Genomic DNA, 72089 nt, shown 5'->3' with positions numbered 1-72089 from the left:
TCAACATGTTCCAATGGTGGACAACCATAAGATACTATTTTGGTTTCCACAGTTGACACGCTAATGCTAGACTGGTTGGCAAGGCCCTATATACAAAGGTAAAATAAAAACCTGGGGCTTCTACATGAATCAAAAAATTTAAAAGGTGACTCATTACCTATGTACGTAGTTGTGCTGAATAAAAAGAAACTGACCAGCAAATCTTTCTGATGTCCATTTTCCCTGATGGTAATTTTGCATGCATCTTTTTACCTACTATTTTGGTTTCCACAGTTGACACGCTAATGCTAGAATGGTTGGCAAGGCCCTATTTACAAAGGTAAAATAAAAACCTGGGGCTTCTACATGAATCAAAAAATTTAAAAGGTGACTCATTACCTATGTACGTAGTTTTGCTGAATAAAAAGAAACTGACCAGCAAATCTTTCTGATGTCCATTTTCCCTGATGGTAATTTTGCATGCATCTTTTTACCTGAGGTTATACAATCCTTGTGAGCAAAAACTTAGACCCATCAAGAGGGATCAACGAGTTGCCATTGTGTTTTTGCGGAACCCACTGAATACTATTCTTGGACATCAACATCTGAAAGCCACTAAAAAATGGGATACCTCAAGAAGATCTTAGTGATTAACAACTGAAAGACTGCAGATTTCTTGCAGCTGAATAGTGCTTAGTAAGAACTTAGCAATGGTGATTGTTTCAAAACCATGTAATGTGTTTGATGAATGGTTTAATTTTGAAGGTGTGCATTAGTTACACTAGTCAACAACTGAAGATAATGGAGAATGAGGGCGTCGATCCCCCTACCTCTCACATGCTAAGCAAGCGCTCTACCATTTGAGCTAATTCCCCATTCCGTTAGATGTTTTTACTGTGCCAAGCTTTAATTTCACTTTGTGTAATGAATTGACAAATCTTCCTAACGTGGTTGCATATCCAAACACTGTCTTTATAGTTTTTCTCTGCAAAATCTCAACATGTTCCAATGGTGGACAACCATAAGATACTATTTTGGTTTCCACAGTTGACACGCTAATGCTAGAATGGTTGGCAAGGCCCTATATACAAAGGTAAAATAAAAACCTGGGGCTTCTACATGAATCAAAAAATCTAAAAGGTGACTCATTACCTATGTCCGTAGTTGTGCTGAGTAAAAAGAGACTGACCAGCAAATCTTTCTGATGTCCATTTTCCCTGATGGTAATTTTGCATGCATCTTTTTACATGAAGTTATACACTCCTTATGAGCAAAAACTTAGACCCATCAAGAGGGATTAACGAGTTGCCATTGTGTTGTTGCGGAACCCACTGAATACTATTTTTGGACATCAACATCTGAAAGCCACTAAAAAATGGGATACCTCAAGAAGATCTTAGTGATTAACAACTGAAAGACTGCAGATTTCTTGCAGCTGAATAGTGCTTAGTAAGCACTTAGCAATGGTGATTGTTTAAAAACCATGCAATGTGTTCGATGAATGGTTTAATTTTAAGGTGTACATTAGTTACACTAGTCAACAACTGAAGATAATGGAGAATGAGGGCATCGATCCCTCTACCTCTCACATGCTAAGCGAGCGCTCTACCATTTGAGCTAATTCCCCTTCCGTTAGATGTTTTTACTGTGCCAAGCTTTAATTTCACTTTGTGAAATGAATTGACAAATCTTCCTAACGTGGTTGCATATCCAAACACTGTCTTTATAGTTTTTCTCTGCAAAATCTCAACATGTTCCAATGGTGGACAATCATAGGATACTATTTTGATTTCCACAGTTTACAAGCTAATGCTAGAATGGTTGGCAAGGCCCTATTTTCAAAGGTAAAATAAAAACCTGGGGCTTCTACATGAATCAAAAAATTTAAAAGGTGACTCATTACCTATGTACGTAGTTGTGCTGAATGAAAAGAGACTGACCAGCAAATCTTTCTGATGTCCATTTTCCCTGATGGTAATTTTGCATGCATCTTTTTACCTGAGGTTATACACTCCTTGTGAGCAAAAACTTAGACTCATCAAGAGGGATCAACGAGTTGCCATTGTGTTTTTGCGGAACCCACTGAATACTATTCTTGGACATCAACATCTGAAAGCCACTAAAAAATGGGATACCTCAAGAAGATTTTAGTGATTAACAAGTAAAAGACTGCAGATTTCTTGCAGCTGTATAGTCCTTAGTAAGCAGTTAGCAATGGTGATTGTTTAAAATCCACGTAATGTGTTTCATGAATGGTTTAATTTTAAGGTGTGCATTAGTTACACTTGTCAACAACTGAAGATAATGGAGAATGAGGGCATCGATCCACCTACCTCTCACATGCTAAGCGAGCTCTCTACCATTTGAGCTAATTCCCCTTCCGTTAGATGTTTTTACTGTGCCAAGCTTTAATTTCAAGAGGGATCAACAGGTTGCCATTGTGTTTTTGCGGAACCCACTGAATACTATTTTTGGACATCAACATCTGAAAGCCACTTAAAAATGGGATACCTCAAGAAGATCTTAGTGATAAACAAGTAAAAGACTGCAGATTTCTTGTAGCTGAATAGTGCTTAGTAAGCACTTAGCAATGGTGATTGTTTAAAAACCATGTAATGTGTTTTATGAATGGTTTAATTTTAAGGTGTACATTAGTAACACTAGTCAACAACTGAAGATAATGGAGAATGAGGGCGTCGATCCCCCTACCTCTCACATGCTAAGCAAGCGCTCTACCATTTGAGCTAATTCCCCTTCCGTTAGATGTTTTCACTGTGCCAAGCTTTAATTTCACTTTGTGTAATGAATTGACAAATCTTCCTAACATGGTTGCATATCCAAACACTGTCTTTATAGTTTTTCTCTGCAAAATCTCAACATGTTCCAATGGTGGACAACCATAAGATACTATTTTGGTTTCCACAGTTGACAAGCTAATGCTAGAATGGTTGGCAAGGCCCTATTTACAAAGGTAAAATAAAAACCTGGGGCTTCTACATGAATCAAAAAATTTAAAAGGTGACTCATTACCTATGTACGTAGTTGTGCTGAATAAAAAGAAACTGACCAGCAAATCTTTCTGATGTCCATTTTCCCTGATGGTAATTTTGCATGCATCTTTTTACCTGAGGTTATACACTCTGTGAGCACAAACCTAGACTCATCAAGAGGGATCAACGAGTTGCCATTGTGTTGTTGCGGAACCCACTGAATACTATTTTTGGACATCAACATCTGAAAGCCACTAAAAAATGGGATACCTCAAGAAGATTTTAGTGATTAACAAGTAAAAGACTGCAGATTTCTTGCAGCTGTATAGTCCTTAGTAAGCACTTAGCAATGGTGATTGTTTAAAAACCAAGTAATGTGTTTGGTGAAAGGTTTAATTTTAAGGTGTACATTAGTAACACTAGTCAACAACTGAAGTTATTTGGAGAACGAGGGCATCGATCCCCCTACCTCTCACATGCGAAGCGCGCGCTCTACCATTTGAGCTAATTCCCCTTCCGTTAGATGTTTTTACTGTGCCAAGCTTTAATTTCACTTTGTGTAATGAATTGACAAATCTTCCTAACGTGGTTGCATATCCAAACACTGTCTTTATAGTTTTTCTCTGCAGAATCTCAACATGTTCCAATGGTGGACAACCATAAGATACTATTTTGGTTTCCACATTTGACACGCTAATGCTAGAATGGTTGGCAAGGCCCTATATACAAAGGTAAAATAAAAACCTGGGGCTTCTACATGAATCAAAAAATTTAAAAGGTGACTCATTACCTATGTACGTAGTTGTGCTGAATGAAAAGAGACTGACCAGCAAATCTTTCTGATGTCTATTTTCCCTGATGGTAATTTTGCATGCATCTTTTTACCTGAGGTTATACACTCCTTGTGAGCAAAAACTTAGACTCATAAAGAGGGATCAACGAGTTGCCATTGTGTTTTTGCGGAACCCACTGAATACTTTTTTTGGACATCAACATCTGAAAGCCACTAAAAAATGGGATACGTCAAGAAGATTTTAGTGATAAACAAGTAAAAGACTGCAGATTTCTTGCAGCTGTATAGTCCTTAGTAAGCAGATAGCAATGGTGATTGTTTAAAAACCACGTAATGTGTTTGATGAATGGTTTAATTTTAAGGTGTGCATTAGTTACACTAGTCAACAACTGAAGATAATGGAGAATGAGGGCGTCGATCCCCCTACCTCTCACATGCTAAGCGAGCGCTCTACCATTTGAGCTAATTCCCCTTCCGTTAGATGTTTTTACTGTGCCAAGCTTTAATTTCACTTTGTAAAATGAATTGACAAATCTTCCTAACGTGGTTGCATATCCAAACACTGTCTTTATAGTTTTTCTCTGCAAAATCTCAACATGTTCCAATGGTGGACAACCATAACATACTATTTTGGTTTCCACAGTTGACACGCTAATGCTAGAATGGTTGGCAAGGCCCTATATACAAAGGTAAAATAAAAACCTGGGGCTTCTACATGAATCAAAAAATCTAAAAAGTGACTCATTACCTATGTCCGTAGTTGTGCTGAGTAAAAAGAGACTGACCAGCAAATCTTTCTGATGTCCATTTTCCCTGATGGTAATTTTGCATGCATCTTTTTACCTGAGATTATACACTCCTTGTCAGCAAAAACTTAGACCCATCAAGAGGGATCAACGAGTTGCCATTGTGTTTTTGCGGAACCCACTGAATACTATTCTTGGACATCAACATCTGAAAGCCACTAAAAAATGGGATACCTCAAGAAGATTTTAGTGATTAACAAGTAAAAGACTGCTGATTCCTTGCAGCTGTATAGTCCTTAGTAAGCAGATAGCAATGGTGATTGTTTAAAAACCATGTAATGTGTTTCATGAATGGTTTAATTTTAAGGTGTGCATTAGTTACACTAGTCAACAACTGAAGATAATGGAGAATTAGGGCATCGATCCCCCTACCTCTCACATGCTAAGCGAGCTCTCTACCATTTGAGCTAATTCCCCTTCCGTTAGATGTTTTTACTGTGCCAAGCTTTAATTTCACTTTGTAAAATGAATTGACAAATCTTCCTAACGTGGTTGCATATCCAAACACTGTCTTTATAGTTTTTCTCTGCAAAATCTCAACATGTTCCAATGGTGGACAACTATAAGATACTATTTTGGTTTCCGCAGTTGACACGCTAATGCTAGAATGGTTGGCAAGGCCCTATTTACAAAGGTAAAATAAAAACCTGGGGCTTCTACATTAATCAAAAAATTTAAAAGGTGACTCATTACCTATGTACGTAGTTGTGCTGAATAAAAAGAAACTGACCAGCAAATCTTTCTGATGTCCATTTTCCCTGATGGTAATTTTGCATGCATCTTTTTACCTGAGGTTATACACTCTGTGAGCACAAACCTAGACTCATCAAGAGGGATCAACGAGTTGCCATTGTGTTGTTGCGGAACCCACTGAATATTATTCTTGGACATCAGAATCTGAAAGCCACTAAAAAATGGGATACCTCAAGAAGATCTTAGTGATTCACAAATGAAAGACTGCAGAGCACTTGCAGCTGTATAGTCCTAAGTAAGCATTAAGCAATGGTGATTGTTTAAAAACCATGTAATGTATTTCATTAAAGGTTTAATCTTTAGGTGTGCATTAGTTACACTAGTCAACAACTGAAGTTATTTGGAGAATGAGGGTGTCGATCCCCCTACCTCTCACATGCAAAGCGAGCGCTCTACCATTTGAGCTAATTCCCCTTCCGTTAGATGTTTTTACTGTGCCAAGCTTTAATTTCACTTTGTGTAATGAATTGACAAATCTTCCTAACGTGGTTGCATATCCAAACACTGTCTTTATAGTTTTTCTCTGCAAAATCTCAACATGTTCCAATGGTGGACAACCATAAGATACTATTTTGGTTTCCACAGTTGACACGCTAATGCTAGACTGGTTGGCAAGGCCCTATATACAAAGGTAAAATAAAAACCTGGGGCTTCTACATGAATCAAAAAATCTAAATGGTGACTCATTACCTATGTCCGTAGTTGTGCTGAGTAAAAAGAGACTGACCAGCAAATCTTTCTGATGTCCATTTTCCCTGATGGTAATTTTGCATGCATCTTTTTACATGAGGTTATACACTCCTTATGAGCAAAAACTTAGACCCATCAAGAGGGATCAACGAGTTGCCATTGTGTTGTTGCAGAACCCACTGAATACTATTTTTGGACATCAACATCTGAAAGCCACTAAAAAATGGGATACCTCAAGAAGATCTTAGTGATTAACAACTGAAAGACTGCAGATTTCTTGCAGCTGAATAGTGCTTAGTAAGCACTTAGCAATGGTGATTGTTTAAAAACCACGTAATGTGTTTGATGAATGGTTTAATTTTAAGGTGTGCATTAGTTACACTAGTCAACAACTAAAGATAATGGAGAATGAGGGCATCGATCCCCCTACCTCTCACATGCTAAGCGAGCGCTCTACCATTTGAGCTAATTCCCCTTCCGTTAGATGTTTTTACTGTGCCAAGCTTTAATATCACTTTGTGAAATGAATTGACAAATCTTCCTAACGTGGTTGCATATCCAAACACTGTCTTTATAGTTTTTCTCTGCAAAATCTCAACATGTTCCAATGGTGGACAATCATAGGATACTATTTTGGTTTCCACAGTTGACAAGCTAATGCTAGAATGGTTGGCAAGGCCCTATTTTCAAAGGTAAAATAAAAACCTGGGGCTTCTACATGAATCAAAAAATTTAAAAGGTGACTCATTACCTATGTACGTAGTTGTGCTGAATGAAAAGAGACTGACCAGCAAATCTTTCTGATGTCCATTTTCCCTGATGGTAATTTTGCATGCATCTTTTTACCTGAGGTTATACACTCCTTGTGAGCAAAAACTTAGACTCATCAAGAGGGATCAACGAGTTGCCATTGTGTTTTTGCGGAACCCACTGAATACTATTCTTGGACATCAACACCTGAAAGCCACTAAAAAATGGGATACCTCAAGAAGATTTTAGTGATTAACAAGTAAAAGACTGCAGATTTCTTGCAGCTGTATAGTCCTTAGTAAGCAGATAGCAATGGTGATTGTTTAAAATCCACGTAATGTGTTTCATGAATGGTTTAATTTTAAGGTGTGCATTAGTTACACTAGTCAACAACTGAAGATAATGGAGAATGAGGGCATCGATCCACCTACCTCTCACATGCTAAGCGAGCTCTCTACCATTTGAGCTAATTCCCCTTCCGTTAGATGTTTTTACTGTGCCAAGCTTTAATTTCACTTTGTAAAATGAATTGACAAATCTTCCTAACGTGGTTGCATATCCAAACACTATCTTTATAGTTTTTCTCTGCAAAATCTCAACATGTTCCAATGGTGGACAACTATAAGATACTATTTTGGTTTCCACAGTTGACACGCTAATGCTAGAATGGTTGGCAAGGCCCTATTTACAAAGGTAAAATAAAAACCTGGGGCTTCTACATGAATCAAAAAATTTAAAAGGTGACTCATTACCTATGTACGTAGTTGTGCTGAATAAAAAGAATCTGACCAGCAAATCTTTCTGATGTCCATTTTCCCTGATGGTAATTTTGCATGCATCTTTTTACATGAGGTTATACACTCTGTGAGCACAAACCTAGACTCATCAAGAGGGATCAACGAGTTGCCATTGTGTTGTTGTGGAACCCACTGAATACTATTTTTGGACATCAACATCTGAAAAACACTAAAAAATGGGATACCTCAAGAAGATCTTACTGATTAACAAATGAAAGACTGCAGATTTCTTGCAGCTGTATAGTCTTTAGTAAGCACTTAGCAATGGTGATTGTTTAAAAACCAAGTAATGTGTTTGGTGAAAGGTTTAATTTTAAGGTGTACATTAGTAACACTAGTCAACAACTGAAGTTATTTGGAGAATGAGGGCGTCGATCCCCCTACCTCTCACTTGCGCCTGCTGGAGCGCAGATTTTGAGCCAAAGTTGATCTAAGTTAGTTCAAAGTTAGTACATCCCTGCCTCACTACAGCCAATCACGTAAGGTAAATCCAAAGTAAGTTCACACTACAGCCAATGACGTTCCTCTCTAGCTCATACTTGACCAATCATCCGTGCGCGTTAGCTTGCTGTGAGCGGCTGTGAGCGGATGTTTAAATAGCCGTGCTCCAAGTAGTGATTCGTCACTTTTACTGTTCCCTCCTGTGGGTTGTTCGTTTATAGCTGGCATTTTTCTTGGATTTAATCTGCGACCTTTTGTTCGACCACGTTTTTGTGCTCTTGTTCATGCTTGATCGCTCATCGACCGCTCAGACAGATCAACCGCCATTTTCACGTCTTCGAGTTCGTAACAACACAGGTAAACTGGTTTCATTCTTTATTTATTTATTGATTGTCCACCTTCGGTATGATTATGATAGTCTGTAGTTTTTTTATTTAATCCGCGACCTTTTGTTCCATCCCGTTTCTGTGCTTGTGTTTACGTTTGATCGGCCAGCGGCCGCCATCTTTTCACGTCTTCGTAATAACAGGTAAAGCGGTTTGCTAGCGATCAGACATTGATTGTTCACCTTCGATACGTATTTGTTAGAAAAGGGGAAATATCGATAGTCGGCAGTCCCTTTTTCCCCCCATTACGTTAAACTTTTAATTGTGATCGATGCTGCACAAACAAATCAAATGATGCTACAGATCTGATCAGATACGTTAAACATCGCCATAATCATTTATATTGCTTTGAAAGTGTAAATCCTCCAATATGGTTTAAGGGGGATGTTTTTCTAACAACAACAGTTATAACAACGCTCATAATAAAGTACTAAAATGTGTGGAGATGTCAGTTAACTCTGGATGAATGAGTTGTAAATATTCGGTGAAACTGTAGTTTCAAAAGTACAGTGAGCAGCCATCAAGAGTTTTAGCCCTTACTGTAGGAGAACTGGACTGAAGGACCCCCCCCCCCCTCGCTGGCTCCAAGAAGCCAAAATACCATATGGAGAAAAAACCTGTTACTCAGTCATTCTATTGGTCAGATAACAATTCTGTCTCTGATACCTCTTTATTGGCATCTCCTTATTATTCTAATTTGTTCATGTTTTTTATGGACTGACAGTGTCTGGCTCTTTCTCTCCAACATAGCGGCGTTCATCTCACCCAGAAAATGGGGACTGTATTAACGTTGTTTGGTTGGTTTTCTATTGAGGGTGGGGTCGAGGTTTCTCCTGGGGAAGGGGGTCCCCCACACACACTCACTCACTCACTCACTCACTCACTCACTCACTCACTCACTCACTCACTCACTCACTGTCTGTCTGTCTGTCTGTCTGCCATGGGTTATGGCAGTGTTTATTACCCCATGATTATTGTTTACATATAGCTTGTTAAATTATTGTCACACCCTTAAAATGCAAATTGTTAATGGCTATATTTTCATTGCAGAAAATGTATGCTTATCCTGTTTTCCGTCGCCAATCTGCAACATCAACCCGTCTCCTTCTGGCACCTTCAGCCGAGGCAAAGCGCCTTGAAAATGTGGAGACTGGACGTGCGAAACCAAAGGCGGAGGTGCTTAAAGAGGCCCGGACGTTTGTCAGCACAAACGGAGGTGACCCCAGTGACCAGTTTTTGGTATTGGCTCACTGCAGACTACAGTTTGGTAAATACCAAGGCCAACGATTTAGATGGCTCCTGGAAAACTCTCTGGGCTATGCTGTGTATTTAATGCTTAGCATCTCTGACGAGGCAGCACATACATCACCGTTGTCAGAAAACAAGCAACTCTTCCTTCAGTACACTTCTCAAATTAGAGAGATGGGAGAAGAAGGTGAAAAGTACAAGAGAAAGCAGGAAATGCAAGCAGAAGCCCGAGCAACTGGAGACCAGGGCTACTTGATGGTTGAGTTTGGCGACTTCCAGGGCCGGTCCATGAAGGAGGTTTATGAGGACGGGAGCAAGGAGGCCCAAGCCCTTATCAAGTATCTGGTGACAGCACATGCCAGGCCCAACACCAACATGGCAATTTTCAAGGCATACGTCATAAAAAGACGGGCATCATCTCGTGCTACTGCCCCTCCTGCTGCACCTTCGCTTGCCACTGCAACTCCATCCTTCAGTGCAACTACACCCACCCGTGCCACTACCCCTTCTGCCACCCAGATCCGAACCGGCATCCAGCAGACTGCTGCTGTGAAGGCACTCTTAGGACTTGGCAAAAATATCCCTACTTCCCAGCTCGTCAAAAAACTCACATCACCAGCTAAGCACCGTGAGTATACATGCATATTTATTTGTTCTCAGAGCAATTCCACATGCATTTAACAATATGGTAAAAGTGTCCAATTGCTCTTTTTTAAGATCCTGTACTGCCTCCTCCAAGAGGAGGAGGAGAACCTCCAGCCAAAAATTTGGCCCAAAGGCAGCTTTTTACTGCTGGTAATTAAGCTCTATTTTACATAAGTTTGTCTTTATGTGTTTCTTAGAGTAATATGTTTATACTTTCTTCTAGACACTTCCATTCCTCCTGCTAAGGAGGCTGATGACGAGGAGCTGCTTCTTGCTGCAGCACAATGTGAAGCACAGCTAAGTGCAGGTGTGTTATATTAACCAGACAGTAACCTTAGGAGACAGTTTTTTTTAATCAAAGACACTTTTAGAAGCATTATAAAAAAGCATTTTTTTGCTTGCAAAAAAGCCTAATTTTGAGCCTCATTTCTTTAATCTTTACCATTTGATCCTCTTTCTGTTCTCCACTGTCATTTGTATCATTTATGCTATAGCAGCTGGAAGAGTCATTCTTCTGTTTGTTCCTGTTCCCTCAGAGGCCTGTCCTGGTCCCTCTCCATCTGTGGCAGCAGCAAAGTCAGCGCTGGAGCTTCCAGTCCACTGGAAAGAACAACTGCCACGCTTCCAGCACGAGTGGATTGCAAAGACGCTTTTCAAAGCCAACCCACGAACCGGCAAGGCAGAACTTGTGTCGCAGCTAAAGCTTTGGTGGCATCCTCCCCAGCCCGCTCTGGTTCACACTCAGCCTCCCGCCTCACCAGACCTCTTCTTCTGCCGGCCCCTGTTCCTGTGGATGCCACAAAAAATGTGGTCATTTCTTTTTGTCTGCGGTCGTCCACAATGTGGTCAGCACAGACTTACGGCGGCTGGAATTTACAGGACTGTTCGTAAAGTCCTGGACATTGATGGGTGGTATGACCTCGCCACGGAGTATCTGGAATGTAAACGCTGCAAGAGAAAATACCCATCCTGGTCAGAGGACATTTTGGGGCAGATGGACATGGGTCATCGCAGCCATTTCCCAGCTCTGCTGACATACAGGTGGGACATATTGACGCATGTTCATAATGAGCTGACTTTGTGTTTTCATTTTTGCCTAACCTAAGGTTTGCATGCCTATCCTATGCTGTTGTTTCCTTAGGTACTCATGTGACAAGCGGGTGCTGAGAATGATGAGGGAGAGGACACTGGGCAACAGCGTGACACAACTTTATAAAAAGTTACTGGAACAGCACAGTGAGGCATGGACACAGCGCGTCCTACAGTACCTCACAGCGTGTGAACCGTTCACAAGGGCCTCTCTTCAGCGACCAGTGTTTGCTGAGCCCCCCCCCATGCCGGCCTTGCCTAAGCCTAAGTGGCTGTTAGCTGTTTATGCAAGGGATGTTCTGGGGCGGATCAACGAAGTGAAGGCCAAAATCACATCTGTGTTTGGATGTGTTTTGAAGATGGACTCCACAAAAAAGGTACTTTTTCAAAACTTTTTTAAACAGATATTAATATGCTTACATAAATAATAAACAGTTTTTACTTTTTTGTCAATAGGTCACAAAGAAGCTTGCGGGGGCTGCTTCAGGAACAGCTGCCTGGTGCACAAATGTCGGCAATGAACATGGCCAGGTTCTGGTCTCTGTTCTGACAGCCGCTGAAGGACATGGACTGGACGCCATGGCGGCTGGCCTGATGAGGCGCTACAGGGAGGCAGGAGAGGCACCCCCAAAAGTGATGTACGTGGACAGAGACTGCTGCAGCAGACACGGCCGGTCTCTGGTGAAGACCCTGTTTTCAGAGTGGGATGAGCTTGAGGTGCGCCTGGACATCTGGCATTTCATGCGGCGATTCGCTGCAGGTGTCACGACAGAGGCTCATCCGCTCTACGGGATCTTCATGGCACGTCTGTCTGCGTGCATTTTTGAGTGGGATCCAGAAGATGTGGCTGCTCTTCGCTGCGCCAAGGAGGCTGAGCTGGCAGCAAAGAAAAGTGGCCATGTTTCCAGAAGGACGGTCAGTGCTCAGATTAGTCGCAGGGAGTTGGCACTCCACTGTCGGAGGAGGACCAGGGGAGTGGAGGAGACTGCAGCATTATTAGGAGCACTCATCCATCAGTTCGACAGTGCAGATGGGAAGGACACCCTTGGAGTTCCACTGTTGGACCACGAACGCATCCAACAGATTTGGAAGGAACAGCAAAACCACCTGCTGTGCATCCAAGACCCCGAGAACTTCCCACTCTACATGAAGACGGGCACACTAAAGAAAGGCGGCGTGGAGCTGTCTTGCTACAGGTGTGCCCGTGGGTCGACCTCCTTGGAGTCCTTCCACCTCCACCTGAACCGTTTTATACCAGGTAATGTGCACTGAACATCTGGGTTCCTAACCTTTCTGTAAACATTTCTAACATTTGCTTTCATGTGGTTCACATCTTGTAAACAGAGACTTATCAAACCCTGTTTGTTTCACTCAGGAACCAGTGCCAGTGACGCGCATTTCCAGGCATATCTCCTTGAGGGCTTGATGCGCTGGAATGATGACCGGATGGAGGATGCTGTCAAAGGAAATTCCTCCTTCCGGTTATTCGAAACTTCAATGAGAGAGGCTGTGGACCAACTCAGCCAAGCAGTGCTAGGGAAGCCCTGGGATGAGCGTTATCGCCCTCCTGGAGCATATACGGGTAAGAAATATATACATTTGTTATTTTGCGATTTATCTATTTATCCTAATGTCACGACAGCGTTTATAGCTTTTCTTTTTATTGTTGTAGGTGAATTGCTGGGAATAGAATACCTGTACAGCCAGACTGGCAAAACATTTACTGCCATGCTTCAGACCCCTGAAGAGGAGGACAGGCTGCTGGAGGGAATCGATGACCAGGACTTCCAAGACGAGGGGTTTGGGGAAGACAACATGGAGGACATCACTGTTCCAGTGTTGGATGACCCCCCTCTTGATGTCGTTGCCAGCCCCTTATCTTCACCTCAGCCTCAACTCTCAGTATCACCAGGTGGACCTGAATCTTCTGCTCATCGTCTTTCCTCTGTGGTGGTGTCACAGCCAACTGAGAGTGAAAGCAGCCCTTCAGACGAGGCAGAGGTGAGACGTTTTAAAGGACCATCCTTTCATTTTAGTCTCATCTGGTTCAGCATTTCTAACATTCATTTGCATTTATTAGTCTGCTGTTGTAGGACCCGACGGCATAGCTGGGTGGGACAAAGTCCAGGATCTGGCCTCTTACTTAGTGGGACTCCGTGAGGCTCCTTACCTCACTGACCCACAAGTTACAGAGGCCATTCGACTATGGACAGCTCTCCTGGACGTGGACAAAAAGCGGGTCAACTACCAGCCTCGACACCAGCCTCAGCTTTCACACGGCCGCTTTAAGGCACCTAAACGCTCCGGGGTGACACCAGGAGTGGAAAGCGTGAAAAGGTGTCTCATTGGACATCCTGGGGGTCCAGCTCAGTGGCCAAGCACCAGCCGCTTGGTTGAGGCTATTTGCATTAAGCTTAGCCGTTTGCACAAGACGCCCACCAAGAAGGCTGGAGTTAGCACCCCAAGGTGGTCCAAAATCCTCACGGATTACCACCATATCCGGGATTTAGTGCTGAGCAGTCGCAGGCTGATGGAGGAAACAATGATCCAGCTGTTTGAGCTCAATCAGAGGACACTCATTCAGTGGTGAGCACAGCGCCTTATTTTATTCTATTTCAATGACTTTTTCAAAACATTATCATAATACCGTTGATTCATTTCAGGTTTCAGCGGCGGGAGAAAAACCAAGAAAGGAGTGTCCTCGCCCAGGGATTGACACCCCCCGAGCCAGTTGCTGTAGCTGCAAGCGACCTTCCTGCTCCAAGGCAAAAAATGGATGAGGCACCATCCACATCTGGGCCCAAATTCAAATTCATTCTTCCTCTAAATAGAGCAGGACAGGCTCCTATTCTGAGACCAGGTCGCAGGCCTGCTGCTGCTACTGCTACTGCTACTGCTTCTTCCTCTTCCTCTGCTGCTACTGACAGTATGATGTGCCCCATCACACCTGCCACCAGTGTAACTGCTTTTATTCCACCTGTGTCAGCACCTGGATTATTGTTGGGGACCATAATTCCTTTCCCAGTTATGGCTGTGCCCACTGCTTATCGATTTCCTGGAGCAACAACAAGCAGTGCAGGCTTCGTTCCACCTGCGACTGCCCCAGCTGTCCCTACTGTCCCTGTGTCACGCTCCACACAGAAGAACAGGCAAAGACGGGCCTTGGAGGAAGAAAGCGGCATCCACAAAAGAAAATACATACGAGGAGTGAACTATAATACGTGTAGCAAATGTGGACAGCCCAAAACAAAAGAATACGGGCATAGTCGCTACAAAAATGCCACATTTTGCTCGCGGGCGTCAAATGGACGATCATTGGATGACTGGTTGGCAGAACAGCGCCAACAGCACAAAGGCAGATCACCACCTCCTCCTCCTCCTCCTCCTCCTCTTTCATAGGTACTCTTCAGTAATACTATCGTAATGTAGATAGTAAATTATTGTTGTATGTACATTCTTTAGTTATTTTAAATTTTATTTTTTATTATTTTTTAGTTATTTTCTAATATTTACTTTTTGTCAATGTGATTCATGTTAGTTTTCTGTGTCTTCATTTTAATAAAACATTTTACATTTGAAGTATCATTTGTCTGGTCAATTAAAGCTACAAATAAGCTTTCACATTCCCAGAATTTGTCCCCTCCACACCCCACTCAAGAAAAAAAGAAGAAAAGATTTTTTTTTAAATCTGTTATGTTTAATAATGTAAACATCTCAAAGTCTTTTTTTTTTTGGAAAATAATACAATTCGAAAGCTGTAAATAGGTTTTGTGACACGTCACAGACAACTTGTGTAAACAAAGTAATAAAATACATAAATAATATGTAATTATCATATGTATTATACAGTTATAGATAATTATACAGCCGCAAAAAGGTCCTGCACACAAGTGTCAACACAAAGAAACATTCATTTATTGTCAAAATAAGCAAGTTAACATGCTTTTTTGCATTAATATCCATGGCATGATAGTTATTATCGATAAATAACTTGTGAAAACTGCACAAGACATGAGCTTGCATATTTATCAATGAAGAAAGATTCATGATAACGTGACTGAGCGTCTGACCATTCGCGTTTTACGTTTCAAATACGTCATCCGAAAGACGGCGACGAACAGCGTCCTTGGATACCTGAGCGGACGGACAGACCTTCGGTTCGAGTCCAGCTTTGGGAGAGAGTCTCGTTTCACATATTACTGAAAACAATCCACAATATGTAGACGTATATCCAGAGTCTTTCAGCGTGAAAACCGCGCCGCAGATTTCCGGTTTGCGCGTGCTTTTGCCTCGTGCGCGAGCGGGAAGATCAGCCCCCCGCCTTTGCGCAGCAAGTGCTCTACCATTTGAGCTAATTCCCCTTCCGTTAGATTTTTTTACTGTGCCAAGCTTTAATTTCACTTTGTGAAATGAATTGACAAATTTTCTTAACGTGGTTGCATATCCAAACACTGTCTTTATAGTTTTTCTCTGCAAAATCTCAACATGTTCCAATGGTGGACAACCATAAGATACTATTTTGGTTTCCACAGTTTACAAGCTAATGCTAGAATGGTAGGCAAGGCCCTATTTACAAAGGTAAAATAAAAACCTGGGGCTTCTACATGAATCAAAAAAATTAAAAGGTGACTCATTACCTATGTACGTAGTTGTGCTGAATGAAAAGAGACTGACCAGCAAATCTTTCTGATGTCCATTTTCCCTGATGGTAATTTTGCATGCATCTTTTTACCTGAGGTTATACACTCCTTGTGAGCACAAACCTAGACTCATCAAGAGGGATCAACGAGTTGCCATTGTGTTTTTGCGGAACCCACTGAATACTATTCTTGGACATCAACATCTGAAAGCCACTAAAAAATGGGATACGTCAAGAAGATTTTAGTGATAAACAAGTAAAAGACTGCAGATTTCTTGCAGCTGTATAGTCCTTATTAAGCAGATAGCAATGGTGATTGTTTTAAAACCACGTGATGTGTTTGATGAATTGTTTAATTTTAAGGTGTGCATTAGTTACACTAGTCAACAACTGAAGATAATGGAGAATGAGGGCGTCGATCCCCCTACCTCACACATGCTAAGCGAGCGCTCTACCATTTGAGCTAATTCCCCTTCCATTAGATGTTTTTACTGTGCCAAGCTTTAATTTCACTTTGTGTAATGAATTGACAACTCTTCCTAACATGGTTGCATATCCAAACACTGTCTTTATAGTTTTTCTCTGCAAAATCTCAACATGTTCCAATGGTGGACAACCATAAGATACTATTTTGGTTTCCACAGTTGACACGCTAATGCTAGAATGGTTGGCAAGGCCCTATATACAAAGGTAAAATAAAAACCTGGGGCTTCTACATGAATCAAAAAATCTAAAAGGTGACTCATTACCTATGTCCGTAGTTGTGCTGAGTAAAAAGAGACTGACCAGAAAATCTTTCTGATCTCCATTTTCCCTCATGGTAATTTTGCATGCATCTTTTTACCTGAGGTTATACACTCCTTGTGAGCAAAAACTTAGACCCATCAAGAGGGATCAACGAGTTGCCATTGTGTTTTTGCGGAACCCACTGAATACTATTCTTGGACATCAACATCTGAAAGCCACTAAAAAATGGGATACGTCAAGAAGATTTTAGTGATAAACAAGTAAAAGACTGCAGATTTCTTGCAGCTGTATAGTCTTTAGTAAGCAGATAGCAATGGTGATTGTTTTAAAACCACGTGATGTCTTTGATGAATTGTTTAATTTTAAGGTGTGCATTAGTTACACTAGTCAACAACTGAAGATAATGGAGAATGAGGGCGTCGATCCCCCTACCTCTCACATGCTAAGCGAGTGCTCTACCATTTGAGCTAATTCCCCTTCCGTTAGATCTTTTTACTGTGCCAAGCTTTAATTTCACTATGTGTAATGAATTGACAAATCTTCCTAACATGGTTGCATATCCAAACACTGTCTTTATAGTTTTTCTCTGCAAAATCTCAACATGTTCCAATGGTGGACAACTATAAGATACTATTTTGGTTTCCACAGTTTACAAGCTAATGCTAGAATGGTTGGCAAGGCCCTATTTACAAAGGTAAAATAAAAACCTGGGGCTTCTACATGAATCAAAAAATTTAAAAGGTGACTCATTACCTATGTACGTAGTTGTGCTGAATGAAAAGAGACTGACCAGCAAATCTTTCTGATGTCCATTTTCCCTGATGGTAATTTTGCATGCATCTTTTTACCTGAGGTTATACACTCCTTGTGAGCCAAAACTTAGACTCATCAAGAGGGATCAATGAGTTGCCATTGTGTTTTTGCGAAAACCCACTGAATACTATTCTTGGACATCAACATCTGAAAGCCACTAAAAAATGGGATACCTCAAGAAGATTTTAGTGATTAACAAGTAAAAGACTGCAGATTTCTTGCAGCTGTATAGTCCTTAGTAAGCAGATAGCAATGGTGATTGTTTAAAAACCATGTAATGTGTTTTATGAATGGTTTAATTTTAAGGTGTGCATTAGTTACACTAGTCAACAAGTGAAGATAATGGAGAATGAGGGCGTCGATACCCTACCTCTCACATGCTAAGCGAGTGCTCCACCATTTGAGCAAATTCCCCTTCCGTTAGATGTTTTTACTGTGCCAAGCTTTAATTTCACTTTGTGTAATGAATTGACAAATCTTCCTAACATGGTTGCATATCCAAACACTGTCTTTATAGTTTTTCTCTGCAAAATCTCAACATGTTCCAATGGTGGACAACCATAAGATACTATTTTGGTTTCCACAGTTGACACGCTAATGCTAGAATGGTTGGCAAGGCCCTATATACAAAGGTAAAATAAAAACCTGGGGCTTCTACATGAATCAAAAAATTTAAAAGGTGACTCATTACCTATGTCCGTAGTTGTGCTGAGTAAAAAGAGACTGACCAGCAAATCTTTCTGATGTCCATTTTCCCTGATGGTAATTTTGCATGCATCTTTTTACCTGAGGTTATACACTCCTTGTGAGCAAAAACTTAGACCCATCAAGAGGGATCAACGAGTTGCCATTGTGTTGTTGCGGAACCCACTGAATACTATTTTTGGACATCAACATCTGAAAGCCACTAAAAAATGGGATACCTCAAGAAGATTTTTAGTGATTAACAACTGAAAGACTGCAGATTTCTTGCAGCTGTATAGTTCTTAGTAAGCAGATAGCAATGGTGATTGTTTAAAAACCATGTAATGTGTTTCATGAATGGTTTAATTTTAAGGTGTGCATTAGTTACACTAGTCAACAACTGAAGATAATGGAGAACGAGGGCGTCAATCCCCCTACCTCTCACATGCTAAGCGAGCGCTCTACCATTTGAGCTAATTCCCCTTCCGTTACATGTTTTTACTGTTCCAAGCTTTAATTTCACTTTGTGAAATGAATTGACAAATCTTCCTAACGTGGTTGCATATCCAAACACTGTCTTTATAGTTTTTCTCTGCAAAATCTCAACATGTTCCAATGGTGGACAACTATAAGATACTATTTTGGTTTCCACAGTTTACAAGCTAATGCTAGAATGGTTGGCAAGGCCCTATTTACAAAGGTAAAATAAAAACCTGGGGCTTCTACATGAATCAAAAAATTTAAAAGGTGACTCATTACCTATGTCCGTAGTTGTGCTGAGTAAAAAGAGACTGACCAGCAAATCTTTCTGATGTCCATTTTCCCTGATGGTAATTTTGCATGCATCTTTTTACATGAAGTTATACACTCCTTATGAGCAAAAACTTAGACCCATCAAGAGGGATCAACGAGTTGCCATTGTGTTGTTGCGGAACCCACTGAATACTATTTTTGGACATCAACATCTGAAAGCCACTAAAAAATGGGATACCTCAAGAAGATCTTAGTGATTAACAACTGAAAGACTGCAGATTTCTTGCAGCTGAATATTGCTTATTAAGAACTTAGCAATGGTGATTGTTTAAAAACCACGTAATGTGTTTGATGAATGGTTTAATTTTAAGGTGTACATTAGTTACGCTAGTCAACAACCGAAGATAATGGAGAATGAGGGCATCGATCCCCCTACCTCTCACATGCTAAGCGAGGGCTCTACCATTTGAGCTAATTCCCCTTCCGTTAGATGTTTTTACTGTGCCAAGCTTTAATTTCACTTTGTGAAATGAATTGACAAATCTTCCTAACATGGTTGCATATCCAAACACTGTCTTTATAGTTTTTCTCTGCAAAATCTCAACATGTTCCAATGGTGGACAATCATAGGATACTATTTTGGTTTCCACAGTTTACAAGCTAATGCTAGAATGGTTGGCAAGGCCCTATTTACAAAGGTAAAATAAAAACCTGGGGCTTCTACATGAATCAAAAAATCTAAAAGGTGACTCATTACCTATGTACGTAGTTGTGCTGAATGAAAAGAGACTGACCAGCAAATCTTTCTGATGTCCATTTTCCCTGATGGTAATTTTGCATGCATCTTTTTACCTGAGGTTATACACTCCTTGTGAGCAAAAACTTAGACTCATCAAGAGGGATCAACGAGTTGCCATTGTGTTTTTGCGGAACCCACTAAATACTATTTTTGGACATCAACATCTGAAAGCCACTAAAAAATGGGATACGTCAAGAAGATTTTAGTGATAAACAAGTAAAAGACTGCAGATTTCTTGCAGCTGTATAGTCCTTAGTAAGCAGATAGCAATGGTGATTGTTTAAAAACCACGTGATGTGCTTGATGAATGGTTTAATTTTAAGGTGTACATTAGTTACACTAGTCAACAACTGAAGATAATGGAGAATGAGGGCATCGATCCCCCTACCTCTCACGTGCTAAGCGAGCGCTCTACCATTTGAGCTAATTCCCCTTCCGTTAGATGTTTTTACTGTGCCAAGCTTTAATTTCACTTTGTGAAATGAATTGACAAATCTTCCTAACGTGGTTGCATATCCAAACACTGTCTTTATAGTTTTTCTCTGCAAAATCTCAACATGTTCCAATGGTGGACAATCATAGGATACTATTTTGATTTCCACAGTTTACAAGCTAATGCTAGAATGGTTGGCAAGGCCCTATTTTCAAAGGTAAAATAAAAACCTGGGGCTTCTACATGAATCAAAAAATTTAAAAGGTGACTCATTACCTATGTACGTAGTTGTGCTGAATGAAAAGAGACTGACCAGCAAATCTTTCTGATGTCCATTTTCCCTGATGGTAATTTTGCATGCATCTTTTTACATGAGGTTATACACTCCTTATGAGCAAAAACTTAGACCCATCAAGAGGGATCAACGAGTTGCCATTGTGTTGTTGCGGAACCCACTGAATACTATTTTTGGACATCAACATCTGAAAGCCACTTAAAAATGGGATACCTCAAGAAGATCTTACTGATTAACAAGTGAAAGACTGCAGATTTCTTGTAGCTGAATAGTGCTTAGTAAGCACTTAGCAATGGTGATTAAAAACCATGTAATGTGTTTTATGAATGGTTTAATTTTAAGGTGTACATTAGTAACACTAGTCAACAACTGAAGATAATGGAGAATGAGGGCGTCAATCCCCCTACCTCTCACATGCTAAGCGAGCGCTCTACCATTTGAGCTAATTCCCCTTCCGTTAGATGTTTTTACTGTTCCAAGCTTTAATTTCACTTTGTGAAATGAATTGACAAATCTTCCTAACGTGGTTGCATATCCAAACACTGTCTTTATAGTTTTTCTCTGCAAAATCTCAACATGTTCCAATGGTGGACAACTATAAGATACTATTTTGGTTTCCACAGTTTACAAGCTAATGCTAGAATGGTTGGCAAGGCCCTATTTACAAAGGTAAAATAAAAACCTGGGGCTTCTACATGAATCAAAAAATTTAAAAGGTGACTCATTACCTATGTCCGTAGTTGTGCTGAGTAAAAAGAGACTGACCAGTAAATCTTTCTGATGTCCATTTTCCCTGATGGTAATTTTGCATGCATCTTTTTACCTGAGGTTATACACTCCTTGTGAGCAAAAACTTAGACTCATCAAGAGGGATCAACGAGTTGCCATTGTGTTTTTGCGGAACCCACTAAATACTATTTTTGGACATCAACATCTGAAAGCCACTAAAAAATGGGATACGTCAAGAAGATTTTAGTGATAAACAAGTAAAAGACTGCAGATTTCTTGCAGCTGTATAGTCCTTAGTAAGCAGATAGCAATGGTGATTGTTTAAAAACCACGTAATGTGTTTGATGAATGGTTTAATTTTAAGGTGTACATTAGTTACGCTAGTCAACAACCGAAGATAATGGAGAATGAGGGCATCGATCCCCCTACCTCTCACATGCTAAGCGAGGGCTCTACCATTTGAGCTAATTCCCCTTCCGTTAGATGTTTTTACTGTGCCAAGCTTTAATTTCACTTTGTGAAATGAATTGACAAATCTTCCTAACATGGTTGCATATCCAAACACTGTCTCATAGTTTTTCTCTGCAAAATCTCAACATGTTCCAATGGTGGACAATCATAGGATACTATTTTGGTTTCCACAGTTTACAAGCTAATGCTAGAATGGTTGGCAAGGCCCTATTTACAAAGGTAAAATAAAAACCTGGGGCTTCTACATGAATCAAAAAATCTAAAAGGTGACTCATTACCTATGTACGTAGTTGTGCTGAATGAAAAGAGACTGACCAGCAAATCTTTCTGATGTCCATTTTCCCTGATGGTAATTTTGCATGCATCTTTTTACATGAGGTTATACACTCCTTATGAGCAAAAACTTAGACCCATCAAGAGGGATCAACGAGTTGCCATTGTGTTGTTGCGGAACCCACTGAATACTATTTTTGGACATCAACATCTGAAAGCCACTTAAAAATGGGATACCTCAAGAAGATCTTACTGATTAACAACTGAAAGACTGCAGATTTCTTGTAGCTGAATAGTGCTTAGTAAGCACTTAGCAATGGTGATTAAAAACCATGTAATGTGTTTTATGAATGGTTTAATTTTAAGGTGTACATTAGTAACACTAGTCAACAACTGAAGATAATGGAGAATGAGGGAATCAATCCCCCTACCTCTCACATGCTAAGCGAGCGCTCTACCATTTGAGCTAATTCCCCTTCCGTTAGATGTTTTTACTGTTCCAAGCTTTAATTTCACTTTGTGAAATGAATTGACAAATCTTCCTAACGTGGTTGCATATCCAAACACTGTCTTTATAGTTTTTCTCTGCAAAATCTCAACATGTTCCAATGGTGGACAACTATAAGATACTATTTTGGTTTCCACAGTTTACAAGCTAATGCTAGAATGGTTGGCAAGGCCCTATTTACAAAGGTAAAATAAAAACCTGGGGCTTCTACATGAATCAAAAAATTTAAAAGGTGACTCATTACCTATGTCCGTAGTTGTGCTGAGTAAAAAGAGACTGACCAGCAAATCTTTCTGATGTCCATTTTCCCTGATGGTAATTTTGCATGCATCTTTTTACATGAAGTTATACACTCCTTATGAGCAAAAACTTAGACCCATCAAGAGGGATCAACGAGTTGCCATTGTGTTGTTGCGGAACCCACTGAATACTATTTTTGGACATCAACATCTGAAAGCCACTAAAAAATGGGATACCTCAAGAAGATCTTAGTGATTAACAACTGAAAGACTGCAGATTTCTTGCAGCTGAATATTGCTTATTAAGAACTTAGCAATGGTGATTGTTTAAAAACCACGTAATGTGTTTGATGAATGGTTTAATTTTAAGGTGTACATTAGTTACGCTAGTCAAAAACCGAAGATAATGGAGAATGAGGGCATCGATCCCCCTACCTCTCACATGCTAAGCGAGGGCTCTACCATTTGAGCTAATTCCCCTTCCGTTAGATGTTTTTACTGTGCCAAGCTTTAATTTCACTTTGTGAAATGAATTGACAAATCTTCCTAACATGGTTGCATATCCAAACACTGTCTCATAGTTTTTCTCTGCAAAATCTCAACATGTTCCAATGGTGGACAATCATAGGATACTATTTTGGTTTCCACAGTTTACAAGCTAATGCTAGAATGGTTGGCAAGGCCCTATTTACAAAGGTAAAATAAAAACCTGGGGCTTCTACATGAATCAAAAAATCTAAAAGGTGACTCATTACCTATGTACGTAGTTGTGCTGAATGAAAAGAGACTGACCAGCAAATCTTTCTGATGTCCATTTTCCCTGATGGTAATTTTGCATGCATCATTTTACATGAGGTTATACACTCCTTATGAGCAAAAACTTAGACCCATCAAGAGGGATCAACGAGTTGCCATTGTGTTGTTGCGGAACCCACTGAATACTATTTTTGGACATCAACATCTGAAAGCCACTTAAAAATGGGATACCTCAAGAAGATCTTACTGATTAACAACTGAAAGACTGCAGATTTCTTGTAGCTGAATAGTGCTTAGTAAGCACTTAGCAATGGTGATTAAAAACCATGTAATGTGTTTTATGAATGGTTTAATTTTAAGGTGTACATTAGTAACACTAGTCAACAACTGAAGATAATGGAGAATGAGGGCGTCAATCCCCCTACCTCTCACATGCTAAGCGAGCGCTCTACCATTTGAGCTAATTCCCCTTCCGTTACATGTTTTTACTGTTCCAAGCTTTAATTTCACTTTGTGAAATGAATTGACAAATCTTCCTAACGTGGTTGCATATCCAAACACTGTCTTTATAGTTTTTCTCTGCAAAATCTCAACATGTTCCAATGGTGGACAACTATAAGATACTATTTTGGTTTCCACAGTTTACAAGCTAATGCTAGAATGGTTGGCAAGGCCCTATTTACAAAGGTAAAATAAAAACCTGGGGCTTCTACATGAATCAAAAAATTTAAAAGGTGACTCATTACCTATGTACGTAGTTGTGCTGAATGAAAAGAGACTGACCAGCAAATCTTTCTGATGTCCATTTTCCCTGATGGTAATTTTGCATGCATCTTTTTACCTGAGGTTATACACTCCTTGTGAGCAAAAACTTAGACTCATCAAGAGGGATCAACAAGTTGCCATTGTGTTGTTGCGGAACCCACTGAATACTATTTTTGGACATCAACATCTGAAAGCCACTAAAAAATGGGATACCTCAAGAAGATCTTAGTGATTAACAACGGAAAGACTGCAGATTTCTTGCAGCTGAATAGTGCTTAGTAAGCACTTAGCAATGGTGATTGTTTAAAAACCATGTAATGTGTTTGATGAATGGTTTAATTTTAAGGTGTACATTAGTTACACTAGTCAACAACTGAAGATAATGGAGAATGAGGGCATCGATCCCCCTACCTCTCACATGCTAAGCGAGCGCTCTACCATTTGAGCAAATTCCCCTTCCGTTAGATGTTTTTACTGTGCCAAGCTTTAATTTCACTTTGTGTAATGAATTGACAAATCTTCCTAACGTGGTTGCATATCCAAACACTGTCTTTATAGTTTTTCTCTGCAAAATCTCAACATGTTCCAATGGTGGACAACCATAAGATACTATTTTGGTTTCCAAAGTTGACACGCTAATGCTAGAATGGTTGGCAAGGCCCTATATACAAAGGTAAAATAAAAACCTGGGGCTTCTACATGAATCAAAAAATTTAAAAGGTGACTCATTACCTATGTACGTAGTTGTGCTGAATGAAAAGAGACTGACCAGCAAATCTTTCTGATGTCCATTTTCCGTGATGGTAATTTTGCATGCATCTTTTTACCTGAGGTTATACACTCCTTGTGAGCAAAAACTTAGACTCATCAAGAGGGATCAACGAGTTGCCATTGTGTTTTTGCGGAACCCACTGAATACTATTCTTGGACATCAACATCTGAAAGCCACTAAAAAATGGGATACGTCAAGAAGATTTTAGTGATAAACAAGTAAAAGACTGCAGATTTCTTGCAGCTGTATAGTCCTTAGTAAGCAGATAGCAATGGTGATGGTCTAAAAAGCACGTGATGTGCTTGATGAATGGTTTAATTTTAAGGTGTACATTAGTTACACTAGTCAACAACTGAAGATAATGGAGTCAATCCCCCTACGTCTCACATGCTAAGCGAGCGCTCTACCATTTGAGCTAATTCCCCTTCCGTTAGATGTTTTTACTGTGCCAAGCTTTAATTTCACTTTGTGAAATGAATTGACAAATCTTCCTAACGTGGTTGCATATCCAAACACTGTCTTTATAGTTTTTCTCTGCAAAATCTCAACATGTTCCAATGGTGGACAACTATAAGATACTATTTTGGTTTCCACAGTTTACAAGCTAATGCTAGAATGGTTGGCAAGGCCCTATTTACAAAGGTAAAATAAAAACCTGGGGCTTCTACATGAATCAAAAAATTTAAAAGGTGACTCATTACCTATGTACGTAGTTGTGCTGAATGAAAAGAGACTGACCAGCAAATCTTTCTGATCTCCATTTTCCCTCATGGTAATTTTGCATGCATCTTTTTACCTGAGGTTATACACTCCTTGTGAGCAAAAACTTAGACTCATCAAGAGGGATCAACAAGTTGCCATTGTGTTTTTGCGGAACCCCATGAATACTACTCTTGGACATCAACATCTGAAAGCCACTAAAAAATGGGATACCTCAAGAAGATTTTAGTGATTAAAAAGTAAAAGACTGCAGATTTCTTGCAGCTGTATAGTCCTTAGTAAGCAGATAGCAATGGTGATTGTTTAAAAACCCTGTAATGTGTTTCATGAATGGTTTAATTTTAAGGTGTGCATTAGTTAAACTAGTCAACAACTGAAGATAATGGAGAATGAGGGCTTCGATCCCCCTACCTCTCACATGCTAAGCAAGCTCTCTACCATTTGAGCTAATTCCCCTTCCGTTAGATGTTTTTACTGTGCCAAGCTTTAATTTCACTTTGTGAAATGAATTGACAAATCTTCCTAACGTGGTTGCATATCCAAACACTGTCTTTATAGTTTTTCTCTGCAAAATCTCAACATGTTCCAATGGTGGACAACTATAAGATACTATTTTGGTTTCCACAGTTTACAAGCTAATGCTCGAATGGTTGGCAAGGCCCTATTTACAAAGGTAAAATAAAAACCTGGGGCTTCTACATGAATCAAAAAATCTAAAAAGTGACTCATTACCTATGTACGTAGTTGTGCTGAATGAAAAGAGACTGACCAGCAAATCTTTCTGATGTCCATTTTCCCTGATGGTAATTTTGCATGCATCTTTTTACCTGAGGTTATACACTCCTTGTGAGCAAAAACTTAGACTCATCAAGAGGGATCAACAAGTTGCCATTGTGTTTTTGCGGAACCCACTGAATACTACTCTTGGACATCAACATCTGAAAGCCACTAAAAAATGGGATACCTCAAGAAGATCTTAGTGATTAACAACTGAAAGACTGCAGATTTCTTGCATCTGAATAGTGCTTAGTAAGCACTTAGCAATGGTGATTGTTTAAAAACCATGTAATGTGTTTGATGAATGGTTTAATTTTAAGGTGTACATTAGTTACACTAGTCAACAACTGAAGATAATGGAGAATGAGGGCGTTGATCCCCCTACCTCTCACATGCTAAGCGAGCGCTCTACCATTTGAGCTAATTCCCCTTCCATTAGATGTTTTTACTGTGCAAAGCTTTAATTTCACTTTGTGTAATGAATTGACAAATCTTCCTAACATGGTTGCATATCCAAACACTGTCTTTATAGTTTTTCTCTGCAAAATCTCAACATGTTCCAATAGTGGACAACCATAACATACTATTTTGGTTTCCACAGTTGACACGCTAATGCTAGAATGGTTGGCAAGGCCCTATATACAAAGGTAAAATAAAAACCTGGGGCTTCTACATGAATCAAAAAATCTAAAAAGTGACTCATTACCTATGTCCGTAGTTGTGCTGAGTAAAAAGAGACTGACCAGCAAATCTTTCTGATGTCCATTTTCCCTGATGGTAATTTTGCATGCATCTTTTTACCTGAGGTTATACACTCCTTGTGAGCAAAAACTTAGACCCATCCAGAGGGATCAACGAGTTGCAATTGTGTTTTTGCGGAACCCACTGAATACTATTCTTGGACATCAACATCTGAAAGCCACTAAAAAATGGGATACCTCAAGAAGATTTTTAGTAATTAACAACTGAAAGACTGCAGATTTCTTGCAGATGGATAGTCCTTATTAAGCAGATAGCAATGGTGATTGTTTAAAAACCATGTAATGTGTTTGATGAATGGTTTAATTTTGAAGGTGTGCATTAGTTACACTAGTCAACAACTGAAGATAATGGAGAATGAGGGCGTCAATCCCCCTACCTCTCACATGCTAAGCGAGCGCTCTACCATTTGAGCTAATTCCCCTTCCGTTAGATGTTTTTACTGTGCCAAGCTTTAATTTCACTTTGTGTAATGAATTGCCAAATCTTCCTAACGTGGTTGCATATCCAAACACTGTCTTTATAGTTTTTCTCTGCAAAATCTCAACATGTTCCAATGGTGGACAACTATACGATACTATTTTGGTTTCCACAGTTTACAAGCTAATGCTAGAATGGTTGGCAAGGCCCTATTTACAAAGGTAAAATAAAAACCTGGGGCTTCTACATGAATCAAAAAATTTAAAAGGTGACTCATTACCTATGTACGTAGTTGTGCTGAATGAAAAGAGACTGACCAGCAAATCTTTCTGATGTCCATTTTCCCTGATGGTAATTTTGCATGCATCTTTTTACCTGAGGTTATACACTCCTTGTGAGCAAAAACTTAGACTCATCAAGAGGGATCAACAAGTTGCCATTGTGTTGTTGCGGAACCCACTGAATACTATTTTTGGACATCAACATCTGAAAGCCACTAAAAAATGGGATCCCTCAAGAAGATCTTAGTGATTAACAACTGAAAGACTGCAGATTTCTTGCAGCTGAATAGTGCTTAGTAAGCACTTAGCAATGGTGATTGTTTAAAAACCACGTAATGTGTTTGATGAATGGTTTAATTTTAAGGTGTACATTAGTTACACTAGTCAACAACTGAAGATAATGGAGAATGAGGGCATCGATCCCCCTACCTCTCACATGCTAAGCGAGCGCTCTACCATTTGAGCTAATTCCCCTTCCGTTAGATGTTTTTACTGTGCCAAGCTTTAATTTCACTTTGTGAAATGAATTGACAAATCTTCCTAACGTGGTTGCATATCCAAACACTGTCTTTATAGTTTTTCTCTGCAAAATCTCAACATGTTCCAATGGTGGACAATCATAGGATACTATTTTGATTTCCACAGTTTACAAGCTAATGCTAGAATGGTTGGCAAGGCCCTATTTTCAAAGGTAAAATAAAAACCTGGGGCTTCTACATGAATCAAAAAATTTAAAAGGTGACTCATTACCTATGTACGTAGTTGTGCTGAATGAAAAGAGACTGACCAGCAAATCTTTCTGATGTCCATTTTCCCTGATGGTAATTTTGCATGCATCTTTTTACCTGAGGTTATACACTCCTTGTGAGCAAAAACTTAGACTCATCAAGAGGGATCAACGAGTTGCCATTGTGTTTTTGCGGAACCCACTGAATACTATTCTTGGACATCAACATCTGAAAGCCACTAAAAAATGGGATACGTCAAGAAGATTTTAGTGATAAACAAGTAAAGGACTGCAGATTTCTTGCAGCTGTATAGTCCTTAGTAAGCAGATAGCAATGGTGATTGTTTAAAAACCACGTGATGTGTTTGATGAATGGTTTAATTTTAAGGTGTACATTAGTTACACTAGTCAACAACTGAAGATAATGGAGAATGAGGGCATCGATCCCCCTACCTCTCACATGCGAAGCGAGCGCTCTACCATTTGAGCTAATTCCCCTTCCGTTAGATGTTTTTACTGTGCCAAGCTTTAATTTCACTTTGTGTAATGAATTGACAAATCTTCCTAACGTGGTTGCATATCCAAACACTGTCTTTATAGTTTTTCTCTGCAAAATCTCAACATGTTCCAATGGTGGACAACCATAAGATACTATTTTGGTTTCCAAAGTTGACACGCTAATGCTAGAATGGTTGGCAAGGCCCTATTTACAAAGGTAAAATAAAAACCTGGGGCTTCTACATGAATCAAAAAATCTAAAAGGTGACTGATTACCTATGTACGTAGTTGTGCTGAGTAAAAAGAGACTGACCAGCAAATCTTTCTGATGTCCATTTTCCCTGATGGTAATTTTGCATGCATCATTTTACATGAGGTTATACACTCCTTATGAGCAAAAACTTAGACCCATCAAGAGGGATCAACGAGTTGCCATTGTGTTGTTGCGGAACCCACTGAATACTATTTTTGGACATCAACATCTGAAAGCCACTTAAAAATGGGATACCTCAAGAAGATCTTACTGATTAACAAATGAAAGACTGCAGATTTCTTGTAGCTGAATAGTGCTTAGTAAGCACTTAGCAATGGTGATTAAAAACCATGTAATGTGTTTTATGAATGGTTTAATTTTAAGGTGTACATTAGTAACACTAGTCAACAACTGAAGATAATGGAGAATGAAGGCGTCAATCCCCCTACCTCTCACATGCTAAGCGAGCGCTCTACCATTTGAGCTAATTCCCCTTCCGTTAAATGTTTTTACTGTTCCAAGCTTTAATTTCACTTTGTGAAATGAATTGACAAATCTTCCTAACGTGGTTGCATATCCAAACACTGTCTTTATAGTTTTTCTCTGCAAAATCTCAACATGTTCCAATGGTGGACAACTATAAGATACTATTTTGGTTTCCACAGTTTACAAGCTAATGCTAGAATGGTTGGCAAGGCCCTATTTACAAAGGTAAAATAAAAACCTGGGGCTTCTACATGAATCAAAAAATTTAAAAGGTGACTCATTACCTATGTACGTAGTTGTGCTGAATGAAAAGAGACTGACCAGCAAATCTTTCTGATGTCCATTTTCCCTGATGGTAATTTTGCATGCATCTTTTTACCTGAGGTTATACACTCCTTGTGAGCAAAAACTTAGACTCATCAAGAGGGATCAACGAGTTGCCATTGTGTTTTTGCGGAACCCACTGAATACTATTTTTGGACATCAACATCTGAAAGCCACTAAAAAATGGGATACCTCAAGAAGATCTTAGTGATTAACAACTGAAAGACTGCAGATTTCTTGCAGCTGAATAGTGCTTAGTAAGCACTTAGCAATGGTGATTGTTTAAAAACCACGTAATGTGTTTGATGAATGGTTTAATTTTAAGGTGTACATTAGTTACACTAGTCAACAACTGAAGATAATGGAGAATGAGGGCATCGATCCCCCTACCTCTCACATGCTAAGCGAGCGCTCTACCATTTGAGCTAATTCCCCTTCCGTTAGATGTTTTTACTGTGCCAAGCTTTAATTTCACTTTGTGTAATGAATTGACAAATCTTCCTAACGTGGTTGCATATCCAAACACTGTCTTTATAGTTTTTCTCTGCAAAATCTCAACATGTTCCAATGGTGGACAACCATAAGATACTATTTTGGTTTCCAAAGTTGACACGCTAATGCTAGAATGGTTGGCAAGGCCCTATATACAAAGGTAAAATAAAAACCTGGGGCTTCTACATGAATCAAAAAATTTAAAAGGTGACTCATTACCTATGTACGTAGTTGTGCTGAATGAAAAGAGACTGACCAGCAAATCTTTCTGATGTCCATTTTCCCTGATGGTAATTTTGCATGCATCTTTTTACCTGAGGTTATACACTCCTTGTGAGCAAAAACTTAGACTCATCAAGAGGGATCAACAAGTTGCCATTGTGTTGTTGCGGAACCCACTGAATACTATTTTTGGACATCAACATCTGAAAGCCACTAAAAAATGGGATACCTCAAGAAGATCTTATTGATTAACAACTGAAAGACTGCAGATTTCTTGCAGCTGAATAGTGCTTAGTAAGCACTTAGCAATGGTGATTGTTTAAAAACCACGTAATGTGTTTGATGTATGGTTTAATTTTAAGGTGTACATTAGTTACACTAGTCAACAACTGAAGATAATGGAGAATGAGGGCATCGATCCCCCTACCTCTCACATGCTAAGCGAGTTCTCTACCATTTGAGCTAATTCCCCTTCCGTTAGATGTTTTTACTGTGCCAAGCTTTAATTTCACTTTGTGAAATGAATTGACAAATCGTCCTAACGTGGTTGCATATCCAAACACTGTCTTTATAGTTTTTCTCTGCAAAATCTCAACATGTTCCAATGGTGGACAATCATAGGATACTATTTTGATTTCCACAGTTTACAAGCTAATGCTAGAATGGTTGGCAAGGCCCTATTTTCAAAGGTAAAATAAAAACCTGGGGCTTCTACATGAATCAAAAAATTTAAAAGGTGACTCATTACCTATGTACGTAGTTGTGCTGAATGAAAAGAGACTGACCAGCAAATCTTTCTGATGTCCATTTTCCCTGATGGTAATTTTGCATGCATCTTTTTACCTGAGGTTATACACTCCTTATGAGCAAAAACTTAGACCCATCAAGAGGGATCAACGTGTTGCCATTGTGTTTTTGCGGAACCCACTGAATACTATTCTTGGACATCAACATCTGAAAGCCACTAAAAAATGGGATACGTCAAGAAGATTTTAGTGATAAACAAGTAAAAGACTGCAGATTTCTTGCAGCTGTATAGTCCTTAGTAAGCAGATAGCAATGGTGATGGTCTAAAAAGCACGTGATGTGCTTGATGAATGGTTTAATTTTAAGGTGTACATTAGTTACACTAGTCAACAACTGAAGATAATGGAGAATGAGGGCGTCAATCCCCCTACGTCTCACATGCTAAGCGAGCGCTCTACCATTTGAGCTAATTCCCCTTCCGTTAGATGTTTTTACTGTGCCAAGCTTTAATTTCACTTTGTGAAATGAATTGACAAATCTTCCTAACGTGGTTGCATATCCAAACACTGTCTTTATAGTTTTTCTCTGCAAAATCTCAACATGTTCCAATGGTGGACAACTATAAGATACTATTTTGGTTTCCACAGTTTACAAGCTAATGCTAGAATGGTTGGCAAGGCCCTATTTACAAAGGTAAAATAAAAACCTGGGGCTTCTACATGAATCAAAAAATTTAAAAGGTGACTCATTACCTATGTACGTAGTTGTGCTGAATGAAAAGAGACTGACCAGCAAATCTTTCTGATGTCCATTTTCCCTGATGGTAATTTTGCATGCATCTTTTTACCTGAGGTTATACACTCCTTGTGAGCAAAAACTTAGACTCATCAAGAGGGATCAACAAGTTGCCATTGTGTTTTTGCGGAACCCACTGAATACTACTCTTGGACATCAACATCTGAAAGCCACTAAAAAATGGGATACCTCAAGAAGATTTTAGTGATTAACAAGTAAAAGACTGCAGATTTCTTGCAGCTGTATAGTCCTTAGTAAGCAGATAGCAATGGTGATTGTTTAAAAACCCTGTAATGTGTTTCATGAATGGTTTAATTTTAAGGTGTGCATTAGTTAAACTAGTCAACAACTGAAGATAATGGAGAATGAGGGCTTCGATCCCCCTACCTCTCACATGCTAAGCGAGCTCTCTACCATTTGAGCTAATTCCCCTTCCGTTAGATGATTTTACTGTGCCAACCTTTAATTTCACTTTGTGAAATGAATTGACAAATCTTCCTAACGTGGTTGCATATCCAAACACTGTCTTTATAGTTTTTCTCTGCAAAATCTCAACATGTTCCAATGGTGGACAACTATAAGATACTATTTTGGTTTCCACAGTTTACAAGCTAATGCTCGAATGGTTGGCAAGGCCCTATTTACAAAGGTAAAATAAAAACCTGGGGCTTCTACATGAATCAAAAAATTTAAAAGGAGACTCATTACCTATGTACGTAGTTGTGCTGAATGAAAAGAGACTGACCAGCAAATCTTTCTGATGTCCATTTTCCCTGATGGTAATTTTGCATGCATCTTTTTACCTGAGGTTATACACTCCTTGTGAGCAAAAACTTAGACTCATCAAGAGGGATCAACAAGTTGCCATTGTGTTTTTGCGGAACCCACTGAATACTACTCTTGGACATCAACATCTGAAAGCCACTAAAAAATGGGATACCTCAAGAAGATTTTAGTGATTAACAAGTAAAAGACTGCAGATTTCTTGCAGCTGTATAGTCCTTAGTAAGCAGATAGCAATGGTGATTGTTTAAAAACCCTGTAATGTGTTTCATGAATGGTTTAATTTTAAGGTGTGCATTAGTTACACTAGTCAACAACTGAAGATAATGGAGAATGAGGGCTTCGATCCCCCTACCTCTCACATGCTAAGCGAGCTCTCTACCATTTGAGCTAATTCCCCTTCCGTTAGATGTTTTTACTGTGCCAAGCTTTAATTTCACTTTGTGAAATGAATTGACAAATCTTCCTAACGTGGTTGCATATCCAAACACTGCCTTTATAGTTTTTCTCTGCAAAATCTCAACATGTTCCAATGGTGGACAACTATAAGATACTATTTTGGTTTCCACAGTTTACAAGCTAATGCTAGAATGGTTAGCAAGGCCCTATTTACAAAGGTAAAATAAAAACCTGGGGCTTCTACATGAATCAAAAAATTTAAAAGGTGACTCATTACCTATGTACGTAGTTGTGCTGAATGAAAAGAGACTGACCAGCAAATCTTTCTGATGTCCATTTTCCCTGATGGTAATTTTGCATGCATCTTTTTACCTGAGGTTATACACTCCTTGTGAGCAAAAACTTAGACTCATCAAGAGGGATCAACGAGTTGCCATTGTGTTTTTGCGGAACCCACTGAATACTATTCTTGGACATCAACATCTGAAAGCCACTAAAAAATGGGATACGTCAAGAAGATTTTAGTGATAAACAAGTAAAAGACTGCAGATTTCTTGCAGCTGTATAGTCCTTAGTAAGCAGATAGCAATGGTGATTGTTTAAAAACCACGTGATGTGCTTGATGAATGGTTTAATTTTAAGGTGTGCATTAGTTACACTAGTCAACAACTGAAGATAATGGAGAATGAGGGCGTTGATCCCCCTACCTCTCACATGCTAAGCGAGCGCTCTACCATTTGAGCTAATTCCCCTTCCATTAGATGTTTTTACTGTGCAAAGCTTTAATTTCACTTTGTGTAATGAATTGACAAATCTTCCTAACATGGTTGCATATCCAAACACTGTCTTTATAGTTTTTCTCTGCAAAATCTCAACATGTTCCAATAGTGGACAACCATAACATACTATTTTGGTTTCCACAGTTGACACGCTAATGCTAGAATGGTTGGCAAGGCCCTATATACAAAGGTAAAATAAAAACCTGGGGCTTCTACATGAATCAAAAAATCTAAAAAGTGACTCATTACCTATGTCCGTAGTTGTGCTGAGTAAAAAGAGACTGACCAGCAAATCTTTCTGATGTCCATTTTCCCTGATGGTAATTTTGCATGCATCTTTTTACCTGAGGTTATACACTCCTTGTGAGCAAAAACTTAGACCCATCCAGAGGGATCAACGAGTTGCAATTGTGTTTTTGCGGAACCCACTGAATACTATTCTTGGACATCAACATCTGAAAGCCACTAAAAAATGGGATACCTCAAGAAGATTTTTAGTAATTAACAACTGAAAGACTGCAGATTTCTTGCAGATGGATAGTCCTTATTAAGCAGATAGCAATGGTGATTGTTTAAAAACCATGTAATGTGTTTGATGAATGGTTTAATTTTGAAGGTGTGCATTAGTTACACTAGTCAACAACTGAAGATAATGGAGAATGAGGGCGTCAATCCCCCTACCTCTCACATGCTAAGCGAGCGCTCTACCATTTGAGCTAATTCCCCTTCTGTTAGATGTTTTTACTGTGCCAAGCTTTAATTTCACTTTGTGTAATGAATTGACAAATCTTCCTAACGTGGTTGCATATCCAAACACTGTCTTTATAGTTTTTCTCTGCAAAATCTCAACATGTTCCAATGGTGGACAACTATAAGATACTATTTTGGTTTCCACAGTTTACAAGCTAATGCTAGAATGGTTGGCAAGGCCCTATTTACAAAGGTAAAATAAAAACCTGGGGCTTCTACATGAATCAAAAAATTTAAAAGGTGACTCATTACCTATGTACGTAGTTGTGCTGAATGAAAAGAGACTGACCAGCAAATCTTTCTGATGTCCATTTTCCCTGATGGTAATTTTGCATGCATCTTTTTACCTGAGGTTATACACTCCTTGTGAGCAAAAACTTAGACTCATCAAGAGGGATCAACAAGTTGCCATTGTGTTGTTGCGGAACCCACTGAATACTATTTTTGGACATCAACATCTGAAAGCCACTAAAAAATGGGATACCTCAAGAAGATCTTAGTGATTAACAACTGAAAGACTGCAGATTTCTTGCAGCTGAATAGTGCTTAGTAAGCACTTAGCAATGGTGATTGTTTAAAAACCACGTAATGTGTTTGATGAATGGTTTAATTTTAAGGTGTACATTAGTTACACTAGTCAACAACTGAAGATAATGGAGAATGAGGGCATCGATCCCCCTACCTCTCACATGCTAAGCGAGCGCTCTACCATTTGAGCTAATTCCCCTTCCGTTAGATGTTTTTACTGTGCCAACCTTTAATTTCACTTTGTGAAATGAATTGACAAATCTTCCTAACGTGGTTGCATATCCAAACACTGTCTTTATAGTTTTTCTCTGCAAAATCTCAACATGTTCCAATGGTGGACAATCATAGGATACTATTTTGATTTCCACAGTTTACAAGCTAATGCTAGAATGGTTGGCAAGGCCCTATTTTCAAAGGTAAAATAAAAACCTGGGGCTTCTACATGAATCAAAAAATTTAAAAGGTGACTCATTACCTATGTACGTAGTTGTGCTGAATGAAAAGAGACTGACCAGCAAATCTTTCTGATGTCCATTTTCCCTGATGGTAATTTTGCATGCATCTTTTTACCTGAGGTTATACACTCCTTGTGAGCAAAAACTTAGACTCATCAAGAGGGATCAACGAGTTGCCATTGTGTTTTTGCGGAACCCACTGAATACTATTCTTGGACATCAACATCTGAAAGCCACTAAAAAATGGGATACGTCAAGAAGATTTTAGTGATAAACAAGTAAAAGACTGCAGATTTCTTGCAGCTGTATAGTCCTTAGTAAGCAGATAGCAATGGTGATTGTTTAAAAACCACGTGATGTGCTTGATGAATGGTTTAATTTTAAGGTGTGCATTAGTTACACTAGTCAACAACTGAAGATAATGGAGAATGAGGGCGTTGATCCCCCTACCTCTCACATGCTCAGCGAGCGCTCTACCATTTGAGCTAATTCCCCTTCCATTAGATGTTTTTACTGTGCAAAGCTTTAATTTCACTTTGTGTAATGAATTGACAAATCTTCCTAACATGGTTGCATATCCAAACACTGTCTTTATAGTTTTTCTCTGCAAAATCTCAACATGTTCCAATAGTGGACAACCATAACATACTATTTTGGTTTCCACAGTTGACACGCTAATGCTAGAATGGTTGGCAAGGCCCTATATACAAAGGTAAAATAAAAACCTGGGGCTTCTACATGAATCAAAAAATCTAAAAAGTGACTCATTACCTATGTCCGTAGTTGTGCTGAGTAAAAAGAGACTGACCAGCAAATCTTTCTGATGTCCATTTTCCCTGATGGTAATTTTGCATGCATCTTTTTACCTGAGGTTATACACTCCTTGTGAGCAAAAACTTAGACTCATCAAGAGGGATCAACAAGTTGCCATTGTGTTGTTGCGGAACCCACTGAATACTATTTTTGGACATCAACATCTGAAAGCCACTAAAAAATGGGATACCTCAAGAAGATCTTAGTGATTAACAACTGAAAGACTGCAGATTTCTTGCAGCTGAATAGTGCTTAGTAAGCACTTAGCAATGGTGATTGTTTAAAAACCATGTAATGTGTTTGATGAATGGTTTAATTTTAAGGTGTACATTAGTTACACTAGTCAACAACTGAAGATAATGGAGAATGAGGGCATCGATCCCCCTACCTCTCACATGCTAAGCGAGCGCTCTACCATTTGAGCTAATTCCCCTTCCGTTAGATGTTTTTACTGTGCCAAGCTTTAATTTCACTTTGTGAAATGAATTGACAAATCTTCCTAACGTGGTTGCATATCCAAACACTGTCTTTATAGTTTTTCTCTGCAAAATCTCAACATGTTCCAATGGTGGACAATCATAGGATACTATTTTGATTTCCACAGTTTACAAGCTAATGCTAGAATGGTTGGCAAGGCCCTATTTTCAAAGGTAAAATAAAAACCTGGGGCTTCTACATGAATCAAAAAATTTAAAAGGTGACTCATTACCTATGTACGTAGTTGTGCTGAATGAAAAGAGACTGACCAGCAAATCTTTCTGATGTCCATTTTCCCTGATGGTAATTTTGCATGCATCTTTTTACCTGTGGTTATACACTCCTTGTGAGCAAAAACTTAGACTCATCAAGAGGGATCAACGAGTTGCCATTGTGTTTTTGCGGAACCCACTGAATACTATTCTTGGACATCAACATCTGAAAGCCACTAAAAAATGGGATACGTCAAGAAGATTTTAGTGATAAACAAGTAAAAGATTGCAGATTTCTTGCAGCTGTATAGTCCTTAGTAAGCAGATAGCAATGGTGATTGTTTAAAAACCATGTGATGTGCTTGATGAATGGTTTAATTTTAAGGTGTACATTAGTTACACTAGTCAACAACTGAAGATAATGGAGAATGAGGGCATCGATCCCCCTACCTCTCACATGCGAAGTGAGCGCTCTACCATTTGAGCTAATTCCCCTTCCGTTAGATGTTTTTACTGTGCCAAGCTTTAATTTCACTTTGTGTAATGAATTGACAAATCTTCCTAACGTGGTTGCATATCCAAACACTGTCTTTATAGTTTTTCTCTGCAAAATCTCAACATGTTCCAATGGTGGACAACCATAAGATACTATTTTGGTTTCCAAAGTTGACACGCTAATGCTAGAATGGTTGGCAAGGCCCTATATACAAAGGTAAAATAAAAACCTGGGGCTTCTACATGAATCAAAAAATCTAAAAGGTGACTGATTACCTATGTACGTAGTTGTGCTGAGTAAAAAGAGACTGACCAGCAAATCTTTCTGATGTCCATTTTCCCTGATGGTAATTTTGCATGCATCATTTTACATGAGGTTATACACTCCTTATGAGCAAAAACTTAGACCCATCAAGAGGGATCAACGAGTTGCCATTGTGTTGTTGCGGAACCCACTGAATACTATTTTTGGACATCAACATCTGAAAGCCACTTAAAAATGGGATACCTCAAGAAGATCTTTCTGATTAACAACTGAAAGACTGCAGATTTCTTTTAGCTGAATAGTGCTTAGTAAGCACTTAGCAATGGTGATTAAAAACCATGTAATGTGTTTTATGAATGGTTTAATTTTAAGGTGTACATTAGTAACACTAGTCAACAACTGAAGATAATGGAGAATGAGGGCGTCAATCCCCCTACCTCTCACATGCTAAGCGAGCGCTCTACCATTTGAGCTAATTCCCCTTCCGTTAGATGTTTTTACTGTTCCAAGCTTTAATTTCACTTTGTGAAATGAATTGACAAATCTTCCTAACGTGGTTGCATATCCAAACACTGTCTTTATAGTTTTTCTCTGCAAAATCTCAACATGTTCCAATGGTGGACAACTATAAGATACTATTTTGGTTTCCACAGTTTACAAACTAATGCTAGAATGGTTGGCAAGGCCCTATTTACAAAGGTAAAATAAAAACCTTGGGCTTCTACATGAATCAAAAAATCTAAAAGGTGACTCATTACCTATGTACGTAGTTGTGCTGAATGAAAAGAGACTGACCAGCAAATCTTTCTGATGTCCATTTTCCCTGATGGTAATTTTGCATGCATCTTTTTACCTGAGGTTATACACTCCTTGTGAGCAAAAACTTAGACTCATCAAGAGGGATCAACAAGTTGCCATTGTGTTTTTGCGGAACCCACTGAATACTACTCTTGGACATCAACATCTGAAAGCCACTAAAAAATGGGATACCTCAAGAAGATTTTAGTGATTAACAAGTAAAAGACTGCAGATTTCTTGCAGCTGTATAGTCCTTAGTAAGCAGATAGCAATGGTGATTGTTTAAAAACCTCGTAATGTGTTTCATGAATGGTTTAATTTTAAGGTGTGCATTAGTTACACTAGTCAACAACTGAAGATAATGGAGAATGAGGGCTTCGATCCCCCTACCTCTCACATGCTAAGCGAGCTCTCTACCATTTGAGCTAATTCCCCTTCCGTTAGATGTTTTTACTGTGCCAACCTTTAATTTCACTTTGTGAAATGAATTGACAAATCTTCCTAACGTGGTTGCATATCCAAACACTGTCTTTATAGTTTTTCTCTGCAAAATCTCAACATGTTCCAATGGTGGACAACTATAAGATACTATTTTGGTTTCCACAGTTTACAAGCTAATGCTAGAATGGTTGGCAAGGCCCTATTTACAAAGGTAAAATAAAAACCTGGGGCTTCTACATGAATCAAAAAATTTAAAAGGTGACTCATTACCTATGTACGTAGTTGTGCTGAATGAAAAGAGACTGACCAGCAAATCTTTCTGATGTCCATTTTCCCTGATGGTAATTTTGCATGCATCTTTTTACCTGAGGTTATACACTCCTTGTGAGCAAAAACTTAGACTCATCAAGAGGGATCAACGAGTTGCCATTGTGTTTTTGCGGAACCCACTGAATACTATTCTTGGACATCAACATCTGAAAGCCACTAAAAAATGGGATACGTCAAGAAGATTTTAGTGATAAACAAGTAAAAGACTGCAGATTTCTTGCAGCTGTATAGTCCTTAGTAAGCAGATAGCAATGGTGATTGTTTAAAACCACGTGATGTGCTTGATGAATGGTTTAATTTTAAGGTGTGCATTAGTTACACTAGTCAACAACTGAAGATAATGGAGAATGAGGGCGTTGATCCCCCTACCTCTCACATGCGAAGCGAGCGCTCTACCATTTGAGCTAATTCCCCTTCCATTAGATGTTTTTACTGTGCAAAGCTTTAATTTCACTTTGTGTAATGAATTGACAAATCTTCCTAACATGGTTGCATATCCAAACACTGTCTTTATAGTTTTTCTCTGCAAAATCTCAACATGTTCCAATGGTGGACAACCATAACATACTATTTTGGTTTCCACAGTTGACACGCTAATGCTAGAATGGTTGGCAAGGCCCTATATACAAAGGTAAAATAAAAACCTGGGGCTTCTACATGAATCAAAAAATCTAAAAAGTGACTCATTACCTATGTCCGTAGTTGTGCTGAGTAAAAAGAGACTGACCAGCAAATCTTTCTGATGTCCATTTTCCCTGATGGTAATTTTGCATGCATCTTTTTACCTGAGGCTATACACTCCTTGTGAGCAAAAACTTAGACCCATCAAGAGGGATCAACGAGTTGCCATTGTGTTTTTGCGGAACCCACTGAATACTATTCTTGGACATCAACATCTGAAAGCCACTAAAAAATGGGATACCTCAAGAAGATTTTTAGTAATTAACAAGTGAAAGACTGCAGATTTCTTGCAGATGGATAGTCCTTATTAAGCAGATAGCAATGGTGATTGTTTAAAAACCATGTAATGTGTTTGATGAATGGTTTAATTTTGAAGGTGTGCATTAGTTACACTAGTCAACAACTGAAGATAATGGAGAATGAGGGCGTCGATCCCCCTACCTCTCACATGCTAAGCAAGCGCTCTACCATTTGAGCTAATTCCCCTTCCGTTACATGTTTTTACTGTGCCAAGCTTTAATTTCACTTTGTGTAATGAATTGACAAATCTTCCTAACGTGGTTGCATATCCAAACACTGTCTTTATAGTTTTTCTCTGCAAAATCTCAACATGTTCCAATGGTGGACAACCATAACATACTATTTTGGTTTCCACAGTTGACACGCTAATGCTAGAATGGTTGGCAAGGCCCTATATACAAAGGTAAAATAAAAACCTGGGGCTTCTACATGAATCAAAAAATCTAAAAGGTGACTCATTACCTATGTCCGTAGTTGTGCTGAGTAAAAAGAGACTGACCAGCAAATCTTTCTGATGTCCATTTTCCCTGATGGTAATTTTGCATGCATCTTTTTACCTGAGGTTATACACTCCTTGTGAGCAAAAACTTAGACCCATCAAGAGGGATCAACGAGTTGCCATTGTGTTTTTGCGGAACCCACTGAATACTATTCTTGGACATCAACATCTGAAAGCCACTAAAAAATGGGATACCTCAAGAAGATTTTAGTAATTAACGACTGAAAGACTGCAGATTTCTTGCAGATGGATAGTCCTTATTAAGCAGATAGCAACGGTGATTGTTTAAAAACCATGTAATGTGTTTGATGAATGGTTTAATTTTGAAGGTGTGCATTAGTTACACTAGTCAACAACTGAAGATAATGGAGAATGAGGGCGTCGATCCCTCCACCTCTCACATGCTAAGCAAGCACTCTACCATTTGAGCTAATTCCCCTTCCGTTAGATGTTTTTACTGTGCCAAGCTTTAATTTCACTTTGTGAAATGAATTGACAAATCTTCCTAACGTGGTTGCATATCCAAACACTGTCTTTATAGTTTTTCTCTGCAAAATCTCAACATGTTCCAATGGTGGACAATCATAGGATACTATTTTGGTTTCCACAGTTTACAAGCTAATGCTAGAATGGTTGGCAAGGCCCTATTTACAAAGGTAAAATAAAAACCTGGGGCTTCTACATGAATCAAAAAATCTAAAAGGTGACTCATTACCTATGTACGTAGTTGTGCTGAATGAAAAGAGACTGACCAGCAAATCTTTCTGATGTCCATTTTCCCTGATGGTAATTTTGCATGCATCTTTTTACCTGAGGTTATACACTCCTTGTGAGCAAAAACTTAAACTCATCAAGAGGGATCAACGAGTTGCCATTGTGTTTTTGCGGAACCCACTGAATACTATTCTTGGACATCAACATCTGAAAGCCACTAAAAAATGGGATACGTCAAGAAGATTTTAGTGATAAACAAGTAAAAGACTGCAGATTTCTTGCAGCTGTATAGTCCTTAGTAAGCAGATAGCAATGGTGATTGTTTAAAAACCACGTGATGTGCTTGATGAATGGTTTAATTTTAAGGTGTACATTAGTTACACTAGTCAACAAGTGAAGATAATGGAGAATGAGGGCATCGATCCCCCTACCTCTCACATGCGAAGCGAGCGCTCTACCATTTGAGCTAATTCCCCTTCCGTTAGATGTTTTTACTGTGCCAAGCTTTAATTTCACTTTGTGTAATGAATTGACAAATCTTTCTAACGTGGTTGCATATCCAAACACTGTCTTTATAGTTTTTCTCTGCAAAATCTCAACATGTTCCAATGGTGGACAACCATAAGATACTATTTTGGTTTCCAAAGTTGACACGCTAATGCTAGAATGGTTGGCAAGGCCCTATTTACAAAGGTAAAATAAAAACCTGGGGCTTCTACATGAATCAAAAAATCTAAAAGGTGACTGATTACCTATGTACGTAGTTGTGCTGAGTAAAAAGAGACTGACCAGCAAATCTTTCTGATGTCCATTTTCCCTGATGGTAATTTTGCATGCATCTTTTTACATGAGGTTATACACTCCTTATGAGCAAAAACTTAGACCCATCAAGAGGGATCAACGAGTTGCCATTGTGTTGTTGCGGAACCCACTGAATACTATTTTTGGACATCAACATCTGAAAGCCACTTAAAAATGGGATACCTCAAGAAGATCTTACTGATTAACAACTGAAAGACTGCAGATTTCTTGTAGCTGAATAGTGCTTAGTAAGCACTTAGCAATGGTGATTAAAAACCATGTAATGTGTTTTATGAATGGTTTAATTTTAAGGTGTACATTAGTAACACTAGTCAACAACTGAAGATAATGGAGAATGAGGGCGTCAATCCCCCTACCTCTCACATGCTAAGCGAGCGCTCTACCATTTGAGCTAATTCCCCTTCCGTTAGATGTTTTTACTGTTCCAAGCTTTAATTTCACTTTGTGAAATGAATTGACAAATCTTCCTAACGTGGTTGCATATCCAAACACTGTCTTTATAGTTTTTCTCTGCAAAATCTCAACATGTTCCAATGGTGGACAACTATAAGATACTATTTTGGTTTCCACAGTTTACAAGCTAATACTAGAATGGTTGGCAAGGCCCTATTTACAAAGGTAAAATAAAAACCTGGGCTTCTACATGAATCAAAAAATTTAAAAGGTGACTCATTACCTATGTACGTAGTTGTGCTGAATGAAAAGAGACTGACCAGCAAATCTTTCTGATGTCCATTTTCCCTGATGGTAATTTTGCATGCATCTTTTTACCTGAGGTTATACACTCCTTGTGAGCAAAAACTTAGACTCATCAAGAGGGATCAACAAGTTGCCATTGTGTTTTTGCGGAACCCACTGAATACTACTCTTGGACATCAACATCTGAAAGCCACTAAAAAATGGGATACCTCAAGAAGATTTTAGTGATTAACAAGTAAAAGACTGCAGATTTCTTGCAGCTGTATAGTCCTTAGTAAGCAGATAGCAATGGTGATTGTTTAAAACCACGTGATGTGCTTGATGAATGGTTTAATTTTAAGGTGTGCATTAGTTACACTAGTCAACAACTGAAGATAATGGAGAATGAGGGCGTTGATCCCCCTACCTCTCACATGCTAAGCGAGCGCTCTACCATTTGAGCTAATTCCCCTTCCGTTAGATGTTTTTACTGTGCCAAGCTCCGTTAGATGTTTTTACTGTGCCAAGCTACTGCTAGAATGGTTGGCAAGGCCCTATATACAAAGGTAAAATAAAAACCTGGGGCTTCTACATGAATCAAAAAATCTAAAAGGTGACTGATTACCTATGTACGTAGTTGTGCTGAGTAAAAAGAGACTGACCAGCAAATCTTTCTGATGTCCATTTTCCCTGATGGTAATTTTGCATGCATCTTTTTACATGAGGTTATACACTCCTTATGAGCAAAAACTTAGACCCATCAAGAGGGATCAACGAGTTGCCATTGTGTTGTTGCGGAACCCACTGAATACTATTTTTGGACATCAACATCTGAAAGCCACTTAAAAATGGGATACCTCAAGAAGATCTTACTGATTAACAACTGAAAGACTGCAGATTTCTTGTAGCTGAATAGTGCTTAGTAAGCACTTAGCAATGGTGATTAAAAACCATGTAATGTGTTTTATGAATGGTTTAATTTTAAGGTGTACATTAGTTACACTAGTCAACAACTGAAGATAATGGAGAATGAGGGCATCGATCCCCCTACCTCTCACATGCTAAGCGAGCGCTCTACCATTTGAGCTAATTCCCCTTCCGTTAGATGTTTTTACTGTGCCAAGCTTTAATTTCACTTTGTGAAATGAATTGACAAATCTTCCTAACGTGGTTGCATATCCAAACACTGTCTTTATAGTTTTTCTCTGCAAAATCTCAACATGTTCCAATGGTGGACAACTATAAGATACTATTTTGGTTTCCACAGTTTACAAGCTAATGCTAGAATGGTTGGCAAGGCCCTATTTTCAAAGGTAAAATAAAAACCTGGGGCTTCTACATGAATCAAAAAATTTAAAAGGTGACTCATTACCTATGTACGTAGTTGTGCTGAATGAAAAGAGACTGACCAGCAAATCTTTCTGATGTCCATTTTCCCTGATGGTAATTTTGCATGCATCTTTTTACCTGAGGTTATACACTCCTTGTGAGCAAAAACTTAGACTCATCAAGAGGGATCAACGAGTTGCCATTGTGTTTTTGCGGAACCCACTGAATACTATTCTTGGACATCAACATCTGAAAGCCACTAAAAAATGGGATACGTCAAGAAGATTTTAGTGATAAACAAGTAAAAGACTGCAGATTTCTTGCAGCTGTATAGTCCTTAGTAAGCAGATAGCAATGGTGATTGTTTAAAAACCACGTGATGTGCTTGATGAATGGTTTAATTTTAAGGTGTACATTAGTTACACTAGTCAACAACTGAAGATAATGGAGAATGAGGGCATCGATCCCCTTACCTCTCACATGCGAAGCGAGCGCTCTACCATTTGAGCTAATTCCCCTTCCGTTAGATGTTTTTACTGTGCCAAGCTTTAATTTCACTTTGTGTAATGAATTGACAAATCTTTCTAACGTGGTTGCATATCCAAACACTGTCTTTATAGTTTTTCTCTGCAAAATCTCAACATGTTCCAATGGTGGACAACCATAAGATACTATTTTGGTTTCCAAAGTTGACACGCTAATGCTAGAATGGTTGGCAAGGCCCTATATACAAAGGTAAAATAAAAACCTGGGGCTTCTACATGAATCAAAAAATCTAAAAGGTGACTGATTACCTATGTACGTAGTTGTGCTGAGTAAAAAGAGACTGACCAGCAAATCTTTCTGATGTCCATTTTCCCTGATGGTAATTTTGCATGCATCTTTTTACATGAGGTTATACACTCCTTATGAGCAAAAACTTAGACCCATCAAGAGGGATCAACGAGTTGCCATTGTGTTGTTGCGGAACCCACTGAATACTATTTTTGGACATCAACATCTGAAAGCCACTTAAAAATGGGATACCTCAAGAAGATCTTACTGATTAACAACTGAAAGACTGCAGATTTCTTGCAGATGGATAGTCCTTATTAAGCAGATAGCAATGGTGATTGTTTAAAAACCATGTAATGTGTTTGATGAATGGTTTAATTTTGAAGGTGTGCATTAGTTACACTAGTCAACAACTGAAGATAATGGAGAATGAGGGCGTCAATCCCCCTACCTCTCACATGCTAAGCGAGCGCTCTACCATTTGAGCTAATTCCCCTTCCGTTAGATGTTTTTACTGTGCCAAGCTTTAATTTCACTTTGTGTAATGAATTGACAAATCTTCCTAACGTGGTTGCATATCCAAACACTGTCTTTATAGTTTTTCTCTGCAAAATCTCAACATGTTCCAATGGTGGACAACTATAAGATACTATTTTGGTTTCCACAGTTTACAAGCTAATGCTAGAATGGTTGGCAAGGCCCTATTTACAAAGGTAAAATAAAAACCTGGGGCTTCTACATGAATCAAAAAATTTAAAAGGTGACTCATTACCTATGTACGTAGTTGTGCTGAATGAAAAGAGACTGACCAGCAAATCTTTCTGATGTCCATTTTCCCTGATGGTAATTTTGCATGCATCTTTTTACCTGAGGTTATACACTCCTTGTGAGCAAAAACTTAGACTCATCAAGAGGGATCAACAAGTTGCCATTGTGTTGTTGCGGAACCCACTGAATACTATTTTTGGACATCAACATCTGAAAGCCACTAAAAAATGGGATACCTCAAGAAGATCTTAGTGATTAACAACTGAAAGACTGCAGATTTCTTGCAGCTGAATAGTGCTTAGTAAGCACTTAGCAATGGTGATTGTTTAAAAACCATGTAATGTGTTTGATGAATGGTTTAATTTTAAGGTGTACATTAGTTACACTAGTCAACAACTGAAGATAATGGAGAATGAGGGCATCGATCCCCCTACCTCTCACATGCTAAGCGAGCGCTCTACCATTTGAGCTAATTCCCCTTCCGTTAGATGTTTTTACTGTGCCAAGCTTTAATTTCACTTTGTGAAATGAATTGACAAATCTTCCTAACGTGGTTGCATATCCAAACACTGTCTTTATAGTTTTTCTCTGCAAAATCTCAACATGTTCCAATGGTGGACAATCATAGGATACTATTTTGATTTCCACAGTTTACAAGCTAATGCTAGAATGGTTGGCAAGGCCCTATTTTCAAAGGTAAAATAAAAACCTGGGGCTTCTACATGAATCAAAAAATTTAAAAGGTGACTCATTACCTATGTACGTAGTTGTGCTGAATGAAAAGAGACTGACCAGCAAATCTTTCTGATGTCCATTTTCCCTGATGGTAATTTTGCATGCATCTTTTTACCTGTGGTTATACACTCCTTGTGAGCAAAAACTTAGACTCATCAAGAGGGATCAACGAGTTGCCATTGTGTTGTTGCGGAACCCACTGAATACTATTCTTGGACATCAACATCTGAAAGCCACTAAAAAATGGGATACGTCAAGAAGATTTTAGTGATAAACAAGTAAAAGATTGCAGATTTCTTGCAGCTGTATAGTCCTTAGTAAGCAGATAGCAATGGTGATTGTTTAAAAACCATGTGATGTGCTTGATGAATGGTTTAATTTTAAGGTGTACATTAGTTACACTAGTCAACAACTGAAGATAATGGAGAATGAGGGCATCGATCCCCCTACCTCTCACATGCTAAGCGAGCGCTCTACCATTTGAGCTAATTCCCCTTCCGTTAGATGTTTTTACTGTGCCAAGCTTTAATTTCACTTTGTGTAATGAATTGACAAATATTCCTAACGTGGTTGCATATCCAAACACTGTCTTTATAGTTTTTCTCTGCAAAATCTCAACATGTTCCAATGGTGGACAACCATAAGATACTATTTTGGTTTCCAAAGTTGACACGCTAATGCTAGAATGGGTGGCAAGGCCCTATATACAAAGGTAAAATAAAAACCTGGGGCTTCTACATGAATCAAAAAATCTAAAAGGTGACTGATTACCTATGTACGTAGTTGTGCTGAGTAAAAAGAGACTGACCAGCAAATCTTTCTGATGTCCATTTTCCCTGATGGTAATTTTGCATGCATCATTTTACATGAGGTTATACACTCCTTATGAGCAAAAACTTAGACCCATCAAGAGGGATCAACGAGTTGCCATTGTGTTGTTGCGGAACCCACTGAATACTATTTTTGGACATCAACATCTGAAAGCCACTTAAAAATGGGATACCTCAAGAAGATCTTTCTGATTAACAACTGAAAGACTGCAGATTTCTTTTAGCTGAATAGTGCTTAGTAAGCACTTAGCAATGGTGATTAAAAACCATGTAATGTGTTTTATGAATGGTTTAATTTTAAGGTGTACATTAGTAACACTAGTCAACAACTGAAGATAATGGAGAATGAGGGCGCCAACCCCTCTACCTCTCACATGCTAAGCGAGCGCTCTACCATTTGAGCTAATTCCCCTTCCGTTAGATGTTTTTACTGTTCCAAGATTTAATTTCACTTTGTGAAATGAATTGACAAATCTTCCTAACGTGGTTGCATATCCAAACACTGTCTTTATAGTTTTTCTCTGCAAAATCTCAACATGTTCCAATGGTGGACAACTATAAGATACTATTTTGGTTTCCACAGTTTACAAACTAATGCTAGAATGGTTGGCAAGGCCCTATTTACAAAGGTAAAATAAAAACCTTGGGCTTCTACATGAATCAAAAAATCTAAAAGGTGACTCATTACCTATGTACGTAGTTGTGCTGAATGAAAAGAGACTGACCAGCAAATCTTTCTGATGTCCATTTTCCCTGATGGTAATTTTGCATGCATCTTTTTACCTGAGGTTATACACTCCTTGTGAGCAAAAACTTAGACTCATCAAGAGGAATCAACAAGTTGCCATTGTGTTTTTGCGGAACCCACTGAATACTACTCTTGGACATCAACATCTGAAAGCCACTAAAAGATGGGATACCTCAAGAAGATTTTAGTGATTAACAAGTAAAAGACTGCAGATTTCTTGCAGCTGTATAGTCCTTAGTAAGCAGATAGCAATGGTGATTGTTTAAAAACCCTGTAATGTGTTTCATGAATGGTTTAATTTTAAGGTGTGCATTAGTTACACTAGTCAACAACTGAAGATAAAGGAGAATGAGGGCTTCGATCCCCCTACCTCTCACATGCTAAGCGAGCTCTCTACCATTTGAGCTAATTCCCCTTCCGTTAGATGTTTTTACTGTGCCAACCTTTAATTTCACTTTGTGAAATGAATTGACAAATCTTCCTAACGTGGTTGCATATCCAAACACTGTCTTTATAGTTTTTCTCTGCAAAATCTCAACATGTTCCAATGGTGGACAACTATAAGATACTATTTTGGTTTCCACAGTTTACAAGCTAATGCTAGAATGGTTGGCAAGGCCCTATTTACAAAGGTAAAATAAAAACCTGGGGCTTCTACATGAATCAAAAAATTTAAAAGGTGACTCATTACCTATGTACGTAGTTGTGCTGAATGAAAAGAGACTGACCAGCAAATCTTTCTGATGTCCATTTTCCCTGATGGTAATTTTGCATGCATCTTTTTACCTGAGGTTATACACTCCTTGTGAGCAAAAACTTAGACTCATCAAGAGGGATCAACGAGTTGCCATTGTGTTTTTGCGGAACCCACTGAATACTATTCTTGGACATCAACATCTGAAAGCCACTAAAAAATGGGATACGTCAAGAAGATTTTAGTGATAAACAAGTAAAAGACTGCAGATTTCTTGCAGCTGTATAGTCCTTAGTAAGCAGATAGCAATGGTGATTGTTTAAAACCACGTGATGTGCTTGATGAATGGTTTAATTTTAAGGTGTGCATTTGTTACACTAGTCAACAACTGAAGATAATGGAGAATGAGGGCGTTGATCCCCCTACCTCTCACATGCGAAGCGAGCGCTCTACCATTTGAGCTAATTCCCCTTCCATTAGATGTTTTTACTGTGCAAAGCTTTAATTTCACTTTGTGTAATGAATTGACAAATCTTCCTAACATGGTTGCATATCCAAACACTGTCTTTATAGTTTTTCTCTGCAAAATCTCAACATGTTCCAATGGTGGACAACCATAACATACTATTTTGGTTTCCACAGTTGACACGCTAATGCTAGAATGGTTGGCAAGGCCCTATATACAAAGGTAAAATAAAAACCTGGGGCTTCTACATGAATCAAAAAATCTAAAAAGTGACTCATTACCTATGTCCGTAGTTGTGCTGAGTAAAAAGAGACTGACCAGCAAATCTTTCTGATGTCCATTTTCCCTGATGGTAATTTTGCATGCATCTTTTTACCTGAGGCTATACACTCCTTGTGAGCAAAAACTTAGACCCATCAAGAGGGATCAACGAGTTGCCATTGTGTTTTTGCGGAACCCACTGAATACTATTCTTGGACATCAACATCTGAAAGCCACTAAAAAATGGGATACCTCAAGAAGATTTTTAGTAATTAACAACTGAAAGACTGCAGATTTCTTGCAGATGGATAGTCCTTATTAAGCAGATAGCAATGGTGATTGTTTAAAAACCATGTAATGTGTTTGATGAATGGTTTAATTTTGAAGGTGTGCATTAGTTACACTAGTCAACAACTGAAGATAATGGAGAATGAGGGCGTCGATCCCCCTACCTCTCACATGCTAAGCAAGCGCTCTACCATTTGAGCTAATTCCCCTTCCGTTACATGTTTTTACTGTGCCAAGCTTTAATTTCACTTTGTGTAATGAATTGACAAATCTTCCTAACGTGGTTGCATATCCAAACACTGTCTTTATAGTTTTTCTCTGCAAAATCTCAACATGTTCCAATGGTGGACAACCATAAGATACTATTTTGGTTTCCACAGTTGACACGCTAATGCTAGAATGGTTGGCAAGGCCCTATATACAAAGGTAAAATAAAAACCTGGGGCTTCTACATGAATCAAAAAATCTAAAAGGTGACTCATTACCTATGTACGTAGTTGTGCTGAGTAAAAAGAGACTGACCAGCAAATCTTTCTGATGTCCATTTTCCCTGATGGTAATTTTGCATGCATCTTTTTACCTGAGGTTATACACTCCTTGTGAGCAAAAACTTAGACCCATCAAGAGGGATCAACGAGTTGCCATTGTGTTTTTGCGGAACCCACTGAATACTATTCTTGGACATCAACATCTGAAAGCCACTAAAAAATGGGATACCTCAAGAAGATTTTAGTAATTAACAACTGAAAGACTGCAGATTTCTTGCAGATGGATAGTCCTTATTAAGCAGATAGCAATGGTGATTGTTTAAAAACCCTGTAATGTGTTTCATGAATGGTTTAATTTTGAAGGTGTGCATTAGTTACACTAGTCAACAACTGAAGATAATGGAGAATGAGGGCTTCGATCCCCCTACCTCTCACATGTTAAGCGAGCTCTCTACCATTTGAGCTAATTCCCCTTCCGTTAGATGTTTTTACTGTGCCAACCTTTAATTTCACTTTGTGAAATGAATTGACAAATCTTCCTAACGTGGTTGCATATCCAAACACTGTCTTTATAGTTTTTCTCTGCAAAATCTCAACATGTTCCAATGGTGGACAACTATAAGATACTATTTTGGTTTCCACAGTTTACAAGCTAATGCTAGAATGGTTGGCAAGGCCCTATTTACAAAGGTAAAATAAAAACCTGGGGCTTCTACATGAATCAAAAAATTTAAAAGGTGACTCATTACCTATGTACGTAGTTGTGCTGAATGAAAAGAGACTGACCAGCAAATCTTTCTGATGTCCATTTTCCCTGATGGTAATTTTGCATGCATCTTTTTACCTGAGGTTATACACTCCTTGTGAGCAAAAACTTAGACTCATCAAGAGGGATCAACGAGTTGCCATTGTGTTTTTGCGGAACCCACTGAATACTATTCTTGGACATCAACATCTGAAAGCCACTAAAAAATGGGATACGTCAAGAAGATTTTAGTGATAAACAAGTAAAAGACTGCAGATTTCTTGCAGCTGTATAGTCCTTAGTAAGCAGATAGCAATGGTGATTGTTTAAAACCACGTGATGTGCTTGATGAATGGTTTAATTTTAAGGTGTGCATTAGTTACACTAGTCAACAACTGAAGATAATGGAGAATGAGGGCGTTGATCCCCCTACCTCTCACATGCTAAGCGAGCGCTCTACCATTTGAGCTAATTCCCCTTCCATTAGATGTTTTTACTGTGCAAAGCTTTAATTTCACTTTGTGTAATGAATTGACAAATCTTCCTAACATGGTTGCATATCCAAACACTGTCTTTATAGTTTTTCTCTGCAAAATCTCAACATGTTCCAATGGTGGACAACCATAACATACTATTTTGGTTTCCACAGTTGACACGCTAATGCTAGAATGGTTGGCAAGGCCCTATATACAAAGGTAAAATAAAAACCTGGGGCTTCTACATGAATCAAAAAATCTAAAAAGTGACTCATTACCTATGTCCGTAGTTGTGCTGAGTAAAAAGAGACTGACCAGCAAATCTTTCTGATGTCCATTTTCCCTGATGGTAATTTTGCATGCATCTTTTTACCTGAGGCTATACACTCCTTGTGAGCAAAAACTTAGACCCATCAAGAGGGATCAACGAGTTGCCATTGTGTTTTTGCGGAACCCACTGAATACTATTCTTGGACATCAACATCTGAAAGCCACTAAAAAATGGGATACCTCAAGAAGATTTTTAGTAATTAACAACTGAAAGACTGCAGATTTCTTGCAGATGGATAGTCCTTATTAAGCAGATAGCAATGGTGATTGTTTAAAAACCATGTAATGTGTTTGATGAATGGTTTAATTTTGAAGGTGTGCATTAGTTACACTAGTCAACAACTGAAGATAATGGAGAATGAGGGCGTCGATCCCCCTACCTCTCACATGCTAAGCAAGCGCTCTACCATTTGAGCTAATTCCCCTTCCGTTACATGTTTTTACTGTGCCAAGCTTTAATTTCACTTTGTGTAATGAATTGACAAATCTTCCTAACGTGGTTGCATATCCAAACACTGTCTTTATAGTTTTTCTCTGCAAAATCTCAACATGTTCCAATGGTGGACAACCATAAGATACTATTTTGGTTTCCACAGTTGACACGCTAATGCTAGAATGGTTGGCAAGGCCCTATATACAAAGGTAAAATAAAAACCTGGGGCTTCTACATGAATCAAAAAATCTAAAAGGTGACTCATTACCTATGTACGTAGTTGTGCTGAGTAAAAAGAGACTGACCAGCAAATCTTTCTGATGTCCATTTTCCCTGATGGTAATTTTGCATGCATCTTTTTACCTGAGGTTATACACTCCTTGTGAGCAAAAACTTAGACCCATCAAGAGGGATCAACGAGTTGCCATTGTGTTTTTGCGGAACCCACTGAATACTATTCTTGGACATCAACATCTGAAAGCCACTAAAAAATGGGATACCTCAAGAAGATTTTAGTAATTAACAACTGAAAGACTGCAGATTTCTTGCAGATGGATAGTCCTTATTAAGCAGATAGCAACGGTGATTGTTTAAAAAACATGTAATGTGTTTGATGAATGGTTTAATTTTGAAGGTGTGCATTAGTTACACTAGTCAACAACTGAAGATAATGGAGAATGAGGGCGTCAATCCCTCCACCTCTCACATGCTAAGCAAGCACTCTACCATTTGAGCTAATTCCCCTTCCGTTACATGTTTTTACTGTGCCAAGCTTTAATTTCACTTTGTGTAATGAATTGACAAATCTTCCTAACGTGGTTGCATATCCAAACACTGTCTTTATAGTTTTTCTCTGCAAAATCTCAACATGTTCCAATGGTGGACAACCATAAGATACTATTTTGGTTTCCACAGTTGACACGCTAATGCTAGAATGGTTGGCAAGGCCCTATATACAAAGGTAAAATAAAAACCTGGGGCTTCTACATGAATCAAAAAATCTAAAAGGTGACTCATTACCTATGTCCGTAGTTGTGCTGAGTAAAAAGAGACTGACCAGCAAATCTTTCTGATGTCCATTTTCCCTGATGGTAATTTTGCATGCATCTTTTTACATGAAGTTATACACTCCTTATGAGCAAAAACTTAGACCCATCAAGAGGGATCAACGAGTTGCCATTGTGTTGTTGCGGAACCCACTGAATACTATTTTTGGACATCAACATCTGAAAGCCACTAAAAAATGGGATACCTCAAGAAGATCTTAGTGATTAACAACTGAAAGACTGCAGATTTCTTGCAGCTGAATAGTGCTTAGTAAGAACTTAGCAATGGTGATTGTTTAAAAACCACGTAATGTGTTTGATGAAAGGTTTAATTTTAAGGTGTACATTAGTTACACTAGTCAACAACCGAAGATAATGGAGAATGAGGGCATCGATCCCCCTACCTCTCACATGCTAAGCGAGCGCTCTACCATTTGAGCTAATTCCCCTTCCGTTACATGTTTTTACTGTGCCAAGCTTTAATTTCACTTTGTGAAATGAATTGACAAATCTTCCTAACGTGGTTGCATATCCAAACACTGTCTTTATAGTTTTTCTCTGCAAAATCTCAACATGTTCCAATGGTGGACAATCATAGGATACTATTTTGGTTTCCACAGTTTACAAGCTAATGCTAGAATGGTTGGCAAGGCCCTATTTACAAAGGTAAAATAAAAACCTGGGGCTTCTACATGAATCAAAAAATCTAAAAGGTGACTCATTACCTATGTACGTAGTTGTGCTGAATGAAAAGAGACTGACCAGCAAATCTTTCTGATGTCCATTTTCCCTGATGGTAATTTTGCATGCATCTTTTTACCTGAGGTTATACACTCCTTGTGAGCAAAAACTTAAACTCATCAAGAGGGATCAACGAGTTGCCATTGTGTTTTTGCGGAACCCACTGAATACTATTCTTGGACATCAACATCTGAAGCCACTAAAAAATGGGATACGTCAAGAAGATTTTAGTGATAAACAAGTAAAAGACTGCAGATTTCTTGCAGCTGTATAGTCCTTAGTAAGCAGATAGCAATGGTGATTGTTTAAAAACCACGTGATGTGCTTGATGAATGGTTTAATTTTAAGGTGTACATTAGTTACACTAGTCAACAACTGAAGATAATGGAGAATGAGGGCATCGATCCCCCTACCTCTCACATGCGAAGCGAGCGCTCTACCATTTGAGCTAATTCCCCTTCCGTTAGATGTTTTTACTGTGCCAAGCTTTAATTTCACTTTGTGTAATGAATTGACAAATCTTTCTAACGTGGTTGCATATCCAAACACTGTCTTTATAGTTTTTCTCTGCAAAATCTCAACATGTTCCAATGGTGGACAACCATAAGATACTATTTTGGTTTCCAAAGTTGACACGCTAATGCTAGAATGGTTGGCAAGGCCCTATATACAAAGGTAAAATAAAAACCTGGGGCTTCTACATGAATCAAAAAATCTAAAAGGTGACTGATTACCTATGTACGTCGTTGTGCTGAGTAAAAAGAGACTGACCAGCAAATCTTTCTGATGTCCATTTTCCCTGATGGTAATTTTGCATGCATCTTTTTACATGAGGTTATACACTCCTTATGAGCAAAAACTTAGACCCATCAAGAGGGATCAACGAGTTGCCATTGTGTTGTTGCGGAACCCACTGAATACTATTTTTGGACATCAACATCTGAAAGCCACTTAAAAATGGGATACCTCAAGAAGATCTTACTGATTAACAACTGAAAGACTGCAGATTTCTTGTAGCTGAATAGTGCTTAGTAAGCACTTAGCAATGGTGATTAAAAACCATGTAATGTGTTTTATGAATGGTTTAATTTTAAGGTGTACATTAGTAACACTAGTCAACAACTGAAGATAATGGAGAATGAGGGCGTCAATCACCCTACCTCTCACATGCTAAGCGAGCGCTCTACCATTTGAGCTAATTCCCCTTCCGTTAGATGTTTTTACTGTTCCAAGCTTTAATTTCACTTTGTGAAATGAATTGACAAATCTTCCTAACGTGGTTGCATATCCAAACACTGTCTTTATAGTTTTTCTCTGCAAAATCTCAACATGTTCCAATGGTGGACAACTATAAGATACTATTTTGGTTTCCACAGTTTACAAGCTAATACTAGAATGGTTGGCAAGGCCCTATTTACAAAGGTAAAATAAAAACCTGGGCTTCTACATGAATCAAAAAATTTAAAAGGTGACTCATTACCTATGTACGTAGTTGTGCTGAATGAAAAGAGACTGACCAGCAAATCTTTCTGATGTCCATTTTCCCTGATGGTAATTTTGCATGCATCTTTTTACCTGAGGTTATACACTCCTTGTGAGCAAAAACTTAGACTCATCAAGAGGGATCAACAAGTTGCCATTGTGTTTTTGCGGAACCCACTGAATACTACTCTTGGACATCAACATCTGAAAGCCACTAAAAAATGGGATACCTCAAGAAGATTTTAGTGATTAACAAGTAAAAGACTGCAGATTTCTTGCAGCTGTATAGTCCTTAGTAAGCAGATAGCAATGGTGATTGTTTAAAAACCCTGTAATGTGTTTCATGAATGGTTTAATTTTAAGGTGTGCATTAGTTACACTAGTCAACAACTGAAGATAATGGAGAATGAGGGCTTCGATCCCCCTACCTCTCACATGCTAAGCGAGCTCTCTACCATTTGAGCTAATTCCCCTTCCGTTAGATGTTTTTACTGTGCCAACCTTTAATTTCACTTTGTGAAATGAATTGACAAATCTTCCTAACGTGGTTGCATATCCAAACACTGTCTTTATAGTTTTTCTCTGCAAAATCTCAACATGTTCCAATGGTGGACAACTATAAGATACTATTTTGGTTTCCACAGTTTACAAGCTAATGCTAGAATGGTTGGCAAGGCCCTATTTACAAAGGTAAAATAAAAACCTGGGGCTTCTACATGAATCAAAAAATTTAAAAGGTGACTCATTACCTATGTATGTAGTTGTGCTGAATGAAAAGAGACTGACCAGCAAATCTTTCTGATGTCCATTTTCCCTGATGGTAATTTTGCATGCATCTTTTTACCTGAGGTTATACACTCCTTGTGAGCAAAAACTTAGACTCATCAAGAGGGATCAACGAGTTGCCATTGTGTTTTTGCGGAACCCACTGAATACTATTCTTGGACATCAACATCTGAAAGCCACTAAAAAATGGGATACGTCAAGAAGATTTTAGTGATAAACAAGTAAAAGACTGCAGATTTCTTGCAGCTGTATAGTCCTTAGTAAGCAGATAGCAATGGTGATTGTTTAAAACCACGTGATGTGCTTGATGAATGGTTTAATTTTAAGGTGTGCATTAGTTACACTAGTCAACAACTGAAGATAATGGAGAATGAGGGCGTTGATCCCCCTACCTCTCACATGCTAAGCGAGCGCTCTACCATTTGAGCTAATTCCCCTTCCATTAGATGTTTTTACTGTGCAAAGCTTTAATTTCACTTTGTGTAATGAATTGACAAATCTTCCTAACATGGTTGCATATCCAAACACTGTCTTTATAGTTTTTCTCTGCAAAATCTCAACATGTTCCAATGGTGGACAACCATAACATACTATTTTGGTTTCCACAGTTGACACGCTAATGCTAGAATGGTTGGCAAGGCCCTATATACAAAGGTAAAATAAAAACCTGGGGCTTCTACATGAATCAAAAAATCTAAAAAGTGACTCATTACCTATGTCCGTAGTTGTGCTGAGTAAAAAGAGACTGACCAGCAAATCTTTCTGATGTCCATTTTCCCTGATGGTAATTTTGCATGCATCTTTTTACCTGAGGCTATACACTCCTTGTGAGCAAAAACTTAGACCCATCAAGAGGGATCAACGAGTTGCCATTGTGTTTTTGCGGAACCCACTGAATACTATTCTTGGACATCAACATCTGAAAGCCACTAAAAAATGGGATACCTCAAGAAGATTTTTAGTAATTAACAACTGAAAGACTGCAGATTTCTTGCAGATGGATAGTCCTTATTAAGCAGATAGCAATGGTGATTGTTTAAAAACCATGTAATGTGTTTGATGAATGGTTTAATTTTGAAGGTGTGCATTAGTTACACTAGTCAACAACTGAAGATAATGGAGAATGAGGGCGTCGATCCCCCTACCTCTCACATGCTAAGCAAGCGCTCTACCATTTGAGCTAATTCCCCTTCCGTTACATGTTTTTACTGTGCCAAGCTTTAATTTCACTTTGTGTAATGAATTGACAAATCTTCCTAACGTGGTTGCATATCCAAACACTGTCTTTATAGTTTTTCTCTGCAAAATCTCAACATGTTCCAATGGTGGACAACCATAAGATACTATTTTGGTTTCCACAGTTGACACGCTAATGCTAGAATGGTTGGCAAGGCCCTATATACAAAGGTAAAATAAAAACCTGGGGCTTCTACATGAATCAAAAAATCTAAAAGGTGACTCATTACCTATGTCCGTAGTTGTGCTGAGTAAAAAGAGACTGACCAGCAAATCTTTCTGATGTCCATTTTCCCTGATGGTAATTTTGCATGCATCTTTTTACATGAAGTTATACACTCCTTATGAGCAAAAACTTAGACCCATCAAGAGGGATCAACGAGTTGCCATTGTGTTGTTGCGGAACCCACTGAATACTATTTTTGGACATCAACATCTGAAAGCCACTAAAAAATGGGATACCTCAAGAAGATCTTAGTGATTAACAACTGAAAGACTGCAGATTTCTTGCAGCTGAATAGTGCTTAGTAAGAACTTAGCAATGGTGATTGTTTAAAAACCACGTAATGTGTTTGATGAAAGGTTTAATTTTAAGGTGTACATTAGTTACACTAGTCAACAACTGAAGATAATGGAGAATGAGGGCATCGATCCCCCTACCTCTCACATGCTAAGCGAGCGCTCTACCATTTGAGCTAATTCCCCTTCCGTTACATGTTTTTACTGTGCCAAGCTTTAATTTCACTTTGTGAAATGAATTGACAAATCTTCCTAACGTGGTTGCATATCCAAACACTGTCTTTATAGTTTTTCTCTGCAAAATCTCAACATGTTCCAATGGTGGACAATCATAGGATACTATTTTGGTTTCCACAGTTTACAAGCTAATGCTAGAATGGTTGGCAAGGCCCTATTTACAAAGGTAAAATAAAAACCTGGGGCTTCTACATGAATCAAAAAATCTAAAAGTTGACTCATTACCTATGTACGTAGTTGTGCTGAATGAAAAGAGACTGACCAGCAAATCTTTCTGATGTCCATTTTCCCTGATGGTAATTTTGCATGCATCTTTTTACCTGAGGTTATACACTCCTTGTGAGCAAAAACTTAAACTCATCAAGAGGGATCAACGAGTTGCCATTGTGTTTTTGCGGAACCCACTGAATACTATTCTTGGACATCAACATCTGAAAGCCACTAAAAAATGGGATACGTCAAGAAGATTTTAGTGATTAACAAGTAAAAGACTGCAGATTTCTTGCAGCTGTATAGTCCTTAGTAAGCAGATAGCAATGGTGATTGTTTAAAAACCACGTGATGTGCTTGATGAATGGTTTAATTTTAAGGTGTACATTAGTTACACTAGTCAACAACTGAAGATAATGGAGAATGAGGGCATCGATCCCCCTACCTCTCACATGCGAAGCGAGCGCTCTACCATTTGAGCTAATTCCCCTTCCGTTAGATGTTTTTACTGTGCCAAGCTTTAATTTCACTTTGTGTAATGAATTGACAAATCTTTCTAACGTGGTTGCATATCCAAACACTGTCTTTATAGTTTTTCTCTGCAAAATCTCAACATGTTCCAATGGTGGACAACCATAAGATACTATTTTGGTTTCCAAAGTTGACACGCTAATGCTAGAATGGTTGGCAAGGCCCTATATACAAAGGTAAAATAAAAACCTGGGGCTTCTACATGAATCAAAAAATCTAAAAGGTGACTGATTACCTATGTACGTAGTTGTGCTGAGTAAAAAGAGACTGACCAGCAAATCTTTCTGATGTCCATTTTCCCTGATGGTAATTTTGCATGCATCTTTTTACATGAGGTTATACACTCCTTATGAGCAAAAACTTAGACCCATCAAGAGGGATCAACGAGTTGCCATTGTGTTGTTGCGGAACCCACTGAATACTATTTTTGGACATCAACATCTGAAAGCCACTTAAAAATGGGATACCTCAAGAAGATCTTACTGATTAACAACTGAAAGACTGCAGATTTCTTGTAGCTGAATAGTGCTTAGTAAGCACTTAGCAATGGTGATTAAAAACCATGTAATGTGTTTTATGAATGGTTTAATTTTAAGGTGTACATTAGTAACACTAGTCAACAACTGAAGATAATGGAGAATGAGGGCGTCAATCCCCCTACCTCTCACATGCTAAGCGAGCGCTCTACCATTTGAGCTAATTCCCCTTCCGTTAGATGTTTTTACTGTTCCAAGCTTTAATTTCACTTTGTGAAATGAATTGACAAATCTTCCTAACGTGGTTGCATATCCAAACACTGTCTTTATAGTTTTTCTCTGCAAAATCTCAACATGTTCCAATGGTGGACAACTATAAGATACTATTTTGGTTTCCACAGTTGACACGCTAATACTAGAATGGTTGGCAAGGCCCTATTTACAAAGGTAAAATAAAAACCTGGGCTTCTACATGAATCAAAAAATTTAAAAGGTGACTCATTACCTATGTACGTAGTTGTGCTGAATGAAAAGAGACTGACCAGCAAATCTTTCTGATGTCCATTTTCCCTGATGGTAATTTTGCATGCATCTTTTTACCTGAGGTTATACACTCCTTGTGAGCAAAAACTTAGACTCATCAAGAGGGATCAACAAGTTGCCATTGTGTTTTTGCGGAACCCACTGAATACTACTCTTGGACATCAACATCTGAAAGCCACTAAAAAATGGGATACCTCAAGAAGATCTTAGTGATTCACAAATGAAAGACTGCAGAGCACACTGTCAGAAAAAAGGGTACGGTTGGGGTACGTTTGTGAACACTTAGGGTACAAATGGTGAATTTGTACCCTAAGTGAGTCATAATTACACCTTAGGGTACTCATATGTACCATTTAAGGATAAAAAAGGTACAAATATGTTTCCAACCATCAGAGGGCCCATATTTGGACCCTTTATTCCACAAACAAAGGTACAATCACTTGTGTGACAAAAATAGTAATTCAAAGTGTATGAAACGTCACCCAAAATCATTTAATACGTTGTTGGTTATTTGGAAAAGATGCACAAAATAACCAAATATATTTAAGAGACCACACATATTTTATGACTAGTTCTGAACAGTACACAAGCACATTATATTTTATTGATTGTGCAGAGCATCAAGATAATAACTTTTAAACATGTATTAGTGTGAGCCTGTTTTGTTTTTACATATATAAGAGCTGTTTTAAGTTTTGCCTTTAATTTAGAGCAAAAGCACAATGTAGAAAAAATGATTTGATGTTTTTAACCTTATATGGTGTACTTTAACTTGGCCTAAGTTCAATTTAAATTTCTAGTATTTGAGCTGTTAATTTAAGTTATTTTTTTTCTAATCATACATTCTCATAAAAAAGTAAATTTCTCTGTTACTACGTTACATTATGTGTACATATTAGTACCTTTTAGTTTTTGTACCTACACAGGAAAAATGAGAGAGTACTTTTTTCGGAGTTACCATCAGTAATTTTTATTTAAGTAGGTGTAAAAACGTAGAGGAAATATGTTGGAGTAAACCAGCGAGACCACGCCCACTCTACTTTCTTAAGTTTCGTTTCTTCCGCCATTTTGTTATCCCGCAGCGGCCGGAGGAAGATAGAGGCTGTGACTGAGGTAAGTCTGCTAATTGCTCAAAAATAAGTTAAAAACTTGTTTTAAGCGGGTTCGGTTATTTTATCTGTAAGGAATAACTTTTGTGTAGTGGAATGCTGCTATTCCACCGTGTATGTGCCTGTGAGGAGATTGAAAACCACGAGCAGGAGTTTGCTAACGGTTAGCCTCAGCCGTTTGAAGTTCAGCTAAATGCAGCCATTAAATAAATTAAGCTGTTGTTTTTTATTGGTGTTGTACCGCGTTCCGTTAAATACATTGAAATATATACATTTTTTCACTAGATAATTCTGTCGCCGTTTTATCGATGGCGTTGATGCACCGGATGTTGTTGCCTCCCCCCCCCCCTTTTTTTTTTCTTTTTCTTTCCCTTTCTGTCTTTCTTAGTAAGAAAGCCAGCTTTTTTAACGACCAGCTCCATAATTCCTACTGATATTTATCAGTTCCGTCGAATTCAATGCGTTAATCATTTTAATCTGTAATGTGTAGGAGTCCAATAGCGTGTTTTTTTTTTACACCGCAGTATGGCGGTCCTTCCCATATGTCAGCCTGCCTTAGCTGCTGTGCGCGCGCAGCCACCATTTCCCGAATGCAAGACAGTGACAGACTGTTTAGGTTGTCATGATCGCTCATTGTTGGTCAAGCGAAGTTTACACTGTGTATTGTTGATTTTGATGATTCTCCTGAAGAGATTATTTTTCTTAAATGGAGGTCCGTGATTCCAGATACTCGTCACGATTTCCCATACCAAAAATCTATAAACCAGGAAAAAATATTTCTTTTTAAATGAACTTCCAAGAAATAAATCTGTAGGCCCTTAGAAGCCAGTGCATTGTCGTCAGTGTTTTTTTTTTAGCAGTTCTGCAAATTCTGCAACATTGCTGTGGCAGCTAGTGTAAACTTTATATTTGCCATTACTATTTTAAAATGTATTAATTTATTTGGAACAGGGCTTAGATCTGAATAAATGCTGTGTTGGTACCTTTTGGTGTTGTAATGTTTTTTGTAATATATATTTTTTTTCCCACCAGGAAAGATGCAAGCTGTGCGTGAACATGTCGAACGCCAAAAAAAAAATGTTTGGAAGTTCAGCTGACCTACATCCTTTTGGGAATGCGGTGAGTGGAAACATCACAATTTCCAGCATTTTTCTTTACAGGAATCAGTCAACTTTGTGGATAAACTGTCAGCTGTGATGCAAACAGATTTTTTTTAATTGCTTTTTAATTTAAAGATAATTTCTGTGCTGTAGTCTAAACATAATTTTGCTTTGTTCACAGCTGCCAAAAAGTTCAACATCCCAACCTTGGACTTGAAAGTGTTTGATGACTCAAAGACAGAAGTTGAGGAGGTTTTTGATCTCCTGTTGAAAACCCCAAACCTTGGTGTGTTGGAGATTTGTCTGGCCGAAGATTCAAATCCAGAAGGTGAAGTTTTTCTTTTAAATTGTAATTTATCTATTTTGTTTTGAATGGTTTTGGGTAAATTCCCCTTTGATGCCTGAATTTATTTCCAAGGGAAATAATCTGAGTTTTTCCTTTTTAAAGTACATGCTAAATTAAGAACATTTTTGAGCTGAAGAGTTTTGATTGTATATTTGCATCAATAGGAGTTGAAGGGTTAATGATTTATTTGACAGGATAGTGTGGGGAACAAAACACGGGCAAATAAGTATGAGTTTTATACCCTATTGCTGACTTAGACAAGATAATAAATCTGCTAAACTGTTAAGTCGGACAGTATTTAAAAATCTTTGTTTTTACTTTTTTTGTTTTTGCTATCATACTAATTTAAATATTACAGTAACTGAAAGCTTTAATACTTTGACAGATCAGCCGAGTTGTCTTGCAAAGACCTGCAATACCAGTTCAAGTGGAGATACTGAAGTGGACTCAGATGACACAATAATATTACAACACAGTCCTACAACAAGACAAAGAGTTGAAGACACCTCTCTTGCCAAAGTAAGTAAATAATCTTTTCACAAAGTCATTTCAAGCATTCAAAGTCAGGTTGTCTTTCCAATTCAGTTTAGTTGTCAAACAGTGCAGTAATGCAGATCATCCAAACTAGTTTAAAGTTTTCTAGGGAAACAGCAGATTGCACCGAGTAAGTCACAACACATTGAATACATTCTGGAATGCTGTCCTCATCATACAAACATATAATTCTTCTGGATTCTTCCCCCATTTTTAACATGTCGCAGTATTTTTCTCATGATGGGCACGTTTAAAAGAACACGTTTAAAACTGCACATCTGAGTATTCACTCAAATTGGGATGAATCAGGAACAGACAAAACAAATGCAGTTTGAGGAAGGTCTCTATTGTGACGCACCACATGAAATGAAGTGGGTCCGAGTCCCTCTGCTCTGCTCTATTCTGATGCGTCCACTTGCAGACAAACAGATCCATTAACATCTTCATCATACTTGTCTGAGCTTGATCTAAACTATGGCCGGAAAGCTTCAATATTGCTCACCATTTTGGTTTCACCACTAATGTTAGTTTTAGGTTGGAAGGACTGTAAGCTAGAGGGAGAGGGCGTAAACAAAGGGATGATCCGACATCAGCAGAGGGTAACTACTGTGTCAATAGCCCCGCCTACAACTCAGAAGTTAATTTCTGATCAACTCCAAACCACTCTGCACAAACTGTCTTTAAACATCATCTCAAAGTGCTTTAACCCCAGTATCAGTGCTTGCAGTTGTATTTTTTATTAATATGGACTTTTAAATTTGATCCAATAGGTAGTTGCTGTCATTGGTGAGGATGCATCATCCGTTGAAGGTCATGTGAATGTCCTGCATATCCAGTACAGCAAGGTGCGAGAGGATATACCAAAGAAGTACCCTTTCTTGAAGACAACCTCACGGGTCAGTGACATTTTAAATCAGTTCTCAGCTTAAAATACATTTTGAATGTTAATATGAGCTGAGACATCTGCTAAAATGATCATTAACAGCTTTAACTCAATTGTAAAAACATTGTAATTTTCTAAACCCATATATAAATATATAGTCATTCAAGCCAAGTAATATTTATACAATGACATCACTAAAGGGAAATGGCAATGAAAGAGGCAACAAAGAATATCAGAATGTTTTATGTCTTTTGTTTGTTTTAAAGTGAATGATTAATTTTCTAATTTTTTTCAATTTTCAGTTGTTTGATGAAGTTGACCAAATGCATCCATCACCTGTCAGTTTAAGCCAGAGCTTCAAGGACGGCGTTTACCAGTATTGTGCCAAAAGTGCTTGAGCTTGTTCAAAGCAAAGCTCCATTAGCCAAAGTCTACAAAGAAGCAAGAGAAGAGAAGAGAAGCTTGCAGAGGATCCACTAGGTATTGACACAAACGTAATCCTTGGTAATCTTTAGTGTGTTTTATAGTTCTTCTTTTTAGAATTCGTATCAATATTATCTTATCACATTTATGCATTTTATTATTTAAATTATGCATTTAAACTTGGTTATAAGTTTACTTTTTTATTATCTATTTTTAGAAAATGTAGAATGCATTAAAAAGATGTACTTAAAATGAGGTCTAGTGCTTCTTTTGTTAATGTCACAAGTTTTATTTCATGGTTTAAAAATGGTAACTGAAGTGCTATGTGCTGTTTACAATTGATCAAATGTTAAGGTTATAGTTACAATGAATGCAATGTGAACTGAAGGAAAAATATAGATTTTTCATTATTGTAAAATTGCTAATAATTGTAAATGTATGCATCCTGTTGTGACACTGTGGATCTTAAAACATTCATACTGTGAAATGTCAGAATTGTAAATGTTTTGAATGTTTAATAAATGTGATAAACAGTATACTGGTCTTTTAATGTGCTGTATCTGGTACAAATTTGCCATCAAAGGGTACAAACGGCTTGTCACTGGGGCAGTACCCTTAAAAGAACAAATTTGTACCTTTTTTAAAGGTACATTATGGTACCATAGCACTATAAGGTACAATTTAGTCCACAGAGGTACATATTTGCCTTTGAAGGGTACATACTGAAAGGGTACAGATACGCACCTATATGAAAGGGTACAACATTTGTACCCTTGAGGGTACTGCCCCAGTGACAAGCCATTGTACCTCTAAAGGTACAAATTTTGCACATTTTTTCTGACAGTGCACTTGCAGCTGTATAGTCCTAAGTAAGCATTTAGCAATGGTGATTGTTTAAAAACCATGTAATGTATTTCATGAAAGGTTAAATCTTTAGGTGTGCATTAGTTACACTAGTCAACAACTGAAGTTATTTGGAGAATGAGGGTCTCGATCCCCCTACCTCTCACATGCGAAGCGAGCGCTCTACCATTTGAGCTAATTCCCCTTCCGTTAGATGTTTTTACTGTGCCAAGCTTTAATTTCACTTTGTGTAATGAATTGACAAATCTTCCTAACGTGGTTGCATATCCAAACACTGTCTTTATAGTTTTTCTCTGCAAAATCTCAACATGTTCCAATGGTGGACAACCATAAGATACTATTTTGGTTTCCACAGTTTACAAGCTAATGCTAGAATGGTTGGCAAGGCCCTATATACAAAGGTAAAATAAAAACCTGGGGCTTCTACATGAATCAAAAAATTTAAAAGGTGACTCATTACCTATGTACGTAGTTGTGCTGAATGAAAAGAGACTGACCAGCAAATCTTTCTGATGTCCATTTTCCCTGATGGTAATTTTGCATGCATCTTTTTACCTGAGGTTATACACTCCTTGTGAGCAAAAACTTAGACTCATCAAGAGGGATCAACGAGTTGCCATTGTGTTTTTGCGGAACCCACTGAATACTATTCTTGGACATCAACATCTGAAAGCCACTAAAAAATGGGATACGTCAAGAAGATTTTAGTGATAAACAAGTAAAAGACTGCAGATTTCTTGCAGCTGTATAGTCCTTAGTAAGCAGATAGCAATGGTGATTGTTTAAAAACCATGTGATGTGTTTGAAGAATGGTTTAATTTTAAGGTGTGCATTAGTTACACTAGTCAACAACTGAAGATAATGGAGAATGAGGGCGTCGATCCCCCTACCTCTCACATGCTAAGCGAGCGCTCTACCATTTGAGCTAATTCCCCTTCCGTTAGATGTTTTTACTGTGCCAAGCTTTAATTTCACTTTGTGTAATGAATTGACAAATCTTCCTAACATGGTTGCATATCCAAACACTGTCTTTATAGTTTTTCTCTGCAAAATCTCAACATGTTCCAATGGTGGACAACCATAAGATACTATTTTGGTTTCCACAGTTGACAAGCTAATGCTAGAATGGTTGGCAAGGCCCTATTTACAAAGGTAAAATAAAAACCTGGGGCTTCTACATGAATCAAAAAATTTAAAAGGTGACTCATTACCTATGTACGTAGTTGTGCTGAATAAAAAGAAACTGACCAGCAAATCTTTCTGATGTCCATTTTCCCTGATGGTAATTTTGCATGCATCTTTTTACCTGAGGTTATACACTCTGTGAGCACAAACCTAGACTCATCAAGAGGGATCAACGAGTTGCCATTGTGTTGTTGCGGAACCCACTGAATACTATTTTTGGACATCAACATCTGAAAGCCACTAAAAAATGGGATACCTCAAGAAGATTTTAGTGATTAACAAGTAAAAGACTGCAGATTTTTTGCAGCTGTATAGTCCTTAGTAAGCACTTAGCAATGGTGATTGTTTAAAAACCAAGTAATGTGTTTGGTGAAAGGTTTAATTTTAAGGTGTACATTAGTAACACTAGTCAACAACTGAAGTTATTTGGAGAATGAGGGTGTCGATCCCCCTACCTCTCACATGCGAAGCGAGCGCTCTACCATTTGAGCTAATTCCCCTTCCGTTAGATGTTTTTACTGTGCCAAGCTTTAATTTCACTTTGTGTAATGAATTGACAAATCTTCCTAACGTGGTTGCATATCCAAACACTGTCTTTATAGTTTTTCTCTGCAGAATCTCAACATGTTCCAATGGTGGACAACCATAAGATACTATTTTGGTTTCCACAGTTGACACGCTAATGCTAGGATGGTTGGCAAGGCCCTATATACAAAGGAAAAATTAAAACCTGGGGCTTCTACATGAATCAAAAAATCTAAAAGGTGACTCATTACCTATGTCCGTAGTTGTGCTGAGTAAAAAGAGACTGACCAGCAAATCTTTCTGATGTCCATTTTCCCTGATGGTAATTTTGCATGCATCTTTTTGCATGAGGTTATACACTCCTTATGAGCAAAAACTTAGACCCATCAAGAGGGATCAACGAGTTGCCATTGTGTTGTTGCGGAACCCACTGAATACTATTTTTGGACATCAACATCTGAAAGCCACTAAAAAATGGGATACCTCAAGAAGATCTTAGTGATTAACAACTGAAAGACTGCAGATTTCTTGCAGCTGAATAGTGCTTAGTAAGCACTTAGCAATGGTGATTGTTTAAAAACCACGTAATGTGTTTGATGAATGGTTTAATTTTAAGGTGTACATTAGTTACACTAGTCAACAACTGAAGATAATGGAGAATGAGGGCATCGATCCCGCTACCTCTCACATGCTAAGCGAGCGCTCTACCATTTGAGCTAATTCCCCCTCTGTTAGATGTTTTTACTGTGCCAAGCTTTAATTTCACTTTGTGTAATGAATTGACAAATCTTCCTAACGTGGTTGCATATCCAAACACTGTCTTTATAGTTTTTCTCTGCAGAATCTCAACATGTTCCAATGGTGGACAACCATAAGATACTATTTTGGTTTCCACAGTTGACACGCTAATGCTAGAATGGTTGGCAAGGCCCTATATACAAAGGAAAAATTAAAACCTGGGGCTTCTACATGAATCAAAAAATCTAAAAGGTGACTCATTACCTATGTCCGTAGTTGTGCTGAGTAAAAAGAGACTGACCAGCAAATCTTTCTGATGTCCATTTTCCCTGATGGTAATTTTGCATGCATCTTTTTGCATGAGGTTATACACTCCTTATGAGCAAAAACTTAGACCCATCAAGAGGGATCAACGAGTTGCCATTGTGTTGTTGCGGAACCCACTGAATACTATTTTTGGACATCAACATCTGAAAGCCACTAAAAAATGGGATACCTCAAGAAGATCTTAGTGATAAACAAGTAAAAGACTGCAGATTTCTTGTAGCTGAATAGTGCTTAGTAAGCACTTAGCAATGGTGATTGTTTAAATACCATGTAATGTGTTTTATGAATGGTTTAATTTTAAGGTGTACATTAGTAACACTAGTCAACAACTGAAGATAATGGAGAATGAGGGCGTCAATCCCCCTACCTCTCACATGCTAAGCGAGCGCTCTACCATTTGAGCTAATTCCCCTTCCGTTAGATGTTTTTACTGTGCCAAGCTTTAATTTCACTTTGTGAAATGAATTGACAAATTTTCCTAACGTGGTTGCATATCCAAACACTGTCTTTATAGTTTTTCTCTGCAAAATCTCAACATGTTCCAATGGTGGACAACTATAAGATACTATTTTGGTTTCCACAGTTTACAAGCTAATGCTAGAATGGTTGGCAAGGCCCTATTTACAAAGGTAAAATAAAAACCTGGGGCTTCTACATGAATCAAAAAATTTAAAAGGTGACTCATTACCTATGCACGTAGTTGTGCTGAATGAAAAGAGACTGACCAGCAAATCTTTCTGATGTCCATTTTCCCTGATGGTAATTTTGCATGCATCTTTTTACCTGAGGTTATACACTCCTTGTGAGCAAAAACTTACACTCATCAAGAGGGATCAACGAGTTGCCATTGTGTTTTTGCGGAACCCACTGAATACTATTCTTGGACATCAACATCTGAAAGCCACTAAAAAATGGGATACGTCAAGAAGATTTTAGTGATAAACAAGTAAAAGATTGCAGATTTCTTGCAGCTGTATAGTCCTTAGTAAGCAGATAGCAATGGTGATTGTTTAAAAACCATGTGATGTGCTTGATGAATGGTTTAATTTTAAGGTGTACATTAGTTACACTAGTCAACAACTGAAGATAATGGAGAATGAGGGCATCGATCCCCCTACCTCTCACATGCGAAGTGAGCGCTCTACCATTTGAGCTAATTCCCCTTCCGTTAGATGTTTTTACTGTGCCAAGCTTTAATTTCACTTTGTGTAATGAATTGACAAATCTTCCTAACGTGGTTGCATATCCAAACACTGTCTTTATAGTTTTTCTCTGCAAAATCTCAACATGTTCCAATGGTGGACAACCATAAGATACTATTTTGGTTTCCAAAGTTGACACGCTAATGCTAGAATGGTTGGCAAGGCCCTATATACAAAGGTAAAATAAAAACCTGGGGCTTCTACATGAATCAAAAAATCTAAAAGGTGACTGATTACCTATGTACGTAGTTGTGCTGAGTAAAAAGAGACTGACCAGCAAATCTTTCTGATGTCCATTTTCCCTGATGGTAATTTTGCATGCATCATTTTACATGAGGTTATACACTCCTTATGAGCAAAAACTTAGACCCATCAAGAGGGATCAACGAGTTGCCATTGTGTTGTTGCGGAACCCACTGAATACTATTTTTGGACATCAACATCTGAAAGCCACTTAAAAATGGGATACCTCAAGAAGATCTTTCTGATTAACAACTGAAAGACTGCAGATTTCTTTTAGCTGAATAGTGCTTAGTAAGCACTTAGCAATGGTGATTAAAAACCATGTAATGTGTTTTATGAATGGTTTAATTTTAAGGTGTACATTAGTAACACTAGTCAACAACTGAAGATAATGGAGAATGAGGGCGTCAATCCCCCTACCTCTCACATGCTAAGCGAGCGCTCTACCATTTGAGCTAATTCCCCTTCCGTTAGATGTTTTTACTGTTCCAAGCTTTAATTTCACTTTGTGAAATGAATTGACAAATCTTCCTAACGTGGTTGCATATCCAAACACTGTCTTTATAGTTTTTCTCTGCAAAATCTCAACATGTTCCAATGGTGGACAACTATAAGATACTATTTTGGTTTCCACAGTTTACAAACTAATGCTAGAATGGTTGGCAAGGCCCTATTTACAAAGGTAAAATAAAAACCTTGGGCTTCTACATGAATCAAAAAATCTAAAAGGTGACTCATTACCTATGTACGTAGTTGTGCTGAATGAAAAGAGACTGACCAGCAAATCTTTCTGATGTCCATTTTCCCTGATGGTAATTTTGCATGCATCTTTTTACCTGAGGTTATACACTCCTTGTGAGCAAAAACTTAGACTCATCAAGAGGGATCAACAAGTTGCCATTGTGTTTTTGCGGAACCCACTGAATACTACTCTTGGACATCAACATCTGAAAGCCACTAAAAAATGGGATACCTCAAGAAGATTTTAGTGATTAACAAGTAAAAGACTGCAGATTTCTTGCAGCTGTATAGTCCTTAGTAAGCAGATAGCAATGGTGATTGTTTAAAAACCTCGTAATGTGTTTCATGAATGGTTTAATTTTAAGGTGTGCATTAGTTACACTAGTCAACAACTGAAGATAATGGAGAATGAGGGCTTCGATCCCCCTACCTCTCACATGCTAAGCGAGCTCTCTACCATTTGAGCTAATTCCCCTTCCGTTAGATGTTTTTACTGTGCCAACCTTTAATTTCACTTTGTGAAATGAATTGACAAATCTTCCTAACGTGGTTGCATATCCAAACACTGTCTTTATAGTTTTTCTCTGCAAAATCTCAACATGTTCCAATGGTGGACAACTATAAGATACTATTTTGGTTTCCACAGTTTACAAGCTAATGCTAGAATGGTTGGCAAGGCCCTATTTACAAAGGTAAAATAAAAACCTGGGGCTTCTACATGAATCAAAAAATTTAAAAGGTGACTCATTACCTATGTACGTAGTTGTGCTGAATGAAAAGAGACTGACCAGCAAATCTTTCTGATGTCCATTTTCCCTGATGGTAATTTTGCATGCATCTTTTTACCTGAGGTTATACACTCCTTGTGAGCAAAAACTTAGACTCATCAAGAGGGATCAACGAGTTGCCATTGTGTTTTTGCGGAACCCACTGA

General features: G+C 38.4%; 1 protein-coding gene and 1 long non-coding RNA gene across 2 annotated transcripts; both read left to right on the top strand.

The window, feature by feature from the left end:
* Positions 1 to 9807: 9807 nt before the first annotated feature.
* LOC144988488 (uncharacterized) lies at positions 9808 to 15082 on the top strand. The gene is made up of 10 exons (XM_078938923.1): positions 9808 to 10261; positions 10351 to 10428; positions 10502 to 10585; positions 10815 to 11319; positions 11420 to 11744; positions 11824 to 12625; positions 12743 to 12949; positions 13040 to 13368; positions 13448 to 13953; positions 14031 to 15082. The coding sequence occupies exons 1-10, from the start codon at positions 9808 to 9810 to the stop codon at positions 14764 to 14766; spliced, it is 4026 nt and encodes a 1341-aa protein (XP_078795049.1). The 3' UTR covers positions 14767 to 15082.
* Positions 15083 to 61719: 46637 nt separating this feature from the next.
* On the top strand, positions 61720 to 66170 carry LOC144988305 (uncharacterized). Its single transcript, XR_013652166.1, has 6 exons — positions 61720 to 62048; positions 63077 to 63163; positions 63326 to 63472; positions 63876 to 64009; positions 64795 to 64920; positions 65210 to 66170. It is a non-coding gene; the product is annotated as an uncharacterized LOC144988305 (long non-coding RNA).
* Positions 66171 to 72089: the final 5919 nt, after the last annotated feature.

Source organism: Oryzias latipes, chromosome 20 (assembly GCF_053564925.1).
Source record: "Oryzias latipes strain Hd-rR chromosome 20, Olatipes_Hd-rR_3.1".
In the NCBI taxonomy this organism is placed as follows: Eukaryota; Metazoa; Chordata; class Actinopteri; order Beloniformes; family Adrianichthyidae; genus Oryzias; species Oryzias latipes.
Note: the sequence above shows the minus strand (reverse complement) of the source record. Positions and strands in the feature narration are given on the sequence as shown.

Bases quoted from the DNA above. Each gene is read 5' to 3' on its own strand.
- LOC144988488 (XM_078938923.1), top strand. From the start codon at position 9,808: ATGGGAGAAGAAGGTGAAAAGTACAAGAGAAAGCAGGAAATGCAAGCA. The intron at 12,950-13,039 runs GTAAGAAATATA...TTATTGTTGTAG, and splicing joins CCCTCCTGGAGCATATACGG to GTGAATTGCTGGGAATAGAA. The intron at 13,369-13,447 runs GTGAGACGTTTT...TGCATTTATTAG, and splicing joins GCCCTTCAGACGAGGCAGAG to TCTGCTGTTGTAGGACCCGA.